Source organism: Typopeltis vanoorti, chromosome 21 (genome assembly GCF_054136105.1).
Source record: "Typopeltis vanoorti isolate ZY-2024b chromosome 21, IOZ_Tvanoo_1.0, whole genome shotgun sequence".
In the NCBI taxonomy this organism is placed as follows: domain Eukaryota; kingdom Metazoa; phylum Arthropoda; class Arachnida; order Uropygi; family Thelyphonidae; genus Typopeltis; species Typopeltis vanoorti.
Genome location: NC_143569.1, coordinates 102,205,063 through 102,277,151, shown reverse-complemented (window position 1 = coordinate 102,277,151; position 72,089 = coordinate 102,205,063). Strand labels below are relative to the sequence as shown.

Sequence of the window (72,089 nt, the reverse complement as noted above, 5' to 3'; positions counted from 1 at the left end):
CCATATAGATAATGAATAACAGAGTGGATAATGTCCTTGTCTCACACCAGATTTAACATTAAACTATCTTCCTGTACTTTCTTCATTTCAGATCTTTATACAGATCTTTGTTATATTCCCATGATTTCTCGACTATTTGTCGTAGAGTGAAGATCTGATGCTGACAGCCTCTATTTGGCCTGAATCCAGCTTGTTCTTCACCAAGCTTTTCTTCCACAATTCTTCTCAACCATTTCTCAAGTACATTGGCATATATCTTGCCAGGAACACTCAGTAGGGAAATACTTCTGTAATTCTCACAGTTTTATTTCCCTTTTTATATATGAGTACTATTAGAGCTCTACTCCAATCATCGATAATTCGTCCCTCTGTCCAGGCTTTCTGAACTATGCAGTGCAACCACTGTAAGACATTTATACCACCATACTTCAGCATTTGTGGTCGAATATCATTTACTCCTGCTGCCTTTCCACATTTCAAGCATTTTATGGCTTTTTCTACTTCAAGTATGGATATGTATTCCTAACTGTATGCCTATTGAGTGTTTTTTACCACTGTGCTATCACTGCTTGTTTCATTTAGCAATTTCTAGAAGTAATTACTCCATACTTCAAGGATATCTTTTTTCTCCAGTTTTCATGTCATCTTTATCATCTCTAACTCCTTTTACAGCACTCTTTCTTCCATTTCTAAGCTTCTTGAACAACCTCCAGAATATTTTGCCACCTTCTTGATATTTATTTTCTATGTTCTTGCCTATGTTCTTTTCTATGTTCCTCCCATGACTTTTGTTTAGCTAGTTTTACACAGTGTTTAGCTTTCTTACATTTGTCTCTGTATTCTCTAAGAGCACAAGCTGACTTATTTGCCAGGAGCTTTTGATATGCTTTCTTCTTTTCCTTCACTGCCTCTTTAACTTCCACCATGGAGTTCTGATTTTTCTATCCTTGCACACAACCTCACCACATGCCTCTCTGGCTGAATCAATCAGGGTTTTCTTCATTATAAAATTGGATGAATTAAACTTGCAGATGTTTTCGTGAATAAATATGGATGATTTTGAAATGCAGTTGATTGATTTTCAAAGTGGCTCAGGGAAGCAGAAATTTGTTGACCTCAGAGTTGACTTGGAATTGAAAATTATTGAAAATGAGCAATTAAAGACAGGAGTAACAGAGAGAAGTGCAGAAAATGAGGTACTAAGGACTTGGAATAGTATTCCAAAAATTTTTGTATGTTTGAAAACCCTTGCAACAGCATTACTATCCATTTTGCATCTGCATATTCTTGTGAATCATTATCAGTGATGAACTTTGTTAAGTCTCATAATAGGAGCAGCCTTACAGATGAAACTAGTAGTACATGCATATCTGTAAAGGTTACAAAATATAAACCTGATATAAATTATCTGTCATTAGTAATGCAACAGCAGAAGTCTCATTGATACTGAATAAATAAAATATCCACTATTTTTCTTTCTCTATTTTTAATTTGATGTTTTCTGCTAAAAATGGTAAAGATTAACTTCTGTTTAATATATTATGCAGGTAAAATAACATTTTATGTTATCTGTAATTTTTATATATTACTCGTAAGGGATGAAGAATTAATAAAAGAATATTTTTAATTTTATTTTCTTTTATTGCGCTTTAGTTATTTAAAACGATTATGCGATTGGGCACATAATATCGGAAAAACATGAAAAAAAACTTATGTCTGATTGATCTTTATAAAAAAAAAAACAGAAAATTCAGAATTATTCTTTAATCTTTTGCTGATGTTAAACCTTGCATCTTTAAATTGTCTGGCTATATATGGCAGCTAGAATTACCCTTAAAGGTAAATAAAAAAAAATATCCACACTATCAACAGAGTAGAAGGACTTAAAAGTAAAAATACTGTCACTAATTTTTACATTCATTCAATCTTACATGACTTACAATAATCACTCATAGAGTGTTCTTTGATTTAACCCTCTAGTGTGATTTTTGATTATTTGAAAAGGTTTTTCCAATACTTAAAAGACGCCACATGTTGTGTATGGGGGTGCAATATCCAGGAAAAGGAAAGTCACTAGTGGAGTGCCTCAGGGGTCTGTTTTAGGGCCATTACTATTTAACTTATATATTAATGATATTGGTGAAGATTTGGATGGAGATATTCAGTTGTTTGCAGATGATGCAAAGTTGGGATGAACCATAAAGAGTAGTGAAGATGTTGTGGCCTTGCAAGAAGACTTGAATAAATTGAGTGATTGGGCAAGCAAATGGGGATGTGAGTTCAATGTTGCAAAATGTAAAGTTTTAAAATTTGGAAAACAAGGATGGGATGCAGAATTTATGCTTGGTGAGAATATTGTTGGAAGTAGAGGAAATAAGAGATCTGGGGGTGATAGTGGATAAGGATCTAAAATAGGGGACACATCGCCAAAATTGTGAAGACAACACAAAGACTTCTGGGAATGATGCGGAGGACACTGACATGTAGAAGTAGGGAGATACTTGTTCCAATGTATAAGGCTTTGATTAGGCCACACTTGGACTATTGTGCCCAGATTTGGTCACCGGGTTTTCAGAAGGATGAAGAGATGTTGGAAAGGGTCCAAAGGCGACTGACTAAGGTAGTTTCTGACCTCTGGAATGTCGAGTATGAGGAAAGATTGAAAAGATGTAATTTGCAGAGTCTCGTGGAGAGAAGGAAGAGGGCAGATATGATAGAGACCTACAAGTTGGTAAGGGGTTGTTATAGGATCAATGGTGGAGAAGTTCTACAGAGAATAGTGGGAGATCAGGGGAGAACCAGAGGTCATCCCTGGAAACTGTATAAGGAGGGTGTGAGTAAGGGAGTGAGAGGCAGGTTTTTTTCGTGCATAGTTGTGAGTGATTAGAATGCCTTGCCTGAGAGCGTGGTGTCTGCAAGTAGTTTGAATGTGTTTAAGACACGGTATGATGAGATGTGTGTGTAAGATAAAAGGACCTCCTAGATGAGTCTTTGACTCCATGAGGTCTTGTTTAATAATAATAATAATAATAATAATAATAATATGTTCCCGAAAATTTCGATTGGCACATGACAAAATTTTGCATCAGTGATTTGGCAATTTCACATGCACATATAAAAAGGTTGCCCATCCCTGAACTAGGGGCTATCCATGGAAGTTGTATAAAGATCTGGTGTTGAGGAAAGGTATGAGGAGCAGATTTTTTTTTTTTTATGTGGAAAGGTTTTGGTGAATGGAGTGCATTCACCAAAACCTTCAAATGCAGAGAGTTAAATGCAGAGAGTGTAAATGATTTCAAAGTTCAGTATGATAGACATGTTGCTGATTGAGTGGGCCTTCCATGGTGAGTTTACTATAACTCAATAAGGTTACTGTAATATTAATATTCTGTTGATTTTCACATCAAATTTGTTTCATGAGTTATTCAATTAGCCCAGAAGATTTGTACTGTCTTTATTTAGGATCAGAAAGAGGTCAGTTTAGTACTACATTTCATCACATTTAATACTATCATCCTTCATACTGTGAACCGTATAGATGATGAATAACTGTGGCCAAAGCTTGCACCCCTTGCACAATACTTCATTTCATATGAAACCATCTTCCTGTACATCCTTGTTTTTAATTGAAGTTTTTCTCTCGGCATCTCATCAGATCTTTTTCCAAATCTACAGAAGCGAGGATGACACAACAGTTGTTGGAGATGAATGTGTCCAACCACATATCACCATCTGTTTGGCCATCTGAATGCTGATCTGAATCTGTTGCACTTCAAATTGCAGTTGGAACTTGAGAGAGTAGCCTGCAAGAAACAAAACCCCAGCACAGCCAGCATGAAAGTGGATTTGCAACTAATACTGGAAGTGTTTCTGCTAGATGTTTACATGCTGCCATCGATGTGTGGCCTTGCAGATTTTGGCCATCTGAGAAGACAAAATGGGAACATTTCAAACATTGAGTGTGTATATAGCAGCACATTATACCTGTGCTTTGTATGTGCTGAATGCTGTAAATGATTTACTGATAGATTAAAGGTTTATGCTCTGTTCAAATTGTAACAGCATTTATAGGCTAGGGATACATTTCTTTCTGAATTATATTATTATTATTATTATTATTATTATTATTATGTGACACCTCCAGGGAGTCCAAAGCCTGCAAGAAACAAAACCCCAGCACTGCCAGCATAAAAGTGGATTTGCAACTAACAGTGGAAGTGTTTCTGCTAGATATCTGCAGAAACAGTTCCAGTTCTCCTTGGCTGCAGCTGATGAGCAGCAGCCAAGGAGAATAGAAGTTGAATTGCAGGATAGAGAAAAGAGCACATTTGAGGCTATTTGGTGTGAGATTGAAACTAGCAGAACTAAACATACAGTTGGGTACTGCTATAGACCAGGTGATGGAAAAGATGGTGGTGACAGTATGCACAAGCAAATAGAAGCAATGAGTGGAAGGAGGGTGATTATTATGGGAGATTTCAACTATGGTCGCATTGATTGGAGTGAGGAGAGGGCACACGGGAGGAAGGAATTGGATTTTACGCGATTATTAAGGGATAACTATCTGCGACAGCATGTAATGGAAAATACTGGGGGTCAGAGAGTGCTTGACTTAGTAATTACATCTGAGGATTTGGCTGTAACAAATATAACCACATTGCCACCAATCGGTGAGAGTGATCATAGGGTCTTGACTTGGGAGGTGGCTAAAGGTGTAGAATTTTCAATTAAGACAGGGTACATGTAGAATTATCAGGCTGGAAAGTATGACAAGCTTAGGGGTTTGATTGGTTCAGTGCAATGGCATGTACAACTGCAAGGACTAGAACTCAATAGTGCATGGGAGGTAGTTAAGAAGTGTTTGCATGAAGTAATGGCTGACTGTATACCTAGAATCCGAATAATAAATCAACTAGGGGTTAAATGGATGAATAACACCATTAAGCTTGAGCTGTAAAAAAAGAAACAACTATGGAGGGAATTTAAGGAGAAAGGTGACCGGCAGGCACACGAACAGTATAAAGCGCAGATCAGAAGGGTAACGAGTGTGGTAAGAAAAGCAAAAAAGGATTACGAAAGAACATTGGCCATGCAGGCTAAAGAGAATCCTAAACAGTTTTTTAGATATGTAGCAAGTAAAAGGAAAAATATACATGGCAGAATGATTTTAAAGAATGCCGATGGTAGGAAGGTAACTGAATCAGTTGATATAGTTGAGTTACTGAGTGAGCACTTTGCAAGAATATATCATCCGGGTGGTGACATTGCAGAAACGAATGTACCAGTAGATTATACGGGAATTGTGGTGAATAAAGTGGAGGTGAGTAGTCTATTGCATAACCTCAATGTCAATACATCTGTGGGATTGGATGGTATACCAGCTCGTGTTGTACGAGAAGCAGCTAAGTCAGTACCTTTGACCATTTTGTTTAATTTGAGTCTCGGGTCTGGGTTAGTCCTGAGGGGGTGGAAAGAGGGGAAAATAGTTCCACTGCATAAAGGTGGTTCCAAGACTGCTGTTGTAAATTACCGACCGATTAGTATATCAGGAATCATTGTCAAGGTCTTAGTGAAATTAGTCAAGAAAAGAATACAGCATTGGATAGATGAAAATGGGATATTGTATGGGGGGACAACATGGTTTTGTGAAGGGTAGATCATGCCTCAGTAACTTGCTCCCGTTTTATCACACAGTGACAGCTGAACTGGATAGGGGTAATGGGTTTACAGTAATACTACTGGACCTTGCCAAGGCTTTTGATAGGATACCACATAGAACTCTAATCAGTAAACTGGAGCAGATGTGGATAGATATAGGGTTGGTGAGATGGATAGGAGGGTGGTTGAAGGAGATATACCAGAGAGTGGTTTATTCAGGAGTGGAGTCTAAAAGACGGCTTGTGACTAGTGGAGTGCCACAGGGCTCTGTTCTTGGCCCACTGCTTTTCAATTTGTTCATCAATGATATAGGAAAGGATTTGAGAGGAAGTGTTCACTTGTTTGGCGATGATGCAAAGTTGGGTAGAGCAATTATGAGTACACAGGATGTCAAAATTTTACAGGATAATTTGGATAGTTTGGAGGGCTGGGCTAGGAAAAATGGATGTCAATTTAATGTGCCAAAGTGTAAGGTTATGCACTTTGGGGTGAAAAGAATAGCAGCAGTATATTGCATTGGTGGAACCGTACTCCAGGAGATTGATAAGGCCAGGGATTTGGGAGTGTTGGTGAATAGGGAATTGAAGTTTAGGGGCACATTGCAAAAGTGACTAAAACAGCTCACTAAATCACTTGGCTTCTGAAAAATACTTTAACATGTAGAGACAAACAAGTTGTTGTTCCTCTGTATTGAGCCTTGAAAAGACCCCATCTGGACTACTGTGCCCAGTTATGGGCACCAGGGTTTCTTCGTGATGGGAAGGAAGTGGAGAGTATCCAGAGACGAGTGACCAAGATGATAGCAGGTCTGTGGAATGAACCTTATGAGAATAGGTTGAAGATTTGTGGGTTACAGAAATTGGTTGATAGGCGAAGGAGGGGATGATATGATTGAGACATTAAAATTACTGAAGGGTTTCTATAAGATTGATCCAGAAGATCTTTTTGAAAATATGACTGGTGGTGGGAGGACTAGGGGCCATGAATGGAAGCTGGGCAAGAGCGTGGTTGACAAGGGTGTTAGAGCTAGGTTTTTTACTTGGAGAGTAGTGAATGAGTGGAATAAGCTTCCAGAGTCTGTTGTGGGTGCTACGACCGTGAATGAGTTCAAGGCAAGGTACGATAGATACTGTGTGAATGTCGAATGGTTGTTCTTGACATGATGTTAGGGCCTCCCTCGATGAGTCTGTCGACTCCTTGGAGTTGCCCGGAACAATAATAATAATAATAATAATAATAATAATGTCGTGCATGCTGCCATCGATGTGTGGCCTTGCAGATTTTGGCCATATGAGAAGACAAAATGGGAACATTTCAAACATTGAGTGTGTATATAGCAGCACATTATACCTGTGCTTTGTATGTGCTGAATGCTGTAAATGATTTACTGATAGATTAAAGGTTTATGCTCTATTCAAATTGTTACAGCATTTATAGGGTAGGGATACATGTCTTTCTGAATTATATTATTATTATTATTATGTGACACCTTCAGGGAGTCCAAAGCCTGCAAGAAACAAAACCCCAGCACTGCCAGCATGAAAGTGGATTTGCAACTAACACTGGAAGTGTTTCTGCTAGATGTTGTGCATGCTACCATCGATGTGTTGCCTTGCAGACTTTGGCCATCTGAGAAAACAAAAGGTGAACATTGAGTGTGTATATAGCAGTACATTATACCTGTGCTTTGTATGTGCTGAAAGCTGTAAATGATTTACTGATAGTTAAAGGTTTATGCTCCGTTCAAGTTGTAACAGCATTTATAGGCTAGGGATACATTCCTTTCTGAATTATATTATTGTTATTATTATTATGTGACACCTCCAGGGAGTCCAAAGACTCATCGAGGGAGAGTGCACCAACAGCATCGAATGATTGGACCTTTTCCAACTACTGACCATGCTCAAACTTGCTTAACTTTTTGCGAGCCATTAGTAGCAGAGGCTCTACCAATCAACCAAATTTACTGGCTATATCATTCAAAGTAGAGTGAGATAATAGAGATGGGTCTTGAGCAAAAAAAAAAAAAAAACTAGAAATATTCAGCACATACTGTATTGGTGCACACTTTTTTTTTTTTTTTTTTCATGGTGTAAATGTTCATTCACCTTTATTAGTATTATCGTATCAGCAGCTATGGAGTTAGCAGATTTATTGTAGGAGGTTCACTGAACCAATAATATGTTTATTTTGTTGAACCTTAACACTCCCATCATTTGCATCATTTTGGTAATGTGTTCCACTCATCGGCAGGAATTCTCTGTGCAAAAAATTTACTCGTCACACCCTTATTCACCACACCTCTATACAACTTCCTAGGATGGCCCCCCTCTCATCTCTTTTTATAATCCACTCAGTATTAATCTGATAAAACTCCCTCACTGACATAACAATCTCTATCTTATCACCTATTTTCTGATTTCTGCCTCTCTGCCAAACTCTTCCATTTACATCCCTTTAACCAACCCCCCCCCTCCATCTCTCTCTCTCTCTTTCTCCATAACCAACATTCCAAAGTCCTGATATTTACTGCCTTCATACTCTGTCTCTGGACCTTCTCCAATGCTTCCACATCACAATAGAAACTAGGAGTGATATTTTCTGAGGGATGTATAAAGTATTTTAGACATCCCTCATTGTTTTTCAAATTTAATCAATAATAAAAACATCCTGAAATTTTTTTTCTTAAACTCTTTAATTTGAAAAAAATTAAAGTAAAAAAAAAAACACATGAGTATATAGGATATGCACTGATGATATTAATGTATTAGAACATATTTAATGAAGATAACGTAAAGGTATGCGAAAAGGAAGAAAGGTTTAGGATTATTTAAACATGCAGTATTTTATTCTTATTTGTTTCAGTTTAATATAGGTTACAATCAAGTAAGTACATTGCTTGTCAGAAGAAGGGGAAAAAAGTAGCAGTCCATTATTTTTCTTTTCAGATATAATTTGTAGACAATTCTGCTTATGGTAATTAATGAGATGTTTCAGAGCTGTAAAGACCACTTGTATAAGACATATGTCCAATGCCGTCTTTATATTTCTTCCGTTTAAGATATTTTCTGAAAATATACAAATTAATTTATCTAAATAATAGGCCACTCAGTCAGATAAGACATACTATTAACATAAAATACTGGCTTCATAACCTTCATTGTATGGGCTAATGATTACCTGCCAAACCAAGTTCTCACCTCAATCCTCTAATCAAAAATGATTAACAGCTAATTTCCTCACTGTGCAGAAGTTAATCAGTTATTACTTGTAATAATTGTTCTAGATCCACATCGAATCTTGAATGTCCGTTGTCACATTGCCATCTCTCAAGATGTACAAAATTTGCTGATGATGCAAAAGTGGGAAGAGCAATAGTTAATTCAGATGATGTGGATATCTTGCAGGATGACTTAAATAGGCTGACGATTTGGGCTAAACTAAATGGCTGCCAGTTTAATGTGGCTAAGTGTAAGGTGATGCACTTCGGAAGGATGAGATCACATGCTGTTTACTATATTAATGGAACTGAACTGCAAGAAGTTGATGAGGCTAGGGACTTGGGAGTTATTGTGGACAGAGAATTTAAGTTTCGAGGGTATGTTGTAAAGGTTGCCAAAACTTCACATCAGATTTTATGGTTATTGAAGAACACACTGACAAGCAGGGATAAGGAAGTAATTGTCGCACTTTATAAGGATTAATAAGACCTCATTTGGACTATTGTACACACATCTGGTCACCTGGATTTCTTGGTGATGTGGAAATGGTGGAGAGGATTCAGCGGCAAGTTACGAAAATTGTTGCAGGCCTGTGGGATGTCTCCTACAAGGATAGATTGAAGATCTGTGGGCTTCAAAAACTAGTTGATAGATGTAGCAGAGGAGATATGATAGAGGCATATAAATTATTAAAAGGGTTTTATAGGTTTGATACTGATAACTTTTTTAAGACCAGTGCAGGAAGAGAGAGAGAACGAGGGGTCATCTGTAGAGATTGTGTAAGAGTGTGGTTAATAAGAGTGTTAGGACTATATTTTTTGCTAGGAGGGTTGTAAATGGGTGGGAATGCGTTGCCAGAGGTGGTTGTGAATGCTTCATCTGTAAATGAGTTTAAGGGGAAGAATGACAGGTATTGTGTGAATAATGGTTAATATGTCTATGTTGGGTCTCCTGCAATGATTCTTTTGACTCCATGGAGGCACCTCATATATAATAATAATAATTCATGTACTTGAATTTGAGATAACAAAGCAGACTTATTGTCTTCTTTTGTGTAATTAAATTAAAAATTTCTTTCTCTTACTATTTGTTGTGTTTTATAGTGGATAGCTTGATTTTAACTTTCAGACTCTTAATGTATTATTATTATTATTATTATGGGCAACTCCAAGGAGTCCATAGACTCATCGAAGGAGGCCCTAACATCATGCCAAGAACAACTATTCGACATTCACACAATATCTATCATACTTTGCCTTGAATGCATTTACAGTCATGGCACCCACAACAGTCTCTGGCAGTTTATTCCACTCATTCACCACTCTCCAAGTAAAAAACCTAGCTCTAACACCCTTGTTAACCACACTCTTGCCCAGCTTCCATGTATGGCCCCTAGTTCTCCCACCACCACCAGTTCTATTCTCAAAAATATCTTCTGAATTAATCTTATAGAAACCATTCAGTAATTTAAATGTCTCAATCATATCACCCCTTTTCTGCCTATCAACCAATTTCTGCAACCCACAAATCTTCAACCTGTTCTCATAAGATTCATTCCATAGACCTGCTATCATCTTGGTCACTCGTCTCTGGATCCTCTCAGCCTCTTCCCCATCAAGAAGAAACCGAGGTGACCAAATCTGGGCACAGTAGTCAAGATGGGGTCTTATCAAGGCTCGATACAGAGGAACAATAACTTGCTTGTCTCTGCTCATCAAAGTATTCTTCAGCATCCAAGTGATTTGATGAGCTGATTTAGTAACTTTTGCTATATGCCCCCTAAACTTGAACTCCCTATCCACCAACACTCCCAAATTCCTGGCCTCGTCAATCTCCTAGAGTACAGTTCCACCAATGTGATATACTGCTGCTAATCTTTTCACCCCAAAATGCATAACCTTACATTTTGCCACATTAAATTGACATCCATTCTCCTTAGCCCAGTCCTCCAAACTATCCAAATCATCCTGCAAAATTTTGACATTCTGTGCACTCACTATTGCTCTACCCAACTTTGCATCATCAGCAGCAAACAAATGAACAGTTCCTCTCAGATCCTTTCCTATATTGTTAATGAACAAATTGAACAGTAGTGGTCCAAAAAAAGAACCCTGCGGCACACCACTAGTCACAGGCCGTCTTTTGGACTCTAGTCCTAAATAAACCACCCTCTGATATCTCTCCATCAACCACCCTCCTATCCATCTCACCAACCCTATATCCATCCCCATATGCTGCAGTTTACTGATTAGAATTCCATGTGGTATCCTGTCAAAGGCCTTGGCAAGGTCCAATAGAATCACTGTGAACCCATTACTCTTATTCAATTTACCTGTCACTGTGTTAGAAAACGTGAGCAGGTTACTGAGGCATGATCTACCCTTCACAAAACCATACGGTCCCCCATACAATATCCCATTTTCATCTATCCAATCCTGTATTTTCCTCTTGACTATTTTCTCCAAGACCTTGACAATGATTCCTTATATGCTGATCGGTCAGTAATTTACAATAGCAGTCTTGGAACCTCCTTTATGCAGTGAAACTATTTCCCCCTCTTTCCACCCCCTTGGGACTAACCCAGATCCGAGACTCAAATTACAAAAAAATGGTCAAGCGCACTGACAATTCCTTAGCCACTTCACGTACGACACGAGCTGGTATACTATCCAATACTTTAACATGCAGAGACAAACAAGTTGTTGTTCCTCTGTAACTGGTGGTGGGAGGACTAGGGGCCATGAATGGAAGCTGGGCAAGAGCGTGGTTGACAAGGGTGTTAGAGCTAGGTTTTTTAATTGGAGAGTAGTGAATGAGTGGAATAAGCTTCCAGAGTCTGTTGTGGGTGCTACAACCGTGAATGAGTTCAAGGCAAGGTATGATAGATACTGTGTGAATGTCGAATAGTTGTTCTTGACATGATGTTAGGGCCTCCCTCGATGAGTCTGTCGACTCCTTGTAGTTGCACAGAACAATAATAATAATAATAATAATTCCCACAGATGTATTGACATTCAGGTTTTGTAATAGATACCTCCACTTCATTCACCACAATTCCCATATAAACTGTTGGTTCTTTCATTCCTACAGTGTCACCACCTGAACGATATACTCTTGCAAAGTGCTCGCTCAGTAATTCCGCTATATCAACTGATTCGGTTACCTCACTACCATCGGCATTCTTGAAAATCATTCTGCCATATACGTGTTTTTTTTACATGCAACATATAGAAAAAACTGTTTGGGATTCTCTTTAGCCTGAATGGCTAATGTTCTTTCATAATCCGCTTTTGCTTTTCTTACCACACTCGTTACCCTTCTGGCCTGCGCTTTATACTGTTCATGTGCTTGCCGGTCACCTTTCTCCTTAAATTCCCTCCACAGTTATTTCTTTTTTTTCAGCTCAAGCTTAATGGTGTTATTCATCCATTTAACCCCTACTTGATTTATTATTCGGACTCTAGGTATATAGTCAGCTATTGCCTCCTGCAAACACTTCATAACCGCCTCCCATGCACTATCAACATCCAGCCCTTGCAGTTTTACATGCCATGGCACTGAATTAATCAAACTCCTAAGCTTGTCATACTTACCAGTCCGATAATTCCACATGTACCCTGTCTTAATTGTAAATTCCACACCTTTAGCCACCTCCCAAGTCAAGACGCTATGATCACTCTCACCAATTGGTGGCAATGTGGTCATATTTGTTACAGCCAAATCCTCAGATTTAATTACTATGTCAAGCACTCTGTGACTCCTAGTATTTTCCATTACATGCCGTCACAGATAGTTATCCCTTAATAACCGAATAAAATCCAATTCCTTCCTCCCATGTGTCCTCTCCTCACTCCAATCAATGCGACCATAGTTGAAATCTCCCATAATAATTACCCTCCTTCCACTCATTTCTTCTATTTGCTTGTGCATACTGTCTCCACCAGCTTTTCCATCACCTGGTCTATAGTAGCACCCATTGTATATTTTGTTCTGCTAGCCATAATCTCACACCTCAAATGTGCTCTTTTCTCTATCCTGCAATTCAACTTCTATTCTCCTTGGCTGCAGCTCATCAGCTATCATGAACAATACTCCTCCCCCCATTTTATTCTCCCTGTCATTCCTGAACACACACTAGACCCATCACATTCAATCCCACTAGCTATATCATCTACAGTTAGCCATGATTCACTAATGCCAATAACCTGTGGCCTGGAAGTGCCAACCAAGGCCAAAAAATTCTTCCTTCTTGTTCCTAATACTTCTAGCATTAGTATACATGAATTGCAGAAGCTCATTTGTGCCATCCCTATTTTGATGCCTTATGATAACTATCCCATTCTGATTTGTTGTCCTTCTTACTCGCTTGGGCATATTACACACATTCATACACTCAACTGTCTCCCTAAAGTCTGCATATCTAATTCCCCCCTCCCCCTTATTATTATTATTATTATTATTATTATTATTATTATTATTATTATTATTATTAAACAAGACCTCATGGAGTCAAAGACTCATCTAGGAGGTCCTTTTATCTCACACACACATCTCATCATACCGGGTCTTAAACACATTCAAACTCCTTGCAGACACCACACTCTCAGGCAAGGCATTCCAATCATTCACAACTCTGCACGAAAAAAACCTGCCTCTCACTCCCCTACTCACACCCTCTTTATACAGTTTCCAGGCATGACCTCTGGTTCTCCCCTGATCTCCCACTATTCTCTGTAGAACTTCTCCACCATTGATCCTATAACAACCCCTTACCAACTTGTAGGTCTCTATCATATCTCCCCTCTTCCTTCTCTCCACTAGACTCTGCAAATTACATCTTTTCAATCTTTCCTCATACTCGACATTCCAGAGGTCAGAAACTACCTTAGTCAGTCGCCTTTGGACCCTTTCCAACATCTCTTCATCCTTCTGAAAACCAGGTGACCAAATCTGGGCACAATAGTCCATGTGTGGCCTAATCAAAGCCTTATACAATGGAACAAGAATCTCCCTACTTCTACACGTCAGTGTCCTCCTCATCATTCCCAGAAGTCTTTGTGTTGTCTTCACAATTTTGGCGATGTGTCCCCTAAATTTTAGATCCTTATCCACTATCACTCCCAGATCTCTTATTTCCTCTACTTCCAACAATATATTCTTACCAAGCATAAATTCTGCATCCCATCTTTGTTTTCCAAATTTTAAAACCTTACATTTTGCAACATTGAACTCACATCCCCATTTGCTTGCCCAATCACTCAATTTATTAAAGTCTTCTTGCAAGACCACAACATCTTCACTACTCTTTATGGTTCGTCCCAACTTTGCATCATCTGCAAACAACTGAATATCTCCATCCAAATCTTTGCCAATATCATTAATATACAAGTTAAATAGTAATGGCCTTAATAAGTCTAGTTTCCCTGAATCTGCACATCCACTTTCACTTCATTCAACAACACCTTTTCAAGTCTCCATACAGCAAATCCATTCAAATGCAAACCATTATATGTGTATATGTGTATATAATTCTTTTTTTGTAATATATTATTTCCACACACAATATTAAAAGCAGAAAACCTATTGCAGTCTGTTCTATATGCAAACAACTAATTAAGAGAAAAGAAAGAACCCATTTGTTTTTTGAACAAGGGATTGCAGTCCAAGTCTCCATAGCTCTTTTGATATGAATGATGCCTTCTGGCATTGTAGATATTGAAGGCTTTTCTACTGTAGGTGAGTTAGCCAGTCTCATATGCAGTGTTAATAGGGTTTTTCATATGCAGGATGAAAAACTCAGGTTTGATGCAGGATGAAAAACTCAGGTTTTTCATCCTGCAAAACAGGCGAACTAGCCAGAACACACACACAATTCTTAGCTCAGGAATGGAAGGAATGTATGATAGTTCCATTGTACAAGGGTGGTGCAAAACTGATGTCTAATTACCAACCAATCAGTATCTCTGGTGTGGTAGTGAAGATTTTAGAGAAATTGTTAAGAAATCACATACAGAAATGGGTAGACAAACAAGCTATACTCTACAAGGAGCAGCATAGATTTACTAAAGGAAGGTCATGTTTTAACAATGTGCTCATATTTTATAATAATGTTCGAGTCAAATTGGGAATACATACACTATGAAAATATTGGATTTTTTTAAGCCATTTGATAGGATACCACACAAAAGACTTTTGCATAAACTGGAGAATATGGAATTGGAATATAATCTCTTGACTTAGATCAGGGGATGGTTGACAGACATATCAAAAAGTGGTATACAGTGGGTATGAATCTGCCAGATTTAAGGTAACCAGTGGTGTATTTCAGGGTTGAGTCCTTGGGCCAGTATTGTTCAGTCTATACATTAATGACATCAGGCAGGGTCTAACATCAGATATGCAATTGTTTGCCAGTTGATGCAAAGATAGGCAGGGCTGATATTCAACAGCTGCAAAATGATTTGAATAGGCTGGAAATTTGGGCAAATGAAAATGGTGTTAATTTAATGTTAGTAAGTGTAAAATTGTGCACTTTGACATGATGAGATTTCCATGGGCATGTTATATTAGCAGTGTTATGCTACAAGAAACTGAGGAGGCAAGGCATCTTGGCATATTGGTGGATAGGAATTTGAAGTTCAAAGGTCACATAGCAAAAGTTGCAAAATACAGTTTGGAAGAAAATTGCGATGTTGAAACGAACTTTGATAACTAAGGATAAGGAAGTCATTTTGCCTCTTTATAAGGCTTTGATGAGACCACATCTGGATTATTGTGCACAGATTTATGGAAAGGGCGCAATGAAAAAGTTACAAAGATTATATTGAAATTATGGGATTCAAATTATGAGGACAGATTGCAAGTGTGGATTACAGACTGATTAACAAGAGAAAGAGGGGTGATACGAGAGGCCTATAAATTTTTGAAGGATGTTATAGGATATCATCTGAAATTTTTCATTATATGGAAGGTGGGGAGAGAACACAGGGGCATCTATGGAAGTTAAGTTTGTTCACAGTCAAGAAAAGTTGGTCGATTGGTAGAGCCTCTGCTATTAATGGCTCCCGCAAGAAAGTTAAGCAAGTTTGAGTACGGTTAGTTCACACATTTGTGGAAAGGGTGCAATGAAAAGTTACAAAGATTATATTGGGATTATGGGATTTAGATTATGAGGACAGATTGTAAGTGTGGATTACAGACTGATTAACAAGAGAAAGAGGGGTGATATGAGAGGCCTATAAATTTTTGAAGGGGTGTTATAGGATATCATCTGAAATTTTTCATTATATGGAAGGTGGGGAAAGAACACAGGGGCGTCTATGGAAGTTAAGTTTGTTCACAGTCAAGAAAAGTTGGTCGATTGGTAGAGCCTCTGCTACTAATGGCTCATGCAAGAAAGTTAAGCAAGTTTGAGCACGGTTAGTAGGAAGGGGTTCAATCGTTCGATGCTGTTGGCACACTCTCCCTTGATGAGTCTTTGGATTCCCTGGAGCTGTCACATAATAATAATAAAAGTAAGAGCTGGATTTATCTCTCACAGAGCAGTGAGTGATTGGAATAGTTTGCCTTTAGGAGTAGTGAGTGCATCTAGCGTGAATGAATTAAGGGAAAGTATGACAGCTGGTTTGGGTGATTTATTACTTCCCTTGATGAGCCCTTCACTCCCTGGTGGTCTATGATAATAATAATAATTTACACAGAGTGCAGATAGGATCAACTGCCCTATCACAAGCAGTAATTAAATTTCTAAGATGCCAAGTTACTTAGCTGTGACAGATCATTGACTCTAAAAAAAAAAAAAAAAAAAAAAAAAAAAAAAAAAAGATGGGCTAGGATGAGATTGTAGTCCATGTATAATGGGGAAGGGGGAGAACAGGGTTAAAAAGTCTATTTCAAAGAAGAGGGGTTAATAAGTTGGTTTAGAAGTAAGTTTAAAGCTATACCGCTTCAACTGGAATAAAATGGTAAATATTCTATTCATCTGAATAGACAAATGGAATGTTTACAAAGTTATTTGTGTGTACAGGCTTATGGGAAAGTGGAGGAATGATGGTAGCCAATTTCATCACCCAGTGTGAGACCACTGTCTCATTTATTGGATGCCTGAAGTAAGATGAAAAGGTTCCATCTTCATGTTCTCTAGAGCATGATTTCCAGATTCTGTAAAAAAAAACTTCTTAGCCTATGCACCATACTAATGTACTATAGGTTTACAACCTTTTGTAGGATAAGATATATATCACTTAATTTTCAAATAGCATAGGTAAACAAAAACAGTCCAGAAATAAAGTCACAATTATTTGAACAATGAAAACTTGTCAGTGTGTGCAGCATTTTACTTTTTTCTCCCCGATTTACATCATCACATTTCATATTAGTCCGCATGGACTAAAGTTCCCAGAACTTCTTAATAAACAATTCTAGTAGCAAGGCTTATACGTTGGGCATACATAACTGGTAATTAGTTTACGGAATTAACAATGCATATAAAGTATATTAATTAAAGGTAACTTTAATGAATAACTTCTATATTTCGGCAACGTCACGTTGCCATCTTCAGGAACATAAAGGTATGGTATGTGCACGCAGGCAATAACAAAGGCAAATGAAGAAGAAAGCAAGAAACTAATATTATTCCTAAAGTCCTAATGGTGCCCTCTGGCGGGCTAATTTGGTTGTCTTGGCAGTTGGGCTGAAGTTCTCATAATGTAAGTCTCCCAAATTTGGGGTAGTTTCATGCACCCAAATTTGCTGAGGTTAGGAACGTTTTTTAGAGCTGCTGATGATTCCTTGACTAATCTTTCGTATTTAAACTTGCTGCGGTGTATTATTTTTGTTTTCTTCCACCGAATTCTATGGTGGGTATACCCACCATAGAATTCGTTGGATGAAATCCTTTTAAGTGTTCACATTTAAGGATGAAATCCTTTCCAGTGTTCACAGAAGAAGCAAACCCTGCCTTTGACTCTCTGTTTTAAGTCCAGTGGGACTGAATTTGTAAGAGAATCTTAAGCATTATCAGAAATAACTATATGACAAATTTTGGATAAAAAGTGCAACCTAAGGTTGTTGCAGAGAAATCTCTCACAACTCCCTTCATTTTAGTTCTGTCAGGATGAAGGTAAAGACATTCAACAGTGTAAAAAATCAGCTATATTTCAAAGTTGATCAAAATTGATCTAAGAGAAGAGGAAAAGAAAATAATGTTATGGAGGAACATTTTTTTATTATTTTCAAAGTGCTCTCGTTCTTTCATTCATTAGAAATAAGACTTCGAATTTATCAAGGTGTGTGCCATTGAACACTTAAATAAAAGTAACTTACTGATTATATTCAGTTTAGAATTGGAGTTACATCATGTCAAATTTTGCCTCTACCTATTCTTGTGATAAGAGTAGTCAGTGAATAACATGTTTTTGTTTGTTTCTGAAAATTAGATTATGTATATATACAAATAATATATGGTAAACAACTTCAGTATAATAGAATTTGTAGCAAACAAAAAAAATTATAATAGAATAACATGAACTAATAATTCTGCTATTAAAAAAAAACATAAAAAACTGCAAGAAGATGGAAATGCTCTGAAGGGTTACATAAAGGCGAAAGGTGACTAGCATGGTAAGGAAGGTAAAATCAGATTACGAGAATCTAGCCAAGCAGGCCAAAGGAAATCCCAGAATTCTTTTAAAGTAATGACTATGGATGATTAACCTTAACGAGTACTAACGGTATGAGGCGACAGAAGCAGATGAGTTACTGAGTGACCAGTTTGCAACAGTGTATCATCCAAGCGAGGTTACTGTTGTAACATGTGACAGAGACTGTTGTAGGAACAGCAGTGGATGAATTGGAGCATCTTAGAATATTGCAAGATTTCAATGTGACTACAGCTGTGGAATTAGATTGGATAGCAGCTCAGATTTGCAGGAATGTGCAAGTGAAATAGCAATGCTTCTGACTAGCCTCTTTTAAGCCGATTTAAGCCTCAATTTTGGTAGAGTTCCAAGAGAGTAGAAAGAGGGGAAAATAATTCCCTTGCATAAGGGAAGTTCTAAGACTGCAGTAGCAAATTATATACCAATCAGTATCTCAGGCAAGGGGATAAAGGTATTGGAAAAATTGAAAGAGAATTTAAGAACTGCTGGATAAGAATGTGATACTGTATGAGCAGCAACATGGCTTTATGAAGGGTCAGTCATGCCTTTTCCTCGATAAAGGAGATGGCAGCTTCACAATATTCTACTGGATATTGTTAAAATATTTGATTACCACATGGAAGTCTGTTATGCAAATTAGAACAAATGCAGATGGATATGATGGTTGTTATGTTGATAAGAGGTTGGCTGCTGGACAGATATCAAAAAGTGAAATTGAAGGAGCAGAATCCAGACAAAAGCTGGTGACTAGTGGTGTGGTGTGGTGTGGTGTGGTGTGGTGTGTTCGATGTTTGGACCACTACTGTTTAACTTGTACATAACTGATATACAAAATAACCCAAAAGGAAATATTCAGCTGATAATGCAAAATTAGTAGAGTAATAGCGAATCAAGGCGATGTGAAGAGCTTGCAGGACGATTTAAATAGGATGTCAGTATGGATAAGAAATAATGGGTTTCGGTTTAATGTGGACAAATGTAAAGTTATGTATTCTGAGATAAATAGATTATAAGTTGTGTACCACATTGTTAGAAGATTAGCTCATGAGATTACTTGGCTATTGAAGAATACACTAACAAGTAGAGATAAGAAAATTGTTATTCCACTTTATAAGGCCTTGATCTGAATTACTGTGCTCAGGTCTGGCCTTGGGGGTTTCTTGGGGATGAGGAAGCAGCAGAAGATTCATTGGCAAGCAACCAAGATGGTGAATGGTCTGTTTAATGTTCCTTTTAAGGATAGATTGAAGGTGTGTAGATTGCAGAAATTGGTTGATAGGAGAAAAAGAGGAAATATGATAGAAACATTTAAGTTGCTTAAAGGATTTTATAAGATTGATGCACGGGAACTATTTCAACACTTGGATAGAGGGACCAGAACAAGATGTCATCCTTGGAAGTTGAATAGAGGTGTGGTTAGTAGGGGGAGGAGGACTAGATTTTTTTGCTTGAAAAGTTCTAAATGAGTGGAATGGGTTGCTGGAATCAGTTGTCAGTCTTTTGTTAATTCCCGAACATTCAGCAGGCCAATTAAGGCCTGCTGAATGGAAAACATCAAGTTCTTTTACTTTATTACAAGTTATTAACCACAAGTTATTTTATTTTATTTTTATTTTTTTTCAAAAGAAAATTATTTAAAATGTTCCTTAAAGAAAAAACAAGTTGAAATACAAATTTACTGTGGCAGGTTGAAAGTGCTCAATTCGTCTTTGATGTTTTCAGGAAGTTTATGAAATTCTCTTTTTCTCTTAGCTGCATTACTGAAAGAAAAAGGAAATGATCGATAACAATGTTAATAATAAGTTCATTTTATATGGTTAGAGAATGTATGAAATTTTTTAAACGTGCGTAGCTTAAATGAAGAGACGTGTTTTAATACCTGATCAAATGAGCCAACTTTGGTCTATTTCTGAACTCTAGTGCTGCTGACTGATTGTCCACTATAGTCCTACAAAAACAGTGGGAAAATATTCATTTTTGCATAATTGTGTTATAATTGTGTTAAAGGATAATTTACAAAGAGTGCCAGTATTAATGCTCTTTCAGCAATCACATCAGTGGTATTTGTGCATTCACTGAATATACTAATTGCCATTTAGAATAGCTTGGGCTATAAAATAATTTACAAGTACTAAAATGTGTTTAGTTTTTATTGATTTGGCATCTAAAATATCTGTAAGTAATTTATCAACAGACGGGACAAGGAGGGGGGGGGAAGCCAGCAAACTCTTTATTTTATCATATATGATTGACGAACTGTTATCAAATATAACTGTTGTGGTCCGCCTTGTCCTATTCTCATACAGAGCATTCCACAGACTTGCTCCAATCCTTATCAGTCGCTTCTGAATCCTGTCTATCACTTCTTAATCAACAAGGAATTCGGACGACCCAGATTTTGTGCGCATTAGTCCAGTTGTGGCATTATTAATAACTTATAAAGGGGAACAATAACTTCCCTATCCCCGCTTGTCAATATTCGTTGCTGTCCTTCAACAGCCACGAAATTATTATTATTATTATTATTTGACACCTCCAGGGAGTCCAAGGACTCATCGAGGGAGAGTGTACCAACAGCATCGAACGATTGGTCCACTTCCAACTACTGACCGCGCTCAAACTTACTTAACTGAGCCATTAGTAGCAGAGGCTCTACCAATCGACCAACCTTTGCCTTCGATTCGAAATTGTGCTATTTTTGTTGTGCTAATTTCGATGTGCTATTTTGGCCATATTTGCAATATATCCTGTAAACTTCAACTCCTTGTTCAAAGTCGTCCTCAAATCCCTGGCCTTGTCAAATTCCTTCTGTTCAATTTCATCAGAATAGTACACAGCACAGCATGTGATCTCGTCCTCTCAAAGGCATCATCTTATACTTGCCACGTTAATTTCGCAGTCATTTACCTTTGCCCATGCCGCCTGCTTATTTAACTCATCATTCAAGATCTCTACATCACCTTTATTAACAATCGCTCTTCCTAGTTTTACATCATAGGCAGACAAGTGGATATTTCTTGCCCAGAAACCGTTATTCCAAGGCTTTGACAATTATTTCCTGCCACTAACAAACAAGCATGAGGAAACATAACTTCTGACGTTAAAGCTATGAAGGAATTTTTTGAACAAATTCGTCCTCGAATTGCATTTCTAGACTTTAGAAAAGGCAGATGAAGCAGTATTCATTTTACTTTCCCAGATTAAGAATTTTTGGCTGCTTTAACTATTTGCTGGATTTTTTTTTAAAGAAATGACTACTGTTAAAAATCCAACGGTGATTTGATTGTCTTATTCATCACATCACATGATTGTCGTTGTTGCCTTTGTTCATATAAACCTACCGACATACAATTGATATACAAATATTATACTATTGTTTACAAATCCAGGTCCCCTTTGATTTAGAAAAGAAGACATTTGTGTCATCTGGTTAACATTAATTCTAATAGGAGATATTCAATTGTTTGCTCATGATGCAGAGATAGGCAAGGCAATCAGGGATGTTACTGATATTCCTATTCTTCTTAGTATTATTATTAAGAGAGACTTCCAGGAAGTCAGTGACTTATCGAGGGAGACCACATACTACACGCACCAGCTTTCATTCTTATTCTTGAATTCATTCGCACGGCTTGCACTCAAAGCATCCAACCATGCACCACCCTATGAGGGAAAAATCTAGCTCTCATCCCTTCTTAGTAGCATTCATTCTCAGCTTCAAAGGATGCCCTTATCCTTTCCCACCTTCTATAAATTGAAAAATTCCGTCAAATGAAATCCTGTATGACCGTTTCAGAAGTTTTAAGTCTCAATCATATCACCCCTCTTTCTCCTGTTTGATCTTCTGGTTTCCATTGCTGTTCGCAATGAAAACCAGAAGATCAGACCTGCGCACAATAGTCCAATTGAGGTCTTATCAAGGCCTTGTAAAGAGGCAAAATAACATCATTATCTTTACATGTGAACTTTCGTTTCAGCATTGCAATTATCTTTATTTACAATCTTTGTGACATGGTCTCTGAACTTCGCCGTCCTATCTACTGACACTTCAAGATCTCTAGCCTTATCAGTTTCTTCGAGCATAATCCCGCCAACATAATATGACATTTTATATGAAATCACACCGAAGTGAATGACTTTACATTTACTGACATTGAATCGACATCCATTTTCCCTTGTCCACAAATGCCTATTCAAATCATTCTGCGAGTCCTGCATATCAGCAGCATTCCTGATTACCCTCCCTATCTTTGCATCATTAGCAAATAACTGTATGTCTCTTGTCAACATAAAAAAATCAGTACTGATTTATTAATAGAGGAAAAGGAAGGGATAAATATAAGTGGTAGACATATAGCTCATAATGATGATATAGTTTCAGATACTTATCAACATTATTAAAGAGCAGAACGAAATGAAACATAAGAAACATGAAATATCAATTAGTGTCCAGAAAAAATAATTTATCACCTGGTTAGCTGAATCAATACCATATCTGTTCTCTAACTAACAATACCTGTGGGGTTCAAATTCCCCCGTGGACATTTGCAAATGTCTTTAGGTGGTAGATGAATTTTGTTTCCTTGTATGAAACCACAACCTAGATTACAATATGCCTTGAGTGTCTTGAAAAGTTTCATCTTACAGCAAAGTTTCTTGGATTAACTAATACTTAGCCCATCCAGGGGGGTTGCAGTGTTTTCTGGATGGGATGTTCATAAGGGAAACAGGTTCACTGATCAGATTTAATTTAAACGATACTGCTATGATTAGAATTTCAAAGGGATAGACAGTTGTCAATGAATGGCAACAAGATGAACATTAATAATAATAATTATGATAGTGATGATAATAATAATAATGGAATCTACGAGTCCATCATTATTTCCACTCATTTTTATGGAACACATAGAAGATATGCTGAAGTAAAATTGTAGTCCCTTTGAAATGAAATATCTCCAGAATATTAACAAATCAGATTGGACCGAATTCGAGACCAATGAAATAATTCGATCAAAAAAATTAAAACAAAAAAATCAGCTAACGCCTTTTATTCCAGTATAGGGAGTTACGAGGCAGTTTTAGCCCTACCTCACTTTTGGAGACTGAATGGGCAATTCGATCTCCACTGGTACCAATCAAAGATAGCTGGGCCCGAGGGTATCACTAATTAGGCAATACTCAGTAAAAAGACTGCTCAACAAGTGCCGCCATCTCGTGGTCCCTAACACAATATATTTAATATCTGAAAATAGTTGGTTGATTCGATGGTCGATTTTCTTGAGGTTTATGGAACGAAAAACCCCAGTTTTCAGAAGAAAAAACCAGCTTGTCCATGCCAGAGATCGACTAACTCGGGAACCGGTCGAAAAAAGGCTTAGAAAAATTTCCTCTAGTCTCCGACTAGATTTGAAACCAAGTCTTCCTTCAAGAGCGATGATGTGCAGTTCGATATAGACATGAAAATTCATAATTATGAATAATATCAAACGATACCAATTTCAATGGTTCAGTCTCACAGAATGACCAAAGCAGACTAGTATATGAGTTCTTGTTGGGTTCAAATAATCGCGATCCAGAACTTAACATTACACAGAAATTCAAATATCATAAGATAATGATAACATAATTTTTACAAGATAGGAAAACAGGGCGAATTACCAACCAAGATAGTTTCCATCTGTCCTAAAAGAGAGAAGAGACCAGTGAAAACTCGTTGGTGTTCTTAAATCTGTTAGGCTAAATTAAGAAAGGAAATATGCAAGTTGCATCTGAGAGCAATAAACCCTACTTCCTTTCCTTGTGCCAAAGATAAATTAACTCTGGATTTGGTTGCGAGAAAGAATAGATAAACTTCCTCTTGTCATTAAGAAGTAGCAAACCTGCAATTGATCGAACAGCCCTATTGTCCTAACAGCCACCCAAGCCAGCATTTGCAATTATATGAAAATTAAATAATTCAGTTTATGAATTATCAGTATATATATATATTTCATAGTTATTATAGCACCCTCTGAAAATGATTGCGTAAAAGTCTTCGAAAGTACTTTTTTGTTGTTGTTTTTCAATCATTCACGAGTAATGCGAAATTTGAACTTCATCAATTTGAGGAAACCAAACAATATTATTTATTAATTTACTGAAGTAATCAAAGGAGTTTGTCTAAACACGAGATGCAGCTCATTTCACGTCCAGTAGAAAAGAGATTTTACTTTACATGTCATGGGTGACATGTAAAGTAAAAAGTGAAGTATGCGTGGAATATTTTATTTAATATTTATGCTCTCTTTGCCGTCATTCACTCAGTCTGCTAAAGCTCACTATTGTTTATCAGCATAACAATTTAAAATCTTCACAAAGATGTGATGGCGAGAAGTAGATATAATACCTAAAAGAATGCTTATTACTTACTTTCGATCTTCTTCTTTTGTAAATAGTTGTTTTTGAGAAAGAGTAATCAATGGGAGTCTCCACTTCCTACTGAAAAAAAAAAAATGTAGAAAAATGATTCATCAAATATTTAATTTTAAACATTATTTATTATAAAATGCTAATACGCACAGCCTTCACAGCCTTAGCTAATATTTCTTGAAGGCGATCTAAAAATGCATAATATAATAAAGCCTCTTTTCCCAAGATAGTATGCAGTACCTTTCGATTTTTTTTTTTTTTTTTTGAAAATTCATGCACCAGTTAAACTCTACCTTTTCACCATACAGAAGCTGAGTACGCTTTTTTATGAGAGTCCCATCCACGAAAGATTATAAACTTCGAGAAACATTAGTAGGCGCGGATTGGTAAAAGAATTCTTTTCTATTTATTCAATTTTATTTTATTATTTACTGATTTATTTATTGCATTTGTTGATTGATTTTTCACTTCACAAACTCCGTTCTACACCAAACTTGGAACTTTTACAACTTCAGGCTTCCAATAAGTTTGGTGGTGGTCTCACACTGGACAATAAAATTGCGAGTGTTTTAGGTGAAAAGAGCAAGAATATCATAGAATAATAAAATAAATCTAAGGTTTCCACAGAGTTAAAATAATTCTGCCTACCCAAACATGTTCCATATTTTGTTTCTAACGCAGGGCAGGAGTTCAGGATACCCAGCTACCAATACTAATATATTGTCACTTTTACAGCCTTAGTTGGAATCTCATAAATAAAAAAAGGCGTTAGCGAATCAGGTTAAGTTCAGTCTCCATCGATAGCCAATCAGAGATAACTGGCCCATATCCATCACTGATTATAATTGGCATCCGATGAAGAGAGACAGACAAATGCCTCCATATCGCATATCCTAACGGAGCATATTATTTATCTGAAATAGTGTTCTACAGTCGATTTTCTTGAGTTTACTGGATGAGAAATCTGAATTTTCAGGAGAAACAACCTGCTTGCCTGTGCCTGATATTACTATTATTATTATTATTATTACTATTATTACGGGCAACTCCAGGGAGTCATTAGACTCATCGAGGGAGGCCCCAAATCATATTCATCACAACTATTTGACATTCATACAGTATCTATCATACCTCGCCTTAAACTCATTCACTGTCACAGCATCCACCACAGACTCAGGGAGCGCATTCCACTCATTCACTACTCTAAAAGTAAAGAACCCAGCTCTAACACCTTTACTAACCACACTTTTGCCCAGTTTCCATGGATGTCCCCTAGTCCTCCCACAACCAGCCCTGTTCTCAAAAATATCTTCTGAATTAATTTTATAGAAACCCTTCAGTAATTTGAATCTCAATCATATCTCCCCTCCTCCGCCTATCAACCAATTTTTGCAACCCACAAATCCTCAACCTGTTCTCATACGGTTCATTCCACAGACCTGCTATCATCTTGGTCACTCGCCTCTGGATCCTCTCCACCTCCTCCCCATCAAGAAGAAACCTAGGTAACCAAATCTGAGCACAGTAGTCTAGATGGGGTCTTATCAAGGCTCGATACAGAGGAACAATAACCTGCTTGTCTCTGCTTGTCAACGTATTCTTCAGCAACCAAGTGATTTGATGAGCTGATTTGGCCACTTTTGCAATGTGTCCCCTAAATTTCAATTCCTTATCTACCAACACTCCTAAATCTCGTGCCTCATCAATTTCCTGGAGCACGGTTCCACCAATGCAGTAAACTGCCTCCAATCTTTTCACCCCAAAATGCATAACCTTACATTTTGCCACATTAAACTGACATCCATTCTCCTTAGCCCAGACCTCCAATCTATCCAAATCATCCTGCAAAAATTTGACGTCATCTGCATTCACTATTGCCCTACCCAACTTCGTATCATCCGCAAACAAATGAACTGTTCCTCTCAGATCCTTTCCTATATCATTTATGAACAAATTAAACAGCAGTGGTCCAAGAACAGATCCTTGTGGCACACCACTAGTCACAGGCCGTCTTGTGGACTCTACTCCTGAGTAAACCACTCTGTGATATCTCTCCGTCAACCACCCTCCTATCCATCTCACCAACCCTATGTCCATCCCCATATGCCCCAATTTACTGATTAGAATTCCATGTGGTATCCTGTCAAAGGCCTTGGCAAGGTCCAGTAGAATCACCGTAAACCCATTACCCTTATCCAGTTCAGCCGTCACTGTGTTATAATATGTGAGCAAGTTACTGAGGCATGACCTACCCTTCACAAAACCATGCTATCCCCGATACAGTATCCCATTTTCTTCTATCCAATCTTGTATTTTCCTCTTGACTATTTTCTCTAAGACCTTGATAATGATTCCTGTTATGCTGATTGGCCGGTAATTTTCAACAGCAACCTTGGAACCACCTTTGTGCAGTGGTTCAACTAATTAGGGAACTAATCTTAGTAAGAGTTAGAACAAGTTCCTGTAGTCAGCGACTACATTCGAACGGCGAACGGCTTTCTTTGGCCTGCCTAGCGCTATGGACGCAAACACCTTTTCGACATGGCCACATCAGGTCGATTCTTATTAAAATAAAGAAAAGAAAAAGAAATGGCAATTGTATGTACCCCTCCAGTTTTTAAGTTGTGGAGTTTTTTGGAGCTTTCTGAAGACAAAGAGAAAGAAGAGGACATGACAATGATCTAAACAAGTTTTGCATCTTAAATTAAACTTGCGAAGGAAGACCTCAATGAAGGTCAAAACTCTGAGTAGTGGCCCTTCCCATAATACATAACATTATACCCACCTAACAGGATGTGTGCTTTGCATTATGGGGTAGCAAGGCAATTAATCCGAAGTCATTAGCCTCCATATATAAGTAGTCAAGTCATGAATATATTTCACTCACAAATATTAGTTGCTTAGACTGGGATAAAGAAAAGAACAAGAATATAATTTCTTGGCATCTTTAATTTCATGTGCAACAAATGGAAAAAAAAAGAAGAAAAAACTTTCTGCTTTATACATCTCGCAAGTACCCAAGGTCACTTCACTTCTTGGAATAAGAAGTACAAAATTCAAAGAATAAATCTTGTTCTACGCAACTTACGTGGCTACTCGGCTAGAAGAGTTTGGATTACATTAATTATAACACAAATTTGTTAACCATTGTAAGTTTGATTACACAATATAATGCTGTATAAAAAAGTATATAAAATTTTGTCCAAAAGTATTCCACCATTACCTAAATCTCCGACTTGTTAGTAACGATACCGTTTTTTTGATTTTTCATAGTTCATTCCCATTTAAAACGGAAAAAAAAACCCTTTAAAATGGCTTTGCAACCAAAGACGAGAATTGCACAGTTAAACCATTGTGCTGTATGTGTGGACAAATTATTGCTTCGATTTAAAAAAAAAAAAATTACTTTTAGTTGTATATATCACTATGTTGATATCTAAACAGATAGAATTTATAAAGCGATCGTTTGAATATTAGAATAGAGGTCTATAAATTAGATGTTGTTGTTTAATTCAGAATTTAAAAATCGTAGCATACCATTTAATTTCATCATTTGCCTGCTGGAAATGAAGAGTCATCGATATGATCATAGGCAACAAAGAGATACCCAACGCCGTCAAGGTGTATAAACAGAAGGAGAGAGTCAGCAGTGATTTCAAAGCTGTCGTAAAATATGGCCACAAAAGCCTTGAGAAAATAAAATACGATGCCATCAAAGTACTCACCTAAAAAAGAACCGTAAAAATATTTTCGTTCACTAAATTCACTACGATATTAAAATAGTTACCAAAAACTCATTCTCTTTCACATATTTGCATAAAATTTCAACTTACATTGATTGCATACATCACCAGATGGGTGGTTTTCAAGAGTTCCTTACGAATAGGAGTTAAACAATAGTGAAAAATATAAGTCAGCATACATATCAGTTCGCTATGGACTATAAATAATAATAAAAGGTTCCCAAAACATGCACTCAACGAATCTGGAGGGAGAATACTCCAGTCTTTTGCAATTCCGAAAAAACATAAAGCGAGAGTTGCACTGATCATAAAGGCACTGCTTGATTGGGCAATCATCTCCGCTATTAGATCATCCATCATTTGTGTACGGTTTAATTCTCCGAATTTATCCTACGCGAGTGGATCTTATAACATTGCTATAAAATATTGTAAATTATTTAATCTTTATAATGTACAGCTACAAACAGAGATGATGCCGTTAACAATGATATCATTTGTGACACATTAATAAGAATATTGCTGGAATTGTTATTGTTGTGCAGCGGTAACAGTGGAGATTTATTAAAACCTATTATTTCATATTTAGCCCTGAGGCACAAATAAGTTGCAGTTTTTGAAAAGAACCAACAATACTAAAAAAAAAAAGGTGTTGACCGTAGCGACACCTTTTTTTAGCTATGTATTCGCTTTCCAGATTGCAAATTTCCTGGTTTATAACAAGATTCAAATTGTGCATTTCAAACTAAGAAATATGTATTTCATAGTTTGAAATGCATTTTTAAAAAGCATTTAATGGTTCGACATCTCATACATGATAGATTGAGAGCAGCACCTTTGTGTATTTTCTTTTCAGTCATTGATGTTAAGTGTCCAAAATTTCCTTATGTATTCTCTATCCCTTAAGAAGTTCAGCTGAATAGTCTTTCCCAGTTAGGTAATTTGACTTCACATAAAACCAGTTATACTTTTGTAATAGGTGATGCTTAATTCTATCTGCATAGTGCCATATATTTTATATCTACTTGGGTGCATTCACCTAGTTTTGTCTAGCCTTTAAGGAAAGGGAAAAATCACAAAAAACTGAGTTAAGGGACAAAACTCGCCCCATCATATCATCTGCTCAGTCACCTTCAGTTGCAAATCATATATAAATGCCTCTGTTCTAGATAGAATTCGAACCTAGGTTTTTCGAACAAAAAAAATGCCATCGTTACTATCGATTGAACTAAAGTTAAAAAAAAAAAAAAAAAAAAAAAACAATCGTATACAAATTAATTACGCCAGTAGGCTGGATTTGAACAATCTGTTATTCATAGACATTTGTGAACGTTTTCAGGTTTTAGCACAGGATTTTCACCACCATTACCTGAAGATCAATATAAGATAATTAAAGAATTATAAAAGACATCAAAAAACTGTAATATAACACATCATAAGTAATGCTAACAAAACAGTGAATTATGTTATTAAACCATGGCTTTTGACATGCTATTGTTATGAACGATTTCAATTATAGAAGCAACTAACTTGACTGAAATTATAAATGTTTAAAGTACACGACTTTTATTCATAAAAGGAATATGGAGAGTTCCTATATATATATATATATATATATATATATATATATATATATATATAGAGAGAGAGAGAGAGAGAGAGAGAGAGAGAGAGAGAGAGAGAGAGAGAGAGAGAGAGAGAGAGAGAGAGAGAGAGACACCTTTTTGCACAGTTTTTCTTCACCCCGTTTTAGCATTAATCGATCTTTTTTCGTTGAGCATAAACAAGTCGAGATTTTCTCCCAGAAAGTCAAGTTTTAATCTGCAACACTGAAAAAACAATCAGCTAACGCCTTTTATTCCCTTATTGCGAGTAGGCGAGGCTTTTTAACCCTGTCTAGCTTTTGGGGTTATTAGTGGGCAATTCAATCTCCACCGGTAGTCAATCAGACACAGCTTGCCCAAGACTGTCACCAATTATAAGCGACAACCGATGAAGAGATGGAGAAACAAGTGCTCCCATCTCTTGGAACCTAACCCTAAGAGATGTTACAGTCTGAAATATTGTGGAATCTAGGTCGATTTTCTTGAGTTTACTGGACGAAAAACCCGAGTACTGGGGAAAAACATCGGCTTGCCAGTGCCAGAGATCGACTAACTCGGGAAGCGGCCGAAATAAGGATTGAATAATATAACATAATATAATATTATTATTACTATTACTATTACTATTATTACAGGAAACTCCAGGGAGTCATTAGACTCATCGAGGGAGGCCCCAAATCATATTCATCACAACTATTTGACATTCATACAGTATCTATCATACCTCGCCTTAAACTCATTCACTGTCACAGCATCCACCACAGACTCAGGGAGCGCATTCCACTCATTCACTACTCTAAAAGTAAAGAACCCAGCTCTAACACCTTTACTAACCACACTTTTGCCCAGTTTCCATGGATGTCGCCTAGTCCTCCCACAACCAGCTCTGTTCTCAAAAATATCTTCTGAATTAATTTTATAGAAACCCTTCAGTAATTTGAATGTCTCAATCATATCTCCCCTTTACTGCCTATCAACCAATTTCTGCAACCCACAAATCCTCAACCTGTTCTCATACGGTTCATTCCACAGACCTGCTATCATCTTGGTCACTCGCCTCTGGATCCTCTCCACCTCCTCCCCATCAAGAAGAAACCTAGGTGACCAAATCTGAGCACAGTAGTCTAGATGGGGTCTTATCAAGGCTCGATACAGAGGAACAATATCTGCTTGTCTCTGCTTGTCAACGTATTCTTCAGCAACCAAGTGATTTGATGAGCTGTTTTGGTCACTTTTGTCCCCTAAATTTCAATTCCTTATCTACCAACGCTCCTAAATCTCGTGCCTCATCAATTGGCTATTTATATCAATACATAAATAGCCAATCTAAAAACCAGAATACCGGACACACCCCATCATTTTACCAATGTACTTGACCTTTTCTTAACTAGCACTTCCTGCAAATACCCTGTGGATATTTGTTCTCCCCTTGGCAATTCTGACCACATTATTCAAGTCTCCTTTTCTACAGTTCTTTTGCCTCCTAGCGAATCTCATCCTCATACCCTATGACACTATTATTGTGCCAACTGGGATGACCGCCGTAATTTTTATGCTCTTTTTCCATTGTTAGATTATTGCTTACTCTCTCATGATCAAAACACCTGACTATTAACCATAGTAATCCTGATCAGAATGAGAGCTTCGAATCCCCGCTCCACTCTAAATCCCCCAAGATCTAAGTCCTGGTTCTCAAAACGCTTTTGCCATCCGTGATAAAATTGCAGCTTATGTTCAATAGCTTAAATTAAAAACTCCAGCTTCCCATCAGATTACACAACCAGAAACATGTGTAATAATGTCATCAGCGATTCCAAATTAAACTTCATAAGAATGATATGCAACAGACATGCCTGTTCCACTGACAATTAAGCCATCTGGTCCATTGCTGAACCTATTGGACATAACTTCTCTCTTTCCCTGTTGCCACCTCTCTTATCCTGATGGCACTACGGTAACCTCACCGAAGGAAAAGACGGACCTCTTGGCATCAGTTTTTTTTTCTCCTACTCCTGCCTTGACAACCAAAGAAAAGCAGTGCCCATACTACATCAAACTGCCCATTGCGTGCTTCCTCTCAACTTTCACCAAAAGGACATCACGAAATTCTTTTTTAATTATAACACAAATTATTTTTTAATTATAACACTGATAAGTCTGCTGGTCCAAACGGCATTTCTCAGGTTGTGCTCAAGACTTGCTCTACAGTTGACACCAATGCTCTATCGCCTACATAATGTATCAATGTTCTAGCTGCATTTACTCAGTAGCACGGAAGCAAGCCTACATTCAGCTTATACCCAAAAAGAGAGACAGAAGTCAGTTATCTAACTAATTACCCATGGCTATCACTGCGGTACTTTCAAAAGTGATGAAGAAGGTTATCAACAACCAGCTTCTTCATTGCGTGGAGACTGAACAATTAATTAATTATAAGCAATATGAATTCTGGCATTCTCGATTACAGCCAACCACCTATCTTATCTCACTCACTTTTAGATTCTGTTCGTGGAAAGATTTGGAGAAGCTTATGTTGTAGCTCTCGATATTTCAATAGCATTTGTTCTTCTGTGGCACCAAAGACTCATGAAGAAGCTGCGATCTTAGTGGCTTCTTCTTACCTTCTGTGACAGGACTACCAACTTCCTCACTAGTCGTTTCTTTATGTGACATGGTGGATGGCTTCCTCTCATCAGATTTCATATCAATGCTGGAGTTTCCCAAGGTTCTATTATACTCTCACCCATGTTCTTCCTTCTTCACATCAGTGCATCCTTTCTCTGATTTCAAACTCTATTCACAGTTCGCCAATGACTTTACTCTGCATTCCTTTTCGTCATTTAATAAATCCAGCAGGATTCAAATGTTAGCTGCCTCAAAATCTTCCATAACTAATGACTTAAATGCTGACCTCCTTAACATCCCCAACTGTGGTAAAGAGAACTTAATAAAAAAATTTCATCATCACCATCATCAATTTCCTTATATATACCCTTAAAGGGTTAGGCTACTATGACAGCACTACATGATTAGGTTTACATTATTATTAATCTCCTATCCATAATTTTCCTCCAAATCAATCTATGATTTGTTTGTCATGTCTAACATTTCGTGCTTTTAAAGCACGTCTGACTGAATCGATTCACTTAGACATTCTTCTTCTAGGTCTCTTTCCTGCCATCTTATCATCAAATACCTATCTTGCTAAGCTTTCTTCACCCATTCTACTGTATTCAGGCAGCTTATTAGATTAGATCTGCTCAGCTTAAACATTTTTTAATGCTAACAATGCAAAGTTCTTTCCTAATATCTTCATTTTTAATATGATTCTGCCATTGATGCCATCTACTCAAGCCACTACTTTTTCTCAGAACCCACATATCTATGGTCTCTAGCCTTTTATCTGTAATCCGATCTGTAACTTAAAATTGGTTTCAATGCTATCCCATATGCTGCTAGTTTGGGTAGTTTTTACCCCTCCCCTATCTCTCTTAATTCATATAAATTTAGTCAGCTGGCTACTCACCATACCAGCTTGATACAATATCCGAGTGGGGACTGAAAAGTTCTGATAAACACAGAACAAAAATGCTATTAAAGCAACTGATATAACTACAAGAAAGAACTTTCTTCAAGTTATCTTCAATATCTTCAGAGCCGATAAGGAATCCTAATTTTTTTATGGTCTGTAACAAGAAGTTAAATCATGTTTTTTTAGGATTTTTGTAATCCTAAAATGATGTATTTAGAGTAATCCTTGTTGTGAGGGGGGTTGTGGTTTACTGGTTTCAATATTTTTTGGATTTTTTTTTTGGGGGGGGGTAGCCATTGGCTGAGAAAGTGTTGAGAATGTGGTTTAGTTCTGTGATTAGGGCAATGCCATTTGAACAGATAAGTTTAGCCGTGTTGTGTAGTGTCTTAATGACTCCATATTGTTGCGAGGAGGGGTGGTGGGATTATTATTATTATTATTATTATTCCTGATACCTCCAAGGAGTCCGAAGACTCATCGCGGGAGGACATCTTCAACTATCTCTACACCATACTTCTACTACGAATCAACGCCATCTACCGCCCACCTCCAACACCACCACAACTAGTAATTTTTGTCTGTAAATTGCGTGTGTTCTGAAGGGCCGATTTGTATGTATGCGGGATGAAAAACCCGAGTTTCCGGGAGAAAAAACCCTGCTACCTCCGTATGAGATCGGCTAACTCACCATGGATTGAAATCGACCAGATAAAGATTCCTTCCGTCGCGACGAGAATCGAACTTAGGCCTATTCCAATCGAAGGGCGCAATGTACCGTCGTTCTTCCAATTGCGCTACGGAGGCATTGGTGATTCTTGGTGAATGTATCTGCCTGAATGAGTGGGTTTTCTATAGACTGAAAAAAACCAAGGTTCCATCAGGTTGGCAGGTGACTAGTGTGTCTAAGAAAGGAAGGCAGTTGTTTTTTTCCTCTTCCAGGGTGAATTCGATTCTGGTGTGATGGTTGTTTATGTGTGTTAGGAAGGAAAGGAGTGCATCGGAGCCATGTGGCCAAATAGCGAACATCATCAACATAGCGAAGCCAAATGGTTGGTTTTTGTGGGGCAGAGTTTAAGGCTTTCTCTTCAAAAGTCTCCATGTAAACGTTGACTAAGGGTGGGGAGAGTGAAGAGCCCATGGCTGTCCCTTCTATTTCTTTGTAGAATTTTCCTTGCCAAACAAAATAGCCTGAGTTCATTGTGAACTGAAAAAGGGCTGTGATATCGGAAGTAGAATTAAGTGAAAGTTATCAAGACAACTGAATCGTCCCACCTTCCTAAAATGCTGCAGGGATAACCAGGTAATTCCTAACTGTGTGAAATTCAAGCATGGTTTCTCTCCGCAAAAGGTTCGTCGTATTTATAACCGTGCCAGCAAAGCCTTACTCAGAGAACAAATTGTCGCCACTCGCCGTTTCCTGAATGATGCTAACTTAGCTATACAGCCACTCGGAGATGACCTTTCAAGCATTTTAAACCACGAAATTTGGTCTATTTTAAACGACATCTCGTGCACTGTAGCGGAGAAAGAATTTAAAAAAGTACGAGATTGACACATCAAAAAATTTTAAAATTTAAAAAAGAACTCGATCTCGAAACTACAACTTCCTACCAAAACGGTAGTCAATCTTTCGTCATTTAGTGTAAAACCTGAAGCACTCGACGCCCTCGCAGGTGGCCACAACTTCGGCATCGCGCCCAGAAGAATACCTGCTGAAGATATTATGATAAGAATTGAACGCGGGATGCGAAACCTTCCAAACCATGTTGCCAACGATATTTGACTGGATGTAGCTTGTGTTCTGACCAATGCTAAACACCAAAAGCCAACATGCCCAGTAAGGAAATTAAATCTCTACTGGAATTAAAGAAAAACAAGAAAATAATAATCACCAAAGCTGATAAAGGGAACGCCACAGTATTGCTTAACCAAAAGGATTACACAGGTAAACTGATAGCTTTATTGTTAGATTGGGCTACTTACCTCCCTTTCGAGTACAATCCCACCAACTCACAAATTAGAAAACTCCACAGGCTCCTTAAGAAGGTCACTTCTTGGCCTGTGGAAATCACTACAAATTAAAACCATTTAACTCCAAACCCCCCGTATTTATGGACTCCCAAAAATACATAAGGAAAATGTGCCATTATGTCCCATAGTGGATGGCATTGATTCCCCCACATACAAACTAGCTAAACCTTTGGCCAAAACTCTCTCACACTATACTGGCAACACACCTTCACACATAAAAAACTCAGCCCACTTTAAAGCCAGCATAGAAAACTTTACACTCAAACTTACATTACTGACATAATGGTGAGTTTTGATGTCTCCTCCTTATTCACAAATATTCCACCGAAAGAATCCTTAGAGGTAATCCAATCTAAATTTCCTCCCGATATCGCAGCCCTTTTTCAGTTCACAATGAACTCAGGCTATTTTGTTTGGCAAGGAAAATTCTACAAACAAATAGAGGGGATAGCCATGGGTTCTCCACTCTCCCCACCCTTGGCCAACTTTTACATGGAGACTTTTGAAGAGAAAGCTTTAAACTCTGCCCCACAAAAACGAATCATTTGGCTTGGCTATGTTGATGATGTGTTCACTATTTGGCCACATGGCTCCGATGCACTCCTCTCCTTCCTAACACATATAAACAACCAACACCCCAGAATCAAATTCACCCTGGAAGAGGAAAAAAAACAACTGCCTTCCTTTCTTAGACACACTAGTCACCTGCCAACCTGATGAAACCTTGGTTTTCTCAGTCTATAGAAAACTCACCCATACAGGCAGATACATTAACCACAATCCCACCACCCCCTCCTCGCAACAATATGGAGTTATTAAGACACTTCACAACAGGGCTAAACTTATCTGTTCAAATGAGAAAACCAAGCAGTCAATGCCCTAACCACAGAACTTCACCACATTCTGAACACTTTCTCAGCCAATGGCTTCCTCCCCTGAAAAAATCCAAAAAAAAATATCGAAACCAGTAAACCACAACCTCCTTCTCTCCTCACAACAAGGATTGCTCTAAACCCATCACCATACCCTATATCCGAGGCACCTCGAAAAAAATTATAAAAATCCTAAAAAGACATGACTTGACTTCTTGTTACAGACCATATAAAAAATTGGTATCCCTTATTGGCTCTACTAAAGACCAACCTCCCCACCTAGACCTTCCCGGTATATACCATGTTCCTTGCAGCTGTAAGTTGTTCTACTTTGGCCAAACATGCAGAACAGCCAATATCAGAATTTCAGAACACAAGGACTATATCCGGTTTCACCAATACAGCCACTCTGGTCTTGCTGACCATGCCATGGATACCTGCCATAGAATACGGTGGAAGAAAGCCACGATAGTACACCGTAGTAAATACAAATATGAAAGGCTTTTCATGGAATCAGCTTCAGCCCTAAGAAACAATCCAAACCTCAACAAATTTGGCTGCATGAGACTGACTCAAATTTGGGAAACCTACATCAGAAGACCTTCAGCCCAATCGCCCAAGAATACCAACATTGTCCGCTAGGGGGAACCATCAGGACTTTAGGAGAAATAATGGCTTCTGCTTCTTCCTCAGTTACTGTTTGTTGTGACTGCGTGCACGTGTCTTATTCTTAAGTTTCTTGAAAATGGCAACGTGACGTTGCCGAAATATTGACTTATATTAAAATTTATTTTAATGTATATCCTAGCTGACGTTGTAATTTCCTTAAATTACTTAGTAAATAATGCATAACCAACGTCTAAGCTTTTCCACGAGAGTAGTATGGGAGGCACTTCTGACAAGATCAAGATCAAGATAAGATAAGGAATCGTGACGTGATTGGTTGATGACGTCATTGTGTGCATGGCTTCATGGGTGTGTAAGGTTTGGAATTTCCGTGTGGGCAAGTGTGTCACTGGCTTCAGCTCTTGTGTTTTGGTTCGCGTATGGGATTATGGGTGATGGTAGAGATAAGGATTCGTGTTGTGATTGGTGGTGCAGTTCTGACAAGATGAAGATCAAGATAAGATAAGGAATGGTGACGTGGGTGTGTGTTGTTTTCAGATGTAGATAAGTGACGTCATTTTTTATTTGTAAATAAATGTCGTCATTTGTTATTTGTAAATAAGTGACGTTGTTGTTTTGAATGGAAAGGATGATATTGGTGAATAAGAAATCGTGTCGTGATTGGTGCTCACTTCTGACAAGATCAAGATCAAGATAAGATAAGGAATCGTGTCGTGGGTGTATGTTGTTTTCAGATGTAGATAAATGACGTCATTTGTTAGTTGTAAATAAGTGACGTTATTGTTTTGAATGGAAAGGAAATATATTAGTGGATAAGAAATCGTGTGGGGGGGTGGGGGGGGGGGGGGGTGGGGGGGGGGGGGGGTGGGGGGGGGGGGGGGTGGGGGGGGGGGGGGGTGGGGGGGGGGGGGGGTGGGGGGGGGGGGGGGTGGGGGGGGGGGGGGGTGGGGGGGGGGGGGGGTGGGGGGGGGGGGGGGTGGGGGGGGGGGGGGGTGGGGGGGGGGGGGGGTGGGGGGGGGGGGGGGTGGGGGGGGGGGGGGGTGGGGGGGGGGGGGGGTGGGGGGGGGGGGGGGTGGGGGGGGGGGGGGGTGGGGGGGGGGGGGGGTGGGGGGGGGGGGGGGTGGGGGGGGGGGGGGGTGGGGGGGGGGGGGGGTGGGGGGGGGGGGGGGTGGGGGGGGGGGGGGGTGGGGGGGGGGGGGGGTGGGGGGGGGGGGGGGTGGGGGGGGGGGGGGGTGGGGGGGGGGGGGGGTGGGGGGGGGGGGGGGTGGGGGGGGGGGGGGGTGGGGGGGGGGGGGGGTGGGGGGGGGGGGGGGTGGGGGGGGGGGGTTTTTTTTAAACGCGCTTCTCACATAGGAAATACGGAACCGAGATTCCGCTCACTTTTGTTTCCGTGTTGTGGTGTCGGAGATATAACTCCAATCTCCCCACTCAGGAAATCGCCGTGAATTCCCTATGAAAGAGCTCGCGAAGGACTCCTTTGGAACAGAATCAAAACCAAAACCAAAAAAGCCTAGTGGGAGGGGGTTTCCAACCCTTTTATACCTGCTCTCCTAACGGCACTTTTTCTAACTTCTTTTCTCCGCCCCCTACTCGTTTTTACTTCATCGACCAATTAGGGTGGCGTTTTTCTCCCAAACGACCTTTGATCGACGAGCCTGTAACGATGTCTCAATCCGGGAATCGGCCCTGAGCGATAGTCTGTTGTTTTTCTTTTTGCTAGCCTCTAATTTAATCCCCTTTCCAAAATTTTTCTATCAATTTACTTAATAACTTAATCTCTAGCCTCTCACATACGATCTCTTGTGACTAATCCTTTTCTGTCTTATTTATTTAACTTTTATCATTTAAATCATCTCTGGCACGGGCAAGCAGGTTTTTCCTCCCGGAAACTCGGGTTTTTCGTCCTGTAAACTCAAGAAAATCGACCGTAGAACCCACATTATTTCAGTCATTAAATATATTGTGTTAGGGTTAGAGACCACGAGATGGCAGCACATTTGAGCCGTCTCTCTTCACTGCGTACCGCTTAATTAGTGATAGCCTTGGGCCATCTGTCTCTGATTGGGTACCAGTGGAGATTGAACTGCCCACTCAGTCTCCAAAAGTTAGATAGGGCTAAATGGCCTCGCCTACTCCCGTATATACGGGAATAAAAAGGCGTTAGCTGATTTTTTTTTAGCTGATCATATCACAATATTAATATATTCTTTCTCTTGTTAGTTAGTTTAACAAAAACCTTTATTTTTTATATATTATTGGATGTAAGAATCTTTCTTTTTCTTTTAATTTATTCAACTATTATCTTTTATGCAGGGTTTTTAATTTATTTTATTTATTCTTCATGTTACACCATGATAGCTGAGAATTTTACATTCTTAGGATATCAGGGTGTAACACCGGTGAACACCCACTTCTACAGACATAAGACACTCTTGAATAAAGAGTAACCAACCTATTCCATAGGGATTTCGGTTTCGAATTCCCACACGGTAAAATGTGGGTCTACGCGAGAGCGTAAATCAGGACCTTCGTCATATTTTATCTTCGCAGTGCTTAGTGATAATAATCTTTGAATTAGGAAGATTTAGGTGCTCTCCAATTTGTGGCATAAAAATATCACATACAAGCAGGTTTTCCATTGGAATCCTAGTAAAAGGTGAAATATTTAAAAGAAACCCTTTATAAACAACGGTGTAGTGTAAAATAAGACAGAGCTGTAGGGCTACGAGAATTTATTCATCTTCATGCCAAGTATCCGCTCTGCCCACTCTTCATTGACGACTTAAAATTCGAAAAAAAAAGTATGAATAAATTTAATTGCATTATATTCAATACTTCTTTTTCTTTGAGTGCCATCTCCTATCGGAGGTCGGCAACCACCTTGGCAAATTTTGAGCGATCCCCAGACACGCTGAACAGTCCCTCAGCGCTCATGCCAAGCCACTGTCTGATGTCTGCCAGCCAAGATTTTCTTCGTCTTCCTTGTCCTCTTCTTCCATTTATCTTCCCCTTTATAAGCAATTGAAGTATTTTATATTTTTCATTACGAAGTAAGTGACTACGATATGCAGTTTTCCTTCTCTTTATGGTATCTAATTGAGTTATTAAGGGGGGATAGATATGAAGATTTTAGGGAGACAGTTGAGTATGTGATTGTGTGTAATATGCCCAAGCAAGTAGGATAGACCACGAATCATAATGGGATAGTTATTATAAGGCATCAAAATAGGGACAGGACAAATCGTGTATACAAATGCCAGAAGTATTAGGAACAAGAACGAAGAATTTTTGCCCTTGGTTAGTACCTCCAGATCACAGGTTATTGGCATGGTGAAACATGGCTGACAGAAGATGACACCGCTAGTGGAATTGAATGTGATGTGTATGGTGTGTTCAGGAGTGACAGGGAGAATAAAATAGGGGAGAAATATTATTGATAATAGCTGATGAGCTAAAGCCAAGAAGATTAGAAGTGGAACTGCAGGATAGAGAAAACAGCACATCTGAGGCTATTTGGTGTGAGATTGAAACTAGCAGAAATAAATATACAGTTGGTACTGCTATAGACCAGGTGATGGAATAGATAGTGGAGATAGTATGCATAAGCAAATTGAAGAAATGAATGGAAGGAGGGTAATTATTATGGGAGATCTCAACTATGGTAACATTGATTGGAAGGAGAAGAGGACACATGGGAGGAAGGAATTGAATTTCATGCGTTAATTAAGGAATAACTATCTGCGACAGCATGTAATGGAAAATACTAGCGGTCAGAGAGTGCTTGACTTTGTAATTGCATCAGAGAATTTGGCTGTAACGAACATGACCACGTTGATACCAATTGGCGAGAGTGATCATAGGGTTTATACTTGGGAGGTGGCTAAAGGTGTGGAATTTACAATTAAGACCGGGTACATGTGGAAATATCGGGCTGGTAAGTATGACAAGTTTAGGAGATTGATTGGTTCAGTGGCATGGCATGTACAACTGCAAGGCCTAGAAGTTGGTAGTGCATGGGAGGTGGTTAAGAAGTGTTTGCATTAAACAATGGCTGACTGTATTCCTGGAGTCCGAATAATAAATCAAGTAGGGGTTAAATGGATGAATAACACCATTAAGATTGAGCTGCAAAAAAAGAAACAACTACGGACGGAATTTAAGGAGACAGGTGACCGACAGGCACATGATCAGTATAAAGCGCTGCCAGAAGGGTAATGAGTGTGGTAAGATAAGCAAAAAAGGATTAAGAAAGAACATTGGCCATGCAGGCTAAAGAAAATCCTAAACAGTTTTTTCGATATGTTGCAAGTAAAAGAAAAAAATGTATATGGCAGAATAATTTTAAAGAATGCCTATGGTAGGGAGATAACCGAATCAGTTGATATAATTGAATTACTGAGCGAGCATTTTGCAGGAATATATCCTCCAGGTGGTGACATTGCAGAAATGATGAACCAATAGATTATACGAGAATTGTGGTGAATGATGTGGAGGCGAGTATTCTGTTGCAACACCTCAATGTCAATACATCTCTGGGAATGGATGGTATACCAGCTCGTGTCATACGTGAAGTGGCTAAAGAATTTTCAGTACCCTTGACCATTTTGTTTAATTTTTTTATTTCCACTTTATGGAGTGGAAAATAGTTCCACTGCATAAAGGTTCCAAGACTGCTGTTGTAAATTATCGCCCGATTAGCATATTAGTGAAGAAATTAGTCAAGAGAAGAATACAGGATTGGATAGATGAAAATGGGATATTGTATGCGGGGACAACATGGTTTTCTGAAGTGTAGATCATGCCTCAGTAACTTGCTCACGTTTTATAACACAGTGGCGGCTGAACTGGATAGGGGTAATAGGTTTACAGTGATTCTACTGGACCTTGCAAAAGCCTTTGACAGGATACCACATGGAACTCAAATCAGTAAACTGGAGCAGATGGGGATGGATATAGAGTTGGTGAGATGGATAGGAGTGTGGTTGATGGAGAGATACCAGAGAGTAGTTTATTAAGGAGTTGAGTCCAAAAGACGGCTTGTGACTAGTGGTTTGGCGTAGGGGTCTGTTCTTGGACCACTACTTTTCAATTTGTTCATTAACGATATAGGAAAGGATCTTAGTGGAAGTGTTCACTTGTTGCTGATGATGCAAAGTTGGGTTGAGCAATTGTGAGTGCACAGGATGTGAAAATTTTGCAGGAAGATTTGGATAGTTTGGAGGACTGGGCTAGGGTAAATGGATGTCAATTTAATGTGGCCAATTGCAAGGTTATGCATCTTGGAGTGAAAAGATTAGCAGCAGTATATCACATTGGTTGAACCGTGCTTCAGGAGATTGATGAGGCCAGGGATTTGGGAGTATTGGTGGATAGGGAGTTGAAGGTTAGGGGGCACATTGCAAAAGTGGCTAAATCAGCTCATCAAATCACTTGGATGTTGAAAAATACTTTAACAAGCAGAGACAAACAAGTTATTGTTCCACTATATCGAGCCTTGATAAGACCCAATCTAGACTACTGTGCCTAGACTGGGTGCCAGGGTTTCTTCTTGATGGGGAGGAGGTGAAGATGATCGAGAGAGGAGTGACCAAGAAGAAAGCAGGTCTGTGGAATGAATCTTATGAGAACAGGTTGAAGATTTGTGAATTGCACAAATTGGTTGATAGGCGGAAAAGGGGTAATATGATTGAGACATTCAAATTACTGAAGGGTTTCTATAGGATTAATCCAAAAGATATTTTTGAGAATAGGACTGGTGGTGGGAGAACTAGGGGCCATATATGCAAGGTGGGCAAGAATGTGGTTAGCAGGGGTGTTAGAGCTAGGTTTTTTACTTGGAGAGTGGAGAATGAGTGGAATAAGCTGCAGAGTCTGTTGTGGGTGCTATGACAATGAATGAGTTCAAGGCGAGGTACGATAGATACTGTGTGAATGTCGAATTGTTGGACCTCCCTCGATGAGTCTGTCGACTCCTTGGAGTTGCGCGAAATAATAATAATAATAATAATAATAATAATAATAATAATAATAATAATAATAATAATAATAATAATAATAATAATAATAATAATAATAATAATCTAAATGTTCACGTGATTTAATACTAATATTCGTAAATTTACATATAATCGTTAAGGATAATCCAAATATTATTTTTTAAAAAAACATCAAGGAAAAAAAAGTACTGCAGTGTCTAACCGCTGCATACCGACTTCTACGATGTTGTAGTTTATGTGAGAGAATGGCTTTATTCTGAGAAGAGACCTTCCTTCCGATAGGAATGCTTCCCTCCTCCACCCCACTAATTTAGTGGGTTCTTTTGTACTGAATAGTCTGCAGTGAAATTACTATTTGTCATAATTTTACTTTGGAGAATTTCGTCTTCGTATTGAGGTTTTTATTGCAAGTTTAGGATATTGTTAACTTAGAGTACAAAAGTTGATTTGAAATAAGTTTAATCCATCCCAGGTCATATAGGAAATTTCGCCTATGGTTTTTGCATCTTAGATAAATATTATTATTATTATTATTATTATTATTATTATTATTATTATTATTATTATTATTATTATTATTATTATTATTATTATTATTATTATTTTAATGGTGTCTCCATGGAGTCTAGACTCATCGCGGGAGACCCGACATTGACACACTAACCATTATTTTTCACAATACCTGTCGTACCTCTCCTTAAATTCATTCACAGTTAAAGCATTCACAACCAGTGCTGGCAAAGCATTCCACCCATTCACAACCCTCCAAGTAAAAATTCTAGTCCTAACACCCTAGTTAACAACACTCTTACACAATCTCCAGGGATGGCAACTCGTTCTCTCACATCCTGCATTGGTCTTAAGAATATCATCAGTATCAATCCTGTAAAATCCCTTTAACAATTTAAATACCTCTATCATATCTCCTCTCCTACGTCTATCAGCTAGTTTTTGGAGCCAACAGATCATCAATCTATTCTCATAGTGAACATCCCACAGACCTGCAACAATCTTTGTAACCCGCCTCTGAATCCTCTCTACCACTTCCGCATCACCAAGAAATCCTGGACCAGATCTGTGCACAATAGTCCAAATGCGGCCTTATTAATGCCTTATAGAGTGGAACAATAACTTCCCTATCCCTGCTTGTTAGTGTGTTCCTCAACAGCCATGTAATTCGATGTGATGTTTTGGCAATCTTTGCAATATGCCCTTTAAACTTAAGTTCTCTGTCCACAATAACTCCCAAGTCTCTTGTCTCATCAACTTCCTGCAGTTCAGTTTCGTTAATATAGTAAACAGCATGCGATGTCATCCTCCCGAAGTGCATCACCTTACACTTAGCCACGTTGAACTGACAGCCATTTACCTCGGTCCATAGCGTCAGCCTATTTAAGTCATCCTGTAAAATATCCACATCATTTGAATTGATTATCGCTCTTCCCAATTTTGCATCATCAGCAAACAAGTGGATATTTCCATTCTAGGTATTTCCAATGTCATTGATGTACAAATTGAACAATAGAGGACCAAGAACTGAGCCCTGAGGTACACCACTAGTCACTTGCCTTTTCCTGGACTCAGCTCCTCCGTAAACCACTCTTTGATATCTGTCCGCCAGCCATCCTTTAATCCATATCACCATCTTCGGATCCAAACCCATTTGCTCTAATTTATGTAACAGAGTTCCATGTGGAATCCTGTAAAAAGCCTTTGCAAAGTCAAGCAGTATCACTGAGTAAGGATTTCCTTCATCCAACTCCACTGTTACTTTATTACAGAACGTAAGCAAATTACTTAAGCAAGATCTACCCTTCACAAAACCATGTTGCCCCTTATAAAGTATCATATTGCTGTCCACCCAGTCCTGAATTCTAATTTTAACTAATTTCTCCAAAATCTTAACCACCACTCCAGATATATTGATTGGTCTATAATTTTGATCATCAGTCTTAGAGCCTCCCTTGTGCAATGGAACTATTTTCCCCTCTTTCCACTCTATTTGCACTTTACCAGAACTGAGGCTTAAATTAAACATCCTGGTTAGAGGAGTTGCTAATTCTCTTGCACATTCTCGTAACACATGGGCTGATATGCCATCTAATCCAATGGCAGTGTTAGCATTAAGCTTCTTTAATATATTAAGCACCTCAATTTCATCTATCTCTATACTCTCATCAGTCAATGGCACATCTGACATTGCACTATCACTACGAAGATGGTACACTTTTGCGAAATGATCACTAAGCAACTCAACTATTTGATTAGCTTCAGTAATTTCCTTACCATCAACACTTTTTAAAGTAATCTTTCCATGGATATTCTTCCTTTTGCTAGCCACATAGCGAAAGAACTCTTTAGGGTTTCTTTTGCATTCATCAGCTAGCTTCCTCTCATAATTAGCTTTGGCTTTCCTTACCATACAGGTTACTCTCCTTACCTCTACCTTATATTTCTCATTGGAACGCTCATCACCTTTTTCTTTATATGTCTTCCACAACCTTTTCTTTATCTGCAACTCTTGTTTAATAGTATTAGTCATCCATTTTACTCCTACTTGATTTCTCCTTCTGACTCTGGGAATACAGTCTGATACAGCTTTCTTCAAATACTCCTTGAGAATCTCCCACGCACCATCAACATCTCTCCCCTTGAATTTCTCATGCCATAATACAGCTGAAAGCTGACTTCTCAGCTTGCCATAATCACCAGCCTTGTAATTCCACATATACCCATTCTTAATAGAATATTCAGTACGTCTTTCAATCTCCCAGGTCAAGACCACATGATCGCTTTCCCCAAGTGGAGACATTGTAATTAAATTACTTATTGATATGTTCTCCGATGTTATGACCAGATCTAACACTCTAGAATCTCTTGTCCCTTCCATCACATGCTGCCTCAGGTAATTATCTCTTAACAATTGTATAAACTCCATTTCCTTTGTTACTTGTGACCATTCCTTCCCCCAATCTAAGGATAATCACCAAAGTTAAAATCCCCCATAATAATTACTTGACCTTTACTCATCGTGCTAATTTGCCAATACATGCTATCTACATTCTCCCTTATTCCCCTTGGATTATAGCAACAACCAATTACATATTTCGCCTTGTTAATCTCTATCTCACACCAAACAGCCTCTAATGAACTGCCCTCTACATACCTGTCACAGTGAGGTACTTCTATCTTTTTTGGCTTTAATGTTTCATCTATCATTAATAAAACCCCTCCCTCATTTTGTCATCTCTGTCCTGCCTGAAAATACTGTACCCATTACACTCAATCCCAATAACTATATCATTCTTGGTTAACCAAGTTTCGCTAATTCCTATAATTTTTGGCCATGTTGTACTAAGTAATGACAAAAATTCTTCACACTTATTCCTAATACCTCGAGCGAAAATCTTTATAAAATACTACGTAGAATACTACGAAAATACTACGTAGCGAAAATCTTTCGCTACGTAGATCATTCGTCCCTATAACTGTAATAATCTCACTCACTCTATCTTTCTGCAATTTCACAGCCCTAGTTATATCCTTAATCTTTGACCCTGGATAACACGCTTTAATTACTCTACCATCCTTCACACCCTTAATTATAGAATTCCCATACAGCACAACATCTTTTTTGCTTCTTCTTAACTTGACATCGTTTACTCCCACTGATGCTTGTTTTTGTTCCTGAACCTCTCTCACATTCTTTAGTATATCACTCAGCAATATGTGTGTATCTATTTCTGCACTATTTATTCCATGCACATATTCACTTCTGTCATTCTCATACTTTGTCATTCTTAATCTCCCCATCCTTCCTATTCCATAAAAAATATTAGAACATATTGGAATTCTTAAAGATAGATTACACAATTTGGTCTGATCAAAATTATAAAATATATTACAGTCATTTAAAAATGTCCGTTCATTTGTTTCAGGAGAACTTGCACAACACAGTTTACTCCACATGCTTCTATCCGATACATTGGGATATGGCTGTATAAAACATGTATGTTCCCTATGTGACTGATGGTAGCTAACTGCGAAGTCTTGATGATCACTTAAACTTGGGATATTAGTCAAACCAGATGTATCATCATATATTACATTAAAACTTCTGCGATCATACGAGTCACTTAATACAGGCAAAACATTTGATATATTAGAAGATGTGGAATGGACTGCACAGTCTTTCGTTTCTACTTTGACATCAGATTCAAGAGGGGATACTATAGAAACACAAGAAGTTAAGTAATCTGGATTGACATCCCCAGCAACCACAGAAGAAATGGCTGACTCAGATGACATACCCAAGTTTGTGACTGGCAGGTGAGAATCAACCGTAGCATCAGAAACCGACAACACACTGCCATGCACACATTCACCTGAATTGATGATAGGACCATCATCACCGCTAAAAACCGTGACTGCAGCATCAGAAACCGACAACACACCGTTATGCACACATTCACCTGAATTAATGAAAGGACTGTTGTCATCACTACCCAAGGTTGTGACTGTTAGGTGAGAATCAACTGTAGCATCAGACACTGAACAAGACAATACACCCGTATGCACACTTTCACCTGACAGTTGACCCTCAGCAACCAAGTGAACAATGATCGGTTTCCCTGCTTCGTGACGATCATAATCTAAAGCGCTCTGCTGTATGCCTTCCACAGAATCATTGTACTTATTAGCAACTTCCAAAAAATCTTTCATTTTTAGGAACTCTGCAGATTTTAACAATGATGGAAGCATATCCCATGAAATATTAATTTCACCATGGTACATATATTGGATCATCAACCTTAAGTCGTTGAACTTCATGTCATTTAATGTCACAACAGGATGACTACTTGGGTTCTCTAAAAATAAGCTGTATAGAAGAGTGCTGCTTGCAGATAGTACTATTTTGTGAGCCTTAAGGGTCATTCCTTCACACGATAATGTTACATCCGCCAAACTTTCACTAGCAAGTAATTTATTAAAAACAGATAATATATTAGGTGTGTGATTGCGCCCTTTCAAACAAATTGTCTGTGATCTTGTTATCATATTGAGTTCTGAACTAAGTTTAAAATAAAATACTCATATTAAACAACATTAAACAATACCTAACAAAATTTACATACGTTGCTTGAAATAATTATCTCAGTATTATACACTTATAATCAATAGATTTCATTTAACATCCAGTATATATGCTCAGAGAATGGCAATATTAGGCTTAACAAGAAGAACGCGATCACTATAATATATCATTCTCAAAATGTTTCATGAAAGACGTCATTATATGAATAACCAAAAATATCTAACACAAGGATTTACATACGTAGCTACAAAGAAGATTTAACAGCCACAAGCTGTCACAATAGCGAGATTAGGCTTAGCTGCAACGATGCCTAATCATACAATCTGATACCAAATACAAACCAATTATGTCAAATGCAAAAATACTCGACACAAAATAAACACGCTTGACTTGAAAGAAGCACCTAACTGAGAAATACACAGCCATAAAATATAATTGAAATAATATTTAAATAATGAAACTGTAAAAAAACAACTTTAAAATAAAATAAATTTAATATAGGTATTCTTTCTGGGTAAATTCCTTTTCCCGAATTGTCCGATGACGATACACGATCGAAACGGCTCGCACCTCGTTAACGCTCTCCCCGGGCCTGCTTCCCATAAATCCCTTACTTTTCCCAAAGAAGTGCCCTTAAATGTAATAATTATAATATATATGCATCTATATATATTATTAAAAAAAAAAACGGGTTTTCTAATTTAATCCTCAAACAACCCCCCCCCAAACACACACGCATTTCCTACCCCCTTTATCGGCCTAACAACAGAAGTATGGAGAACGAAGAAATCCAAAAAAGGTATGTGCAAAATTTCTTCCTCTATTAGTCTGCATATATTTACCTCTAAAACACACTTATAATGCCCTGAAAAATTCTTGAGTAAAAAGCCAATGTGTTTAAAAATAAGGGACACTCCTAAACAACAGGCTAAAATAGCCGTGTAAATAATAATTAATTTAATATTTATTTTCCTAATTTTCTGATAATTGTTATATTTACTATTTTAAAATTTATTTACGTATGGTGGTGCTGTGTGATGCGCTATATATCGGCTATGCGCGCCCATTTTCTTTCTCTTTTCTGTTATTTCGTGTAAAATTTAATCCTGTGAATCGGAAACTTTCAGCAATTTCTTTGTGAGTATGAAGAGTGCAATTTATTATCGCTGTATTTCTGTTATTGATATTTATATAAATTTATATAAATATATTTATATTATATATATTATATATGATATATACGATATTTATAATCCTTTTTTGTTATTGGGGTGTAAACGAATATATTCGTTTATATTAATGTGTGCTATATGTGCTATATATAAAACATATGTATCGGTTAGTTATGTTTGCAGTTTCATCTTGCTATTTCTTTTTTTTTTTTTAAATGGAATTGTACGTATATTTCTATCTGCTTTAAAAAAATTACTAATTATTCTTGATCCATGATCTTAAGGAAACTATTTCAAAAGCCCTTTTTCATATTAGATAAATGGCAAGACCTATAGCGCATCAGTGTTGCAAGAGGAAATGCTAATTATTTGAATAATTAGCGTAGTCTGACTAGAACAGCGTTTTCGATAGATGAAATGAAAAGTTGATTTGGTATGAATTACCAGCAGCAAATGAATACTTGAGTTGATTTTCATTTACTCAAGTTTTTGAGTTTTTTATCAGATTGTGTTCAATTGTTAAAATGCTGATTGAAAAATGGCACTTTTAGTTTATAATTCAATTTATGTCAATTTAAATTCTTCAAATTTTTCCACAACCTTTAGTTAACCTTCATACCTCCTATATAAATTGAATGATGAGTTTGTTATACATTGAGCTAAATGATATGTAGCGTGCAAGTAAATTTAAGCTCACTTTGTTATGATGATACCCATCCTAAGCATTCGCGGTTTCCACCAGAAGGGTTTTTTCCCTAAAGATGGCCATGGGGTGTCTGAACAAAGTACTATTTAAATATCTGAAAATTGATTTACTTAAATATATCCAGTGTGACATCAGGTTTCTTTCTTTCATAGGCACAGCCATTGTTCACACCTCAAGATGTTAACTTTAACATTCGTTCTGCTTTCAGGAATTAAATTTTGGTAAGTGTTGCAAAATATGATTCAAAACTATCTTGCATAGTACTTAATATTAAAATTTCGTTATCAGGGAATTGTGGCAACTGTTGGTCAACCAACTGTAGTATTATTAAACAGTCTCAATTAACTATCCTTAATCTTAAATGGGGAAATTACTAGAGCAATGTAAGTGTAGTCTGACAGGAAATTGTTCCTCACATTTTCTTTTAATCCCTATAAAAGGCTGTAAAACGTTTTGATCTTATTCTGCCTCCATGGAAGGGAATTGTAAGATGCCTGCTCTAGTTAGTAAATATTGCTTTTGATAGATGAATTTCCTACAATTGGAATCCCTGAATTCATTTTAACCTTGGAGAACCTAAGAATTAAAATTAAATGGCATTCATGTTCTAAGTTATGCTTCTGAAAGTGTATATCTAGTTTAGTATATAAATCAAATACTGCTTAGTTACATTTAGTCTGGGCTTCTAATAAGATCTTTTGCAGTTAGTCATGTAATATCAGGTTGAACTGCTGTTGGTTAAGTGAAGCCATGGTATGGAACAGAAATATGTAATGCAAAATTTTTCTGATCTGTATTTAGTCTTTTTATCCTACACTTACACCAGAATCTAAGTGTAGAATATTTCTTTCACTTATAGCAAACTTGGGGTTACAGGAAGTTTTGCTAGCATTTCTGTACTGATTTGGCTTGGACTACATTTTTAGATTAAGACTTATATATAAAGTGATCACTAACCACTGGTTAGCTTTGTATCTTGTAAGCCTTGCAGTTTAATTCACCTTCTGAGAGTTGTATTCCTGAATCACAGTGCATTTCATAAGTTATTTCTTGTCACAAGTAGGTTGCTGATTCTTGGCAATTTCTGCTGTATTGCCAATTAATGTATTCAGTACATATGTGGTAAGACTCAAACCTGAAATGTGGAGAGGCACCTGGAGTAGATATTAAACTAGAAGGGTTCAAATATAGAAATTTTAGTGGTTATACTGCATAATTCATTTTATGTATTAAATATTCATAACTACCAAAATTAAGGTAGTTATATGAATATTTAATTATAAAATAAGTGATTTACATTAAATAATATTTACAAGTTTTGCCTATGTGATGGAAGATAATGTTGGATTCTTAAACAAATAATAATTACTCTAATCTCTACATAATCAGAATCCAACAAAACCTACCTCTAACACCCTTGCTAACCACACTCTTACCAAACTTCCATGGATGGCCCATGGCCCTCCCACTACCAGTCCTATTCTCAAAAAAATCTTCTGAATTAATCTTATAGAAACCATTCAGTAATTTGAATGTCTCAATCACCTCTTCCCCCTATCAACCAATTTCTGCAGCCCACAAATCTTCAACCCTGTTATAAGGTTCATTCCATAGTCCTGCTAGTCTCTGGATCCTCTCCACCTTCTCCCCATTGAAAGAAACCCTGGCACCCATATCCAGGCACAGTAGTCTAGATTGAGTCTTATCAAGGCTTGATACAGAGGAACAATAACCTGTTTGTCTCTGCTCGTTCAAGTGATTTGAGCTGATTTGGCCACTTTTGTAATGTGGCCTCTAAACTTCAACTCCCTATCCACCAACACTGAAATCCATGGCCTCGTCACTCTCCTGGAGTGCAGTTCCACTGATATGATATACTACTTTTGATCCCAAAATGCAAAACCTTGCATTTTTCCACATTAAATTAACATCCATTCTCCTTGACCTAGTCCTCCAAATCATCCTCCAATTTTGACATCCTGTGCACTCACTATTGTTCTATCCAACTTTGCATCATCAGCAAACAAATCAACAGTTGCTCTCGGATCTTTTCTAATATCGTTAATGAACAAATTGAACAGTAGTTATCCAAGAACAGAACCCTGCAGCACACCATTAGTATAGCAGGCAGTCTTTTGGACTACTCTTGAATAAACCACTCTCTCTAACCCCATATCCATTCTCATATGCTGCAGTTTACTTATTAAATTCCATGTGGTATCCTATCAAAGGCTTTAGCAAGGTCCAGTAGAATCACTGTAAACCCTTATCCAGTTCAGCCATCACTGTTAGAGAATGTGAGCAAGTTGCTGATGCATGATCTACCTTTCACAAAATGCTGTCTGCCATACAGTATCCCATTTTCATCCATCCAATCTTGTATTTTCCTCTTGACTTTTCTCCAAGGCCATGACAACAATTCCTGATATGCTGATCAGCCAGTCATTTTCAATAGCAGTCTTGGAACCTCCTTTATGCAGTGGAACTATCTTCCCCCTTCCTACCCAGGACTCAATTAAACAAAATGGTCAAAGGCACTAACAATTCTTTAGCTGCTTCTCGTACGACACGCTGGTATATCATCCAATCCTGCAGATGAATTGACAGTGAAGTAGAGGTGAATGACTATTCGCCTCCACTTCACCACAATTCCTGTATAAGCTGTTGGTTCTTCCATTTCTGCAATGTCACCACCTATATGATATACTCTTACAAAGTGTTCACTCAGTAATTCTATATCAACTGATTTCATTTCCTCCCTACCATCTGCATTCTTAGTAATGGAGTGACTTGTATGGGTAGCAGTAGAATTGGGGATATGAAAAGATTTTTTTTGTAAAATTATGCGAGACCAAGAAAAATTACAAAAGGAATTTATAAGCTAGTTGTTCTGAAGTAAAAATTGGGTTTCTACAAATTGGTGAAATTGTAGGGATAGAAAAATCTTTCTCAGTCTCCAGAGCAGACTGAGAAAGATTTTTCCAGAGAAAGGAAGATGCAGTTACAGAAAAAGAAAGCATGCCAAAAATTTCTAGCAACTCAATATGCTCTCAGAAAATACAGTGTAAGCAATGCAATGTTTAAGTTCAATGTAAAGGATATTCTTTTATATTTTCTTGTTCAAGCATGAAAGCTGTTGTGCTATGAAGATCAATATCTATGGATCATCCTGATATCAGGATTAGATTGGCCATTTTTTTTAAGAAAAAAAAATGGCCCTATAGAACAAAATATTTTAGTGACTTGGACAAATAGAAATTGCTACTTATCCAAAATGGTATAGTTGGAAATGGTCAGATGAAAAAACAGTTCAAAGTAAAATTAAGATAATTAACAGATGGTATTCATTTTTGCATTGGCTTATGGATTTAGTAAAATGGAAGTTCTACATGTTTGCATTATTCTGTATGCCTTGAGATATATCAGGAATTGGTACAGTTAACACAAGATCATGAAAAACTTTAACAGTGTATCTGAAAAGAGTCTCCCAAATAACCCATGGTACAGATATCCAGAATTGGCATCAGCTATGATTCACTCTACCTCAGTAAATATGGCTATGAATTTGGATGGCAGTCATTCTAAGACCATATTAGCACAATTCTGAGCTGTTAATCTCCCCCCAAAAGGTGCCTTGTTATGACATTAATTCCTTTTCAGTTAAAATTTTGCAACACTTACTGAATACATATCACAACAAAATCACAACTGTAATCTATGCACTGCTTGTTAGAAAAGCAGTGAAATATTAGCAAGTAAATTCTGGTGTTTATACAGAGCACTACTAGATTTTCATATCTAACGTGTTGCTGCTATTCTGGATAATCAGGTGCTGCCTACATCAGAGTTTTAATGGAACAGGTCCATCTTATAATCAAGACAATGCTACAAGAATAGTTCAAAGTGTTAAATGATGGCCATGGCCTGCACAGTGCTGATCAACACCTGTGACTCTATCTACCAATAACTATCCAAACACTAGCAATTTACATTTCATGCTAGCAGGTGAACCTTAATATTGGGTATGTCTACCATTTTGGCTTTGATCAAAAAGCCAAAACTCATCCTTTGAGAGAGAATTTCCATCAATGTGTGGCACACATCAGGTGAAATTAGTCTCCATTCCTCCAAAGCAGCACAGAGTTCAGTGACAGATCGACATGCTGCTCCAATTCATCCCACAGGTGTTGATGGGCTTGATCAGCACTGTGCAGGCAGCATCTGATTATCCAGAATAGCAAAGTACTAAGCTGCCTTCATTGAACCACAGTGGAATAGTAGTAATTAGCAACAGTCAAATATTGTTTTTGATAATTTCCAAGCTAGTTGCATCCTGCACTTAACTCCTGCATTAGACAGTACATAATTAACAACAAACCTTCATGGAGTCTGAAGACCTATGCTTGTTGGCTAAGGGGCGAATTAGCCAAACCATATTCTTTTGTCTAGGTAGTAAATTCCTCTATTCTTTCATTTTACTATTGCTTCCCTTTTACTTTCTCTTCTGCATAAGGCAATGTTTATCTTTGAATTGCTGTGTACTTTAAATTTTAAAGCTGTAGCTGAAAATTAGAATAATCCATGCTTGATTTGAAAATCAAATGATAATTATCAAACACAGCTGCTGCAATTGTCTATGTGACTGCTGAACTTGCTATATGAAATTAAACTTAGGGGAAAAGAATCTCCTTGTACTTAGCATAATTGTTCAATCCGGTGATGATTTTTAACCGCCCCAGGCTGAGAACTGATAGAATGGTTTTTGTATCTGAGGATTGTTACTGAAAATTAAATTTGGAATCATTCAAGGAAATTCTTTTTCTAGGATAATTAGTTTTTCTTTGTTTTTCCTTAGGACCTTCATTGAAAACATGGATAAGAGCATTCACTACCCTGCTGGTGGTTAAGCAATTTCCAAATTCTGCAGTTGGTACTGTTAAAAGAAATTCACTGACGGCCTGAGATTCAAATGGTAAGTCCTAAATGCTATTAAAGCTGATTATCTTGCCACAAGATACAATGAAATGAGCAACTTCAGTTGCTGCCAACTACTGCAGCTGAAGTAAAGTACTCTTATATAAAAACACTGCATACACAAATTAAACTAGCAATAATGGTATACATAATGCAGACTGATCTTCCATTGTATAACTAGCTGTCAAGCTAGTTATTACTAGTATTATTAGCTATTCTATAAATAGCTGTTAAGTGAAAGCAGCTGTAATAAGGTAGGAATTGACCTGGTTTATTTAGGTGTATTGATGCTAATATAACAGTTGTCCATGGTGTAGGTGCTGCATTATTTGAGACCAATGTCTAAATGAATTCCATGATTAGCAATCAGTGGAAACCAGTTTTCTCTTCTGATAAAATCATGTAAATAAATTAAAAATATGCCTTGCATTTTAGTTAATAGGACTTCTATAATGTTTAAGTAAATCTTGTCCAGTCTGTACCTCACCAAGTAGCCAAATAAATATTTCTCAATTCTGTTTCATGCATGAAAGTATTCAAGGAAATTGAGCATTTGAAAGTCTTTTCAAACATATTGGGAAGTTGCTTGATTCTTTTTACAAATCTAGACCAGGTTTGGGTCTCTTGGGTTTTTCTGTTTTGGTTCTGTAGCTTTGTTTCCATTATCATTATCTGAGACCTCCAGGGAGGATTTAAATTACCCAACCCAGCTATCATACTGACCCTTTAATTCATTCACACTAGATGCACTCATTACCTGTTAGGACAAATTATTCCACTCTCTGGAAGAAAAACTTGGTTCTTACCCCTTGACTCCAAATAACTTGGATGCCCTGTGATCTCTTCCCATCTTCTATATAATGAAAAATTTCATCAGTTGAAATGCTATAACACCTATTCAAAAGTTTATAGATCTATCATATCATCCCTTTCTCCTGTTAACCAGAATCTAATCCACATACTTGCAATCTGTCCTCGTAATCTAAATCCCATAATTCGGATATAATCTTCGTAAATCTTTTGCATCCTTTCCATAGCTTCTTTATCCCCTTAGAACCTGGGAGACCAAATCTGCTCACAGTAATCAAAAGTGTGGTCTTATCAAAGCCGTATAGAGGCACAATTACTTCATTATCCTTACATGTAAATTGTTTGCGTCAACATAAATTATCCTGAGTTGTATTTGCAACTTTTGCTATGTGACCTTTGAACTTTAAATTCTTATCCACCAATACACTAAGATCCCTTGCCTCTTAGTTTCTTGTAGCATAACCCTGCATAATATAATATGTTGCTGGAACTAATCATGCCAAAGTGCATAACTTGTTGCTATTCTCATTTCATTTTTGCTATAGTGATCTTTTTTCTTGTCTGCAATTTAATTGCTCTGTTAAAAGTTATTTGGTAAATACATCCTTGGTCTGCTTTTTTGGTTACTGTTGCTGGGCAATGTTTTTATTCCACAGTTTTAGTTTGGATTTTCTCTCAAGTGCCAGTTTTTTCTTAATTGAAATTTTAATTGTTTTATGCAAAGAGAATCAGATATTCCAAATACTGGCAATAGGGGACCATTTTTTATAAGTGGTATTTTAATTGGTTTATTTCAAAGCATTTTTATAAATGTTCTCTTTTCAGTTTTTAGATAAGATCTATGCAGCATCTTTTCTAAAGCCATTTTAGTTTGTTTTTCTGAGAATTCTGAATGTTTTCCAGAAATTTTGGTATCTTATAACCTGTTTCATAAACTTCCTGTGTACTGCCAGAGTTTTTTGGGGGAATCAAAGGGAGTTTTAGGTGTTTTTTTTTCCACTGTTATCTTTAATGTAAAATCAAGAAACAGTTTAATAAACCTGTTTCTTGCATATTATTTCTGAGTTATTTTGTTTTTCCCAATTTGCATTAAAGGTTAAAAAAAATAATAGGGAATTGAAGAGTCCTAGAGTCAGCATATTTAAAACTGAAATCATGAGGCAATTCAATTAAAATCATTCTGCCAGATTTTTCTATATAGTGGATAGTAAAACTTATGGTACCAATATTATGAAACGTCTATCCTGTGATGAAAAATACAGACCTGTATTGACTTGCTATGAAACCAAAATTCTTTCTGAGATGGATAAAATTTTATTTTATACTTTGTTAATTAAGAACTTGGATGAAACCTAATTTTTTTTTTTTTTTTCTATTTTAGGATCTACACCTGAATTTTCCTGGTAAGTATTTTTGAATCTTTCTTGCCATTAATACTTGCTTGAATCTGATAGTGGCTTCTGATGATAATATTTGACCAAGCACATGTCTGAAAAGCATTTGCAGAGAAACAAATTCTGAAGCCATCTTTTACTTTTAAAAATTCAAAAGATGTCAAGCATTGCCTTCTGATTTTAATGTAAGCTAGAAGGAATTTATGCTCAACTTCAGCACTGCTGCTGCATCATGAATTGATAATTTTAATATCTAAATTCAATTTTCTACTGTCAAACTAACCTGGGTTTTTAATTGGCTTCAGTTGCTTGGTTATACTATATTGAACCTCGTATTAGAAGACCTCCCAAGAGTTGACTCTCTGAGCAAGTCCACATTACATTCACCAGCTGTCATACTTCTTGAATTGCTTCATACTACTTGGGCATATACCATGCAGTGGCAGTCCATTCTAGTCATGCACTATTATGAGAGAAAATCTAGATCTTGTCTCTTTCTTGTTGGCATTGATAGCTTCCAAGGAATGCCTCTTTTGTCCTTTCCTTTTTCTCTATAAAATGGAATTCTAACTGAACTCTTGTATAAGAGTCCTGTCTTATTTGAGATTGTAGACTGGACTTTCATAATTGGTATTCCAAAATCGTGATTGTTTTTAACACCCCTTTGCATGTTCACAGCATCTGGTTTGCCATGGAAACCAGATGCTGTGAACATGCAGATGTGAAGTGTTAGCAAAATCCATATGTATCACGGTGTATTCCCAATGTCTAACATGCTGAAACCACCTTCATTTAGTGAACCCATGTTGTTCATTGCAAAACATTCGCCATGCAAGATACCTAATAGGTCAATAGTTGGATACATCTTGGCATTTGTACAATGAGATTAACATACATTCCACTCCTTCCCTTTTCAGAGACAAATTATAAATCCTGGTCAAAGGAATGGCCAGCTAAAATTCATGCTCATCCATCAGTCCCTGTCACTAAATTCTTATTCAGTTATAGCTCCTGACTTAGTGAAATAGCAGACACCAGGTTGATAGCATTTTATCAAACGGGGTACTCATTGTTGAATAATCTGTCATCTATTAGCTATTTCATATTCATTCTTTTATTTGCAGCATAATCAAATATGCAGGAAGCAAAATTTGTGAATCAACAATGATTTTTCTGTTAAAATGTAAAAAACAAAAGATACAATTGTTTGGGGTTGTCTTTAGTTTACAAGGCCAATTTCTTTTCAGTGAGGCTTAGCTTTCCATACAACAGCTATGCTGATTTTGTTGGTATCCCATAGAGTTGAACCTCAGAGTAAATACTAAATCTAATCCTGTGCTATGAAATCTGTTTTTCCTTTATTCCTTTGATTTCTCAACTATTTTTCATACAGTGAAAGGTGATCTTAACCATTGCTTGAGTGTAGTTCTTGCACTTTTTCTTAACTTCATGCTACCTTAAACAACTGTTTGTTGCCACTGGTTACCTTTTTGAATCTTGTATATTCAGATCCTCATATCCACTGATATTTTATAATCCATATTCTCCAGTTTTCCATCTTGTATTCTTTCAAGAAGTTTCTCAATGTTTTTTGGATCATGACCCACTTCAGTGTTTCAAAGATTTTGATGCACCAAGTTCTGAAAAAGTATGATATAAATGTACATTTTCTAGTGCCCCCCCCCTGTGGGCATATGCCCATGTTGAGAAACGTTAGCAATTCCCAATGTCCCAAGCAAGCTGCTGAAACCACCTTTGGTGAACCCATGTGTTCATTGCTTTCCATAGCTCAAGTATACTTCTTTCCTGGAAGTCTAGACATGTATTTTCCTGATTAATCAGGGTGAAACTTGTTGCTCTAAACCCCTAAGATGAACTTATGAAATTTAACAACATGCAGCTGTGTTCTTGTAAATTCCATGGCCTCAACTTCTCAGTTTTGCTAATTCTATAAATTGACTCATTCAGGGTCATTGGTATAAGACTAGAAAATTTCACTAAACTAGTTGTAGCTACATGTTGTGAAACAAGGAGAGTCCTATAGGTTTTCATTTTTCTGTGAGCAAGAGCTCAGTCTTGGATATCAATAATTTTGACAAGCTATATCAAAAGCTATAAATCCTGTTGGTCAGGCTTATACTAATATTACCCCAACCAACACAGCTAGTAGTTCATTGCAAGCAAATTAATTTATGCTTAATACTCCAAATGGGAGTTTAGATTTAGGTTATCCTTCTAAACCCATGTACACATGTTTAAATTAACTTTTCTGTGATGAATTTATCTTGACAAGCATATGACTGAATGCTCTATGTGGATAAGATTTTTCTGAGAAAAGCACTGTTTTGGTTTTTTGGAATTAAAACCAAAGTAACTAAATTAACCGATTAACCCTCAACAGGCATGTTCCAGCTACCATAAAAACTTTACATTATTAGCCTACTATCCACAATTTTCTTTCAAGTCAGTCATTATCAGCAGCCCAATATTATCTGACTTTTTGTGATTCTAAGGCACTTCTGGATGAATCAATTCATCTCAACCTGTTGTAGCAACTGACACCTCTTTTGCTCCCTTCAGATTCAGTCCTACAACTAGGCATCTCAACTTATGAGAACCTCATCCATATTTCCAAAGTGACTAGCATCAACCCCACACAAGTTTTCTCTCAGAAACAAACTAAATTTGGCTACTCTTGCTTGCCATTTGCACTGCAAAATTTGTCCAACACTAGTAGAGGGGTGCATACTTTTAGGGGAGAGGTTTTATGGAGAGAAACAATTGTTTTTCTTGAAAAACCCAAGGCCTTGAAATCATTTTGCACAATTCTTTTAGATTCCTGCAACACAGACAGTAGATATTCTCATACCTTTTTTAGCTCTTTCACTAACAGCCCCATCAGTTTTTTTCCTATGGTTAGCCACAAGCACCTCCTTGGAATGTCCTCTTTTCCATAGTCTATGTGGATGATGAGGCTGAATGAACTCTTTCCACTTCTGTCTCTCCTGGGAGAGTCGGAACAATTCTGTCCGATTTGGTATTCAGATTTTATTTTGTCTATCCATCTGGGCTGTGCTATAAATCTTTTTACCTTCTATCATTGTAGTCTTTGGTCACATGGCCAAACCATCAGTCTTCTTTCTTGGATTTTGTCTATTTCTTGTTTTAGTCATTTCTTAGTTGATCCACCAGAGATACTCTAAGTAATCTTAGCCAACCTATTTCAGTAACTAATTTTTCTCTTCAGCCTTTGAGATTCCAGCATTCACTTCCATAGAGGAGTATTGGGAGGACCATTGTTTCAGATTCTTACTTTTGTTACTTGTTTGTCTCTTGACTTCCATATTTTATTAAATCGTCCAAAAGTTTTGGATGCTTGACAAATTTGTTTATCTTATTTCACCATTGTACTCAATAACTCCCCCCAAGGTAGGTGAAGTTTTGTCTGCTCTAGATTCTTGCTATCAATTTCAATTTTCAGATTGGGGCTTCTTTTTCCTGTTTGCATAATTTTTCTTTTGTCTATATTTGTGTTTTAATCTAGATTTTATACTCTTTATCAGAAATTTGCTGTAGATTTTCTTCTGTGCTTTCAAGTAAGACAATGTTAAATTTCACATTTTCCCCATACATATTCTTATTCTGCAGTCTTCATTTGTTTAAGTCTTTATTTTTTGCTTCCAGTATAAGATTGAACAGGTCTGACAATTTGCATCCCTGTCTTAGTCTGCTCTGTATGGAACTGGTTGGTTAAGGTGTCCTCCATTCGTACTGCACTTTCAGATTTCTCATACAGATTCTTTATTATTCTTATGGTTGTTGGGAATTCCAAATTCCTCCATAGTTCTCTTCTATGGATTGAATCAAATACCTGATGAAAGTCTGAAATTTATGTAGCAACTTTGGTTGTACTCTAGTGTCTTTTCTATTGGCTATCAATCGTGCTTTGCCCTGGTCTGAAACCAGCTTGTTCTTCTCCTAGTGCCAGTTCTATATATGGCTTAATTTGTTTTTGGAGTACTTTTGTAAAAACTTGGAATATTGAGGGCTAATGCCTTTTGTAATTATTGCATTCTGTTTTGTCTCCTTTTTTGTATATAGGAGTTATGACTGATTTGGTACGATCAGTAGGTACTGCTTAATTTTTGTAGATCCTTTCAAATGTTTTCAATGGTTTCCAAAAGTTTCCTTTTCTGCTTTTAAGAATTCTGCATATATTTCCTAGTTTTTTTTCTATGCTGTGTGCTATTATTTCTTTGGTAAAGATTTGTTTCCTCTTCCATTTCAGTGGCTGGAATTGTAATATCCTGGGAGCTGTTTTTATTATATAAATCTTGAAGTATTCTTCCCATTTGCCCATTCTTTGTTTTAATTTCAATTAGTTTCCCCTCTTTGTTTCTGATCATTATAATTTGTTGTCCATGTCTTACTAATTTGGTCTTTGTTTTTATAATCCATGAAGGTTATTTTCTTTTGATAGCTTTTCTGCCATTTTGCATTTTTCTTCTAACCAGTTATTCTTGTCTTTTAACTAGTTTTCTAATTTCTCTTGTTAATCTATTATATTCATTTCTGTTTTAGTTTCATGCTTTTCATTTGATTGCTTAACATTTTTACTTTAGATATCCAATCATTTATACTTAGTAGCCTATTGTTTCTTCTGCTGAATTTAATATTTCCTTTAATTTGCACCAATGTTCATGCTCTTTTGGTAGTTCCTTCAGGTTTTTATCTAGTTCTAGTTGACAATTTTCTTTAGAATATTGTTTTTTTTTTTTTACATTTGGTCTCCTTTTGACTACAAGTACTTCCAGATTTAAACTTTATATTCTTAAGTTTGTTAATACTAGCTTATGGTGTGATCCACAATCTGCAGTTCAGGATTGTAAGCCAAAGATTTCCATCTTTGCTTTTCAATAATATAGTCTACCAACAGACAGTCCATTTTCTTTTGGGTTTTGGATGTTTAATGTTGGTCTATTATTTGAGCAGAAGTTTAGCAGTTCATTGCTTTTACCATACTCAAACTTTCCAATTACTCTTTGCCTACCTTTTTAAGTCCACCATTACAGTTAGATCTGCTGTACTGCTTTTTACAAATCTATACAGAACTCCTCAATGTCTTATGTTGAAGTTAGTGGGTATACTTGAATAATAGTTAGTGATCCATCATCAAATTCCTGCCCTGTACCCTTAAGGGGTGTGCAGGATATGATACTACATGAAAAATTTACATCATTACTAACTTCCTATCTACAATTTTCCTCCAAATCAGTCTTACTTGTCAAGACTCCAACATTACCAGAACTTATTTCTATCGTCTAAGGCACTTTGTACCGTATCAATCCGCCTATATCTGGTATTCCTCTGGGTCGTTTTCCTGCCAGCTTGGCAGAGAACACATGCTAATCTTTCCTTGGACATTCTGTGACCATACCATCTGAGATTAGCTCTAACACATTCCTGGATGCTGACAATGTCAAGTTCTTTCTTAATATTCTCATTTTTGATATGATATTGCCATTGATGACATCTGTTCATGCCTCTTTCTTAGGACTCGTATCTGCAATCTCTAGTCTTTGGTCAAGTGTTTTACTTCTGACCCAGCTCTGATCCATAAATTAAAACTGGTTTGAACACTGTCTTGTGTTCAGCTAATTTAGTGTTCTGACTAATTTCTCTTATTCCATATGAATTTATTCAATTGACTTCCTACCATATCAGCTTTGTTGATTCTGTTGTCTGTTTCCATATTTAATTTATCGTCTTCACCAAAAATTGTGCCAAAAGTAGCTGAAATGTTTTAATTGTTCCACAGGTTCTCCATTCATAATGTAGTTGACATTTTTGATGATTCTGCTTATTTTCATTGTCTTTTTATTGCTGACCTTCACACCATATCTATTACAACAGTTATTCATTTTAGTTGGAGAATTTTGCAGACTTGTAGCAGATTGATTTAGATGTATAACATCTCCAATTTTGGTATCATGTTTAATACCATTTTATGGACATTGACAGGATAATATAGATCCTTGTCACACACCAGAACATCTTCCTGTACCTCTTTCAATTCTAACTGCTGACTTACAACTCAAATAAAGACAAAGTATTGCTTAACATAATGCCCCATTGACACCATATAACTAACGTATTGAATAGCTTCTCTCTTGGCACCTTGTCATGCCTTTTTCGAAATCGACAACTTAAGTACAGATCTTTGTTATATTCCCATGATTTCTCCACTGTTTAGTAATGTGAATATCTGATCCTGACGACTCTATTTGACCTGAATCCAGCTTGTTCTTCAAGCTTTTCTTCCACAATTCTTCTCAAGTATACTTGCATATATCTTACCAGGAACAGTTGATAGGGATATACCTCTGTAATTCTCATTCAGTTTTTATTTCCCTTTTTATATATAGGTATTATGAGAGCTCTGCTCCAATCATTGGGAATTCATCCCTCTGTCTGGGCCTTTTGAACTATGCAGTGCAGCCACTGTAAGACTTATACCGCCATACTTCAGCATTTCTATTCCTGCTGCCTTTCCACAGTAGAAAGTAGAACACAGTAGAAAAAAAGCCTTTGGCTTTTTTCTACTTCAAGTGGATATATATTCCTGACTGAATGCCTGGTCAGTGTTTTTATCACTGTGCTGTTATTATTGCTTGTTTCATTTAGCAAATTTTCAAAGTAATTACTCCATACTTTCAAGGATATCTTTTTCTCCCATGTTCATTTCACCTTTATCATCTCTAACTCCTTTTACAGCACTCTTTCCTCCATTTCTAAGCTTCAATGACCTCCAGAATATTTTGCCACCTTCTTAATATTTATTTTCTATGTTCTTGCCAAAGTCCTCCTGTGTCTTTAGCTAGTTTTAGTGTTTAACTTTCTTACATTTGTCTCTGTATGCTCTAAGAGCACAAGCTGATGCTTTCTTCTTTTCTGTCACTACCTCTTTAACTTCCCATGTCCACCATGGAGTTCTAATTTTTCTATCCTTGCAGACAACTTCGCCACATGCCTCTAGTTGAATTAATCAGGATTTTCTTCAAGGTTTGGTTCCTGTTCTCAAACCAACCTTTTCATTTTTTCCTCAATAATCTATGTATTTTAGTGTAAAGTTCATATCTGAGAGCTGCTCAACTTTTATTTGCTTTAAAACTTGCATTTCATTCTTTCCAATATGAAATTCAATTTTATCCTGCTCAAGACTAATAGTGATCACTTCCAATTTCAAATACTCTGTACACTCTGGTATCCTGCACCAGGGAGAAAACAACATAATGAAACTTCTTATTCCTTTCTCCATGTGAATTTGTGCACATTTTTATGTTGAACATGGTGTTATTAATAACCAGTCCATGTCCTGAGCAGAAATCCAACAGATATTTGCCATTATTATTAGCTTTGCTCTTTTCTCCAAATTTTCTCAAAACATTTTTGTATGTCTGACAATATTCTGCTATTCAGATCCCCAACAAGGACCAACTTTTCCCTTTTCATTGTGTAATCGCCATCGCCCTTGGAGTCTAAAACTTCCTCCACTTCTACCTTAGTAGAACCTTCTGTGGGCCTATATAGACACAAATAAGTCTCATTGTCCAGTTCCCCATTTTGATATTTGCCCCAATCACTCTACTTGAGACTGCCTGCCATAAATGAATAATGCCCCAGAATATAACTTCATAAATGCAAAAAATGTACACCTTTCAATTGTTGATGCAATGCATAAATGTTGGTGTTATCTATTAAAATATGGCATTTTGTTAATTTTGACTTTGTATTCTTGACTAGATCTTCAAGCTGTGGTTTCATTCTGAAAAGAGAATGAATGCTGTACTGAAAGCCAGGAATATTTTAATAATACAGGTAATTAACATTCTCATGTTAAGTGTTTCTGTTCATTGAGTACTATGATGTAATAATGTCTCGTTCGTATGAAAAAAAAAGATTAAAACAAATGCACTGAGTTCTTATTTGAGTTATCTTATTTAGTTTGAAATGTATGTTATAAAATTATAGGCTTTTTTTTTTATTTACAGGTGACCTGCTTTTCCAAACTGAAGTTCTGTTAGCTGGCTTTCATCTTGCAGTGATACTTCCTGATAGCTGAATAAACCTGCACCAGAACCATCTAGGGAGTCTTCAGTATTCCTTGCTGCTGAAAGCTTAGAGGATAAGTTCACTTTGAAAGGCTGTGAGTTAGCGATCATTTCACGTGTGCAGCAATGGAATATTGTGCAAAAACCAATCTTCTGAAAATTGCCATAGGGCAATACATGTAAATTATGTTGACTCCTCATATGCTGCGATTGTACCATTTATGCAAATGACATCTTTCCAATAATGTATTCTTTGAAAGAAACTTCTATAAGGGCTGCAGAATGAGTTGGTTAAGCATGTTAAAGCACAATATCACCATTACTGAACTATTGTGCTTATGAAGTTTTGCAAAAACAGTCAACTTGAAAATGGTCTGAAAATTTCAAGAGACAAGTTCCTTATTATCAAACCTGGCAGTGGATAGAAGCCCATCAGACATCAGATGATGTCACAGCCTTACAGGAAGAAAGGATGGCAAAGCATGGTTCAGTTATGCAAATTCTACATTTTTATCGTTCCCAGACCGGTTTCAACCTTTTTTAGGTTGAAACCAGTCTGGGTAGTGATCTCTCGTAATGTAAAGCAGTTACATCTAGGAGCTGTTTTCACGTTATATATATATCAATGATAGTGTGAGGGAGTTTGCTTCAAGTTGCCTTGGTGATGTACTACCAAGTGGTCACTTACTTTGATTTGCCGATAGTTGTTTGGCATGAAGCTTGATTGTAGGTTTCGATCTTAGTTTCGCATACTGGCTGTAAATTAATGACTGATTTTTATCCCTTAACTTCACCAGAAAATATAGCTGTTTTTCATAATAGGCTTTCATCTTTATCAATATGTTCCTTATTTATGGCACTCTTGATTGTGCAAGGTATCGAGAAAAAGCCCACTCTCAGATGGTCTACAAATTGAATCCCATCTGTAGTGTTCAGAATCCAATATTTCGTGATGTAATGACTGAAAAACAATTCGGTCTCATCATGAAGTACAGGTAACAATCGTATAACGTGGATGTTGGGTTCCATAGTGCATTATGCAAGATGGATCACATCGTAGGGTTGGGTTTCTGAAATTTTTTAAAAAAAACAAAATTATGTAATGTCAAAAAACAACTGCAGCAAATGCATAGTATAAAGTTATAAAATATAAAAAATTATACATAAACATTGCACCTAATCATAAATGTTTTAGGCAAAATAAAATAGTTACCATTTTTAATCGTTGCTCTTCAAAACTAACATTTTGTAGATCTTTATTTAAGTGTATGGACGTTGTCATCACTTAATCTCTAGGATTAGGTCATCATTCATTTGTATAATTCTCTGGTTTAGTTATCAAGTCTTGCTTACCACTAATAAATTTAGTTTATCCTTTATCCAAGTGTGAGCAAACAAAGTTTGTGCTGAAAGTATCTTCAGGATTGGGGTAAGGTGGTACAACACCAGATACTACTATCAGTATCTCCCATAATGCAAAGCACATCTCATTGTGGATATGCCTAATAATGTTATGCATTAAGGGAAGGGCCACAACCCAGACTAGTCTCGACCTTTATTGAGGTCGAATGGGAGTTCATGCCTTTCATCACTGGCTTCTAGATTTAAAAAAAAGTGCTGAGAGCCAGCTTGATAGTAAGAGAGGAGTTAGTGGTAGGTACAGAGGCCTCAGTCGATCTGCTTGGCCTTTCTCAAATAGTAAGAAACCAAGCAGATCTCCGACATTTCCTCACTCCATCCGTTCTTTTTTCCCAGCCAGTCACTTCTTCAGGTGGCTGTCCGGGGAAGGTGAGTGGAAAAACAAATGAATAGAGGACTCTTACACTCTTACATACATACACATAACTGGACAGATAGGAACAGAAAAGGAGGGGGGAAGAGCCTGGCCCGAGTGATGCAGCCCACAAGGAGCTGCACTGCCTCGACGTAAGCATTCGCAGCTCGGGTTCTCAGATCTTCCTATGTGAACTAGATATGGACCTTTTTTTACAAGTTTAAACCTGGATGGTTTGTGTTCCTTCATTGATTGTCCTATCGTCTTCAGTGATTCCTGTAGGATTATTTTTTCCGTGCTCTAGCTCGTGGAAAGCTTTCATGTGCTCTGGGGTGGTTTTAGTTACATCTTCTATATATGTCTGTCATTACTGAAGAATTCTACCGTCTTTGTTTTATCGTTTTCTGTTACAAGGAACCAAGCGTGCTTTAATTTGTTTAATATCCTCAATATTTTGCCTTGAAATTCTGGTGCGCTGTCATAGACGGTTCTTACTACATAGGCGGTTCTTACTATAGTCCTACTTGACCATTCGGAGATGACTTGCCTTCCTGTTTTGGGGCTTTTTCCCATTACTTCTGATTTCACATTTCTGATTCAGCTGGGGTATTGTGAGTGACAACTAAATCTTTGGGTTTCTTAGACCGGGTAGTAACCCCTTCTGTTTCCTGTTGGCTCTGCTGTTTGTCCCCTTTTGCCGATAGTGGCGGCATGTTCAGAGTTTTTTGTCTTTTTGCCCTTGTCTTTTTTCTTCCCCTTTTCTTCCTTCTTGACATTTTCTGGGTTTTTCGCTGGTGATTTCTTGAAATTGTCTTAGTTTCTCGCTTTCCTGACTGCCTGCTTCCTCACTTGTGTCATCACTTTCACTGAACCATTTTCTGTGAGGCCGATTGGGGAGGGCTTCAGTGTCTGTTGCAGTCGTAATTGGAAAATGTTCTGTATTTTTCCCTGATGCTGACTGCAGTTGGCATAATGGTTCCTCCCATTTTTTCCGCGTAGGTCCTGTCAGGGCAGACGTCTATCTATTGTGATTTCCGTCTCCACACTTCAGGCAAGGTGCCTTACATTGGCTGATGTCATGCCCTACTGTCCGGCAGTTACTGCACTTATATTTAGTACAGTCGGCACTGAGGTGTTCCAGGGAGTTACATATGAAGCATTGCTTCTTTACTCCCTGGTAGTGCACTACTACCCTAGTGGAGCCTAGGTAAACAAAATTGGGGATCGGAGTTTTCATTTCTATGGAAAAGGAGACCTGAATTCCACTCGGGGATGATGTCCTCGTCTTTGCCGATGGTCACTCTGCGAACTATTCCCCACTTTGAGAAGATGTTTTTAATGACGCCTCCTTCCTCAAGATATTCCAGCGGGAATCTGTATATCGTAACAAGGATGCTGCCAACTATGAATGGAAGGTATTTGGTCCCTTCACATTGTATTCCTTCGAGGAGCTTTTCTTTAGCTTCGATAGTCTGCTACGATTTGAAACCTTCAGCCGCCATAAGGGGTAAGTCCATAAATGTCTTCTGACTTACAGACGGCGAGTATAGCTCTCACAAACGTCGTCTTCGAGATGTTCGGGTCGGTTTCAAACCCTAGCGTGCAAACTCGGCGAGAACTTCGACATGATCAAAAAGCGAGGGGGGGAATAAGAAAAGTAAAAACAATCTTACCACAGGAGCTCCCTTAGTCGTTGGCGTCCGTGGAATCCCAGGCAGGGAGATTACGAGTCTTCTGTTGGCAGGAACTCGATCGATGACGTCACTGCACAGGAGCGAGCTGATCCTCGAGGGAAGTAGTCCAACACCACGGCAGACGTGGAGCAAGCTCCAAGCACTTCTTCGCCTTCAAAACACCAAAATTTAGGAAAAAAGGCTCATGAAAACAGATCAGTCGAGTACCGATCACTTTAAAGTGTACACGGTGTTACCCATCATCATTTCTGTTTGCGGGCTAAAGCCCGACTTTGGAGGGTAAACTTTACGATGCAGAGTCTATACTCTGATCCTAATAATTTCCTAACTCTGTTTTCAGAGGGGAGTGGAAACCTCCCCTCTAGGTGACAGTGTACCAACTAAATGTCCTTGCAATGGGAACTATTTTAGTGCCTCCGTTTTTACTTCCTTGGCACGATTTATTTATATACTTAAGTTAATTTTAGGTTTTAGAATACGTTCCGAAAATACTACGACCTGTCGGTCGGGTCACGTGCAGGGTGTTTCTTCCTGTTAATGTTTTCCCTGGGCCTGCTGGGCATCTTGTAGTTTTAACTTACGCCAGTTTTGGGAGACTGCTGAGATGATCTCCTTGTTTTTAAGTAACTCAAAGGGTATGTTGGATTGTTCCTCTTATCTCATCACTTAGGAAGGTCATGGATTCCGCGTGAGCGGCTGAGAATGTAGGTACAGGGTGTTCGGGATAAATTTGACAGTTTCGTAAGGAAAAAGAAAATCTTCTTTGTATCTATTAAATTTAATGAATTGACAAAAAAACATTACAGGCAGAGTTAATTACAATACTATCAACAAGATTTACTCAAAATAACCACCATTAGCATCGATCACAGCTTCAATTCTGCTTCGGAACCTCGAACAAGCTGATGCTACAGTCTCCCTGGGAAGGGCCGCAAAAACTGTTTTAATTTTATCCATTAACTGGGCTTTTGTATTACTGGAAGTGCGATTGGTGTCTTTTTCAACTGCGCCCCATACAAAATAATCCATGGGGTCTGGGGAGTTTGGAGGCCAAACATTTGGACTGGTGAAGTCGTAGAAATTTTCAGACAACCATTTTTGACTTTTCCCAGAGGTGTGGCAAGGGGCCGAATCCTGCTGCCATACATACGGCCTACCATTGGCTACCCTTGTTATCCAGGGCTTGACTACAGTTAGCAACTCCACGAACAAAGCCCGAATTCCAATGCCAGGGTTCTTCAACACCTGTTCCTGCAGATTTGCGAGGAATTCTGCTGTACGAACGCAATCAGATCGTCTGCTAGGGATCTTTCTTCTTGCTACATCCTCGTAGTCACCATTGCAAGTCTCTAGTTCATGCCTGATTGTTTTTACTGTATTCAGGGAGCATTGGGCAGCAGTCGTAATATCCTTATTTTGATGGCGGGCACGAATCATCATGATACAAGTTATTCTCTTCATGATTCAGGTGGGTTCCAGCTATCCATCCTTTCTGACATCTTGTATATGAATGAAGAAGGGTCCAAACTTTTAAATGAAGAGAAGTGTGTTAATACATGTAACTTACGGAAAAATATAATTAATTATAAATATGTCAAATTTATCCCGAACACCCTGTATATCTTTTATATAGAAGGGACCCCAGTCGAACCTAAGGCTTAGTGTTGAAGAAGCAGGCCGGCTTAGCTGGTGCAAGATGTTTTCGGTAACTTTCCAGCACCTTCGGGGCTGACTTGGTGGTAACTAAGTAAATAATTTTTTGCGCAAAGGCCTATCCTCTCAGTGTCTTCAAACTCTGAACCGTCCGATTCTGATTCTTCTGTAGTTATTTGTTCTTGCTGTTTAGGTTTCTTGGCCTCATCTTCTGTGTGGCTGTGGCGTTCATTGTGGTTGGGTTGCTACTGTTACTGCTCATTCTCTCGTCGTGCGAGGAGTCCTCGCCATCGGAACCCCAATTCATTGAGGAGTAGTGACTGGAGGTTTCGACGTCAAGTCCTGTAGCTACTGTAGGGGATAGGGGATGAGTGTTTTCTACTTTATCTGTGGATGTTACATTAGTGCAGACAGAGGTGTTCATCAGGTGGCGTTGTGCACTCGGCCTCAACTGAGTTGGCCGTACCTTCGGTAGTTTCTATCACTGCTGGCGTAGAGGGTGAAGTTTCCGCAGTTACTGTAGATGGCTCTGTAGTAGGAAGAACTTTACTGGGGAGGAGGGGAAATCTTCTGGCGAAGAGGTAACATTACCTAACGTGCATTGGAATCTCCTATGGTCTTTTTTGCACAAGCTGCATGGTTCAGTGCACGTGAGTTGGGAGTGTCCAATCGTGGAGCAATTGCCACACCTATTCTTTGGGCAGTCCTTGGCCGTGTGGCTGCCGAGACGGCAACGACTGCACAACCTCGTCATACCTACGTAATTGGTCATGACACTGTACCCGTTGATATTAACAAAATTAGGGATATTTTTCTTCATCAGAATTTTGAGGTAAATTCTATCCCCCAGTTCGATGGTTGGGTATTTTTTTAGGTGGGATCTGCATATTTTCCTACGTAGCCGTACTGCTTGAACTTTTCTTTTAGCGTCTCGTCCGTTATTCCCGCAGGTAATTTTTTAAGATATACGTATTTCAAACCATTCTTTTCCAGTGTAGCTGGATGAAAACGCTTTCCGTCGAGCAGGATGCCCTCAGTGACGAGTTTATCTTTAGATGGATAAGACTTTACCGTCACTTCATAGAGCCCCTTTAAGTAATCCCAACAATTTATGTTATTAATTTCTTCAAGCTGAATGACTTCAATGATAGCTTCTGCCAAATCAGTTGGTTCATATGGACGGTTAAGGGTAAACCTTACGGTTAAGTCCCTTACATTCGTCATTTTACTGGGGAGGGAGGGCCTAAACCTGATTCCACCACCAAGTGTTTATCTTTGCCCCGGTCCGGGGTTTGCTGTGATCTGTGATCGATGCTTGATATCAAGAGTCTCTACGAAACCCACACTGATATCAA

At 37.7% G+C, this 72,089-nt stretch overlaps 1 long non-coding RNA gene and 1 other non-coding gene across 2 annotated transcripts; both read left to right on the top strand.

The window, feature by feature from the left end:
* The first annotated feature begins 49,467 nt into the window (after positions 1–49,467).
* Positions 49,468–66,835, top strand: LOC150095157 (uncharacterized). The gene is made up of 6 exons (XR_016550132.1): positions 49,468–49,583; positions 50,477–50,545; positions 55,180–55,296; positions 57,490–57,511; positions 65,306–65,380; positions 65,554–66,835. It is a non-coding gene; the product is annotated as an uncharacterized LOC150095157 (long non-coding RNA).
* Positions 55,034–55,102, top strand: LOC150095158 (small nucleolar RNA SNORD31). Its single transcript, XR_016550196.1, has one exon. It is a non-coding gene; the product is annotated as a small nucleolar RNA SNORD31 (small nucleolar RNA).
* Positions 66,836–72,089: the final 5,254 nt, after the last annotated feature.